The 72089-nt window shown below is 45.0% G+C and overlaps 2 protein-coding genes and 2 pseudogenes across 3 annotated transcripts; 3 read left to right on the top strand and 1 right to left on the bottom strand.

Annotated features, from left to right (window-relative positions):
- Window positions 1–27889: 27889 nt before the first annotated feature.
- LOC100191245 (uncharacterized) lies at window positions 27890–33762 on the top strand. Its single transcript, NM_001136679.1, is given in 7 exon segments — window positions 27890–28265; window positions 28381–28491; window positions 31513–31581; window positions 31729–31860; window positions 32931–33008; window positions 33093–33218; window positions 33294–33762. Coding segments are annotated over 7 exon segments (912 nt in total). The 5' UTR covers window positions 27890–28052; the 3' UTR covers window positions 33477–33762.
- Window positions 33763–33906: 144 nt separating this feature from the next.
- LOC103638076 (uncharacterized) lies at window positions 33907–35132 on the top strand (annotated as a pseudogene).
- An 872-nt stretch (window positions 35133–36004) lies between these two features.
- LOC103638075 (putative disease resistance protein RGA3) lies at window positions 36005–41986 on the top strand. 2 transcript variants are annotated; one of them, XR_002265148.3, is made up of 3 exons: window positions 36005–36245; window positions 37215–41577; window positions 41698–41986. XR_002265148.3 is itself a non-coding variant. In XM_020544327.3 (2 exons), the coding sequence occupies exon 2, from the start codon at window positions 37231–37233 to the stop codon at window positions 39118–39120; it is 1890 nt and encodes a 629-aa protein (XP_020399916.1). In that variant the 5' UTR covers window positions 36005–36245; window positions 37215–37230; the 3' UTR covers window positions 39121–41947. The 2 variants fall into 2 exon arrangements, 1 of the variants encoding a protein (XP_020399916.1); XM_020544327.3 differs by having other exon boundaries at window positions 37215–41947.
- Window positions 41215–49234, bottom strand: LOC103638074 (uncharacterized; annotated as a pseudogene).
- Between the last annotated feature and the right edge of the window lie 22855 nt (window positions 49235–72089).

The raw sequence follows: 72089 nt of genomic DNA, 5'->3' as shown, positions 1-72089 counted from the left end.
GTGCCTTCGGTTCCCACTTTGCTCTTTTGTTGAATCCAAAACTTGGTCTTTTTATTGGCTGAGTGTGAACCTTTTACACCTGTATAATCTATACACTTGGGCAAACTAGTTAGTCCAATTATTTGTGTTGGGCAATTCAACCACCAAAATTATATAGGAACTAGGTGTAAGCCTAATTCCCTTTCAGGTGCCCTCTTGGAGTTGCTTCACTTGAAATCCTAGAAAATACTTCAACTCCCCCATCATAGACATCTCGAATTTTTGTGTCATGATCCTACTAAATTCCTCACATGTAGATTCGTTAGTAGACCAAAATCAACATAAATTTGGCATACAAACAAATCATTTGCAAGAGTTTTAGTAAATAAAGTAGGATCGGCCTTTCTAACTTTGAAGCCATTAGCAATAAGGAAATCTCTTAGGCATTCATACCATGCTCTTGGGTCTTGCTTGAGCCCATAAAGCGCCTTAGAGAGCCTATAGACATGGTTAGGATACTCACTGTCTTCAAAGCCGAGAGGCTGCTCAACATAGACCTCTTCCTTGATAGGTCCGTTGAGGAAGGCACTCTTCATGTCCATTTGATAAAGCTTGAAGCCATGATAAGTAGCATAGGCAAGTAAAATGCGAATTGACTCAAGCCTAGCTACGGGGGCATATGTTTCACCAAAATCCAAACCTTCAACTTGTGAATATCCCTTGGCCACAAGTCGGGCTTTGTTCCTAGTCACCACACCATGCTCGTCTTGTTTGTTGCGGAAGACCCACTTGGTTCCTACAACATTTTGGTTAGGACGTGGAACTAAATGACATACCTCATTCCTCGTGAAGTTGTTGAGCTCCTCTTGCATCGCCATCACCCAATCCGAATCTTGAAGTGCTTCCTCTACCCTGTGTGGCTCAATAGAGGAAACAAAAGAGTAATGCTCACAAAAATGTGCAACACGAGATCTAGTGGTTACCCCCTTGTGAATGTCGCCGGGGATGGTGTTCACGGGGTGATCTCGTTGGATTGCTTGGTGGACTCTTGGGTGTGGCGGCCTTGGAACTTGCTCATCCTCCTTGTCTTGATCCTTTGCATCTCCCCCTTGATCATTGCCGTCGTCTTGAGGTGGCTCATCTTCTTGATCTTTTTCTTCATCATCTTGAGCCTCATCCTCATCTTGAGTTGGTGGAGATGCTTGCATGGAGGAGGATGGTTGATCTTGTGCTTGAATGGGCTCTTCGGATTCCTTAGGACACACATCCCCAATGGACATGTTCCTTAGCGCGACGCACGGAACCTCTTCATCATTTAATTCATCAAGATCAACTTGCTCTACTTGAGAGCCGTTAGTTTCATCAAACACAATGTCACAAGAAACTTCAACTAGTCCAGTGGACTTGTTAAAGACTCTATATGCCCTTGTGTTTGAATCATATCCGAGTAAAAAGCCTTCTACAGCCTTGGGAGCAAATTTGGACTTTCTACCTCTTTTAACAAGTATAAAACATTTGCTACCAAAGACTCTAAAATATGAAACATTGGACTTTTTACCGGTGAGGAGTTCGTAAGATGTCTTCTTGAGGATTCGGTGTAGATACAACCAGTTGATGGCGTAGCAAGCGGTGTTGACCGCCTCGGCCCAAAACCGATCCGAAGTCTTGTACTCATCAAGCATGGTTCTTGCCATGTCCAATAGAGTTCTATTCTTCCTCTCCACTACACCATTTTGTTGTGGCGTGTAGGGAGAAGAGAACTCATGCTTGATGCCCTCCTCCTCAAGGAAGCCTTCGATTTGCGAATTCTTGAACTCCATCCCATTATCGCTTCTAATTTTCTTGATCCTTAAGCCGAACTCATTTTGAGCCCGTCTCAAGAATCCCTTTGAAGTCTCTTGGGTTTGTGATTTTTCCTGCAAAAAGAACACCCAAGTGAAGCGAGAATAGTCATCCACAATAACAAGACAATACTTACTCCCGTCGATGCTTATGTAAGCGATCGGGCCGAATAGATCCATATGGAGGAGCTCGAGTGGCCTGTCAGTCGTCAAGATGTTCTTATGTGGATGATGAATACCAACTTGCTTTCCGGCTTGGCATGCGCTACAAATCCTGTCTTTCTCAAAATGAACATTGGTTAGTCCTAAAATGTGTTCTCCCTTTAGAAGCTTGTGAAGATTCTTCATCCCAACATGTGCTAGTTGACGATGCCAGAGCCAGCCCATGTTAGTCTTAACAATTAAGCAAGTGTCGAGTTCAGCTCTATTGAAATCAACTAAGTATAGCTGACCCTCTAACACTCCCTTAAATGCTACTGAATCATCACTTCTTCTAAAGACAGTGACACCCACATCAGTAAATAGACAGTTGTAGCCCATTTTGCATAATTGAGAAACGGAAAGCAAATTGTAATCTAAAGAGTCTACAAGAAAAACATTGGAAATAGAATGGTCAGGAGATATAGCTATTTTACCCAAACCTTTGACCAAACCTTGATTTCCATCCCCGAATGTGATAGCTCGTTGGGGATCTTGGTTTTTCTCGTAGGAGGAGAACATCTTTTTCTCCCCTGTCATGTGGTTTGTGCACCCGCTATCGATGATCCAACTTGAGCCCCCGGATGCATAAACCTACAAAACAAATTTAGTTCTTGATTTTAGGTACCCAAACAGTTTTGGGTCCTTTGACATTAGATACAAGAACTTTGGGTACCCAAACACAAGTCTTGGAACTCTTGTGTTTGCCCCCAACATACTTGGCAACTACTTTGTCGGATTTGTTAGTCAAAACATAGGATGCATCAAAAGTTTTAAATGAAATGCTAGGTTCATTTGATGCACTAGAAGTTTTCTTTCTAGGCAATTTAGCACGAGTTGATTGCCTAAAGCTAGATGTCTCACCCTTATACATAAAAGCATGATTAGGACAAGAGTGAGACTTCCTAGAATGAATTCTCCTAATCTTATGCTCGGGATAACCGGCAGGGTACAAAATGTAACCCTCGTTATCCTGAGGTATGGGAGCCTTGCCCTTAACAAAGTTGGATAATTTTTTAGGAGGGACATTAAGTTTGACATTGTCTCCCTTTTGGAAGCCAATGCCATCCTTGATGCCAGGGCGTCTCCCACTATAAAGCATACTACGAGCAAATTTAAAATTTTCATTTTCAAGTTCATGCTCGACAATTTTAGCATCTAATTTTGTTATATGATCGTTTTGTTGTTTAATTAAAGTCATATGATCATGGATAGCATTAATGTCAACATCTCTACATCTAGTGTAAATAGAAACATGCTCAATGGTAGATGTAGAGGGTTTGCAAGTTTTTAGTTCAACAATCTTAGCATGTAAAATATCATTTTCACTTCTAAGATCGGAAATGGAAGCATTGCAAACATCTAACTCTTTAGCCTTAGCAATCAATTTTTCGTTTTCAAATCTAAGGCTAGCAAGAGAGGCATTTAATTTCTCAATCTTAGCAATAGAAATAGCATGATCATTTCTAAGATTGGCATATGAATCATCACAAACATTTGAATCAACCTTAGCAATTAATCTAGCATTTTCATTTCTAAGGTTGGCAATTAAATCATGACAAGTGCTTAGCTCACTAGTTAATTTTTCACATTTTTCCATTTCTAGAGCATAAGCATTCTTAACCTTAACATGTTTCTTATTTTCCTTAATTAGGAAGTCCTCTTGGCTATCCAAGAGTTCATCCTTATCATGAATAGCGCTAATTAATTGTAGCATCCCAAAAATCCAAATCTTGAAATTTTCTCAAACTCACTCTAAATTCAAAATGAATTTCAAATTTCATTTCAAAATGTTTGTTTGCGAGTTGATATCAACAAATAAAATTATAGTGGTCTATATTCTCTCTAAAATCTCCTCAAAATATCCTACAAATATTTCCCCAGTGATCACCCTCAAACTCTTTCAGAAATACTGCCCAAATATTCCACCGATATATGTCCAAGTATTTCCTTCCTGAGAAATACTTTCTGAATCATTTTTCAAGTCCCTACAAATATTTTCTCCATAACTTCCCTCATGCTCATACGTATACGTATACCTCCGGTGTCATACAGTGAGCTCTACAAGCTAATTACACTCATATAAGACAAATCCACGCTAATCTCCCACTAATCCTCTCATCCTCCCACTAATCCCCTCATCCCTCCCCCTAATCCCCCCACCATGGCTATAAATAGAGAGGCAAGGGCCTCCTCTCATCCCACCCCAAGCCATTTCATGGCAACTCCCTCCCCCCCCACACGCCCACTCCCACTCCACTTCCCACACAAGCACACACTAGCACAAGGATCGTTCGGTCGTTCTTCGATCGTTCGTCCACCTGTTCTTAGTTTGTTCGTCCGTTCGTTCGTCCGATCATTCGATCGTTCGTCCGATCGTTCATGGTTCGTTCGTTCGTTCGTCCAATCGTTCGATCGTTCGTCCGTTCGTTCGTCCAAATAATCTTTTTTCTGCCATTATGCTGCCGAAATTCCGATCGTTCGTTCGTTCGATCATTCGATCGTTCATAGTTCCTATTCATCGTTCATCGTTCGTTCATTGTCACTATTCATCGTTCATCGTTCGTTCATACGAACTGTTCACCATCACTATTCATCGTCACTATTCATCGATCATCTGATTACCCCAAATTTCAACTACTCCTCCGTCATGTTGTCCAGTCCACCTAAGACCAGCCAGACCCATATTCTAGTCATACGAACTCCGGTGAGTGTGATTTTCCTTCCAGTAGGGAACTTCCCATCTGGTCACCCATCTCAGATTTCTCTAAGTTGAGCACGCTTAACTTTGGGATTCTTTCAAGCCAGACTTCCAAAAAGAAAGGCGAACCATGTTTGTATGGATACGTCTTCAATACTATAAAACCTGGCCGAAGATACCAGTATACCACAGCCCACTCGGACCAGAATACCACAGCATTCCAGCTATTTGGGTCCCGCCTTACTGTTGTCTAATGAGACACAGTAGATAGGAATAGTTTCCACCAACATAAACCTCTGCCCAAGAAAAGACCAAAAATAATTCCTCGCACCCCGCTCAAAAATACATTTGTATTTTTGATTTTCCAAATATCTCTAAATATTCAAATTCTAGAATATTCCTTTCCTTTTCTTTTTCTCCCTATGATTATAAAATCCAAAAGTCCTCCATCCAAACTCAGATTTCAGTCATTCTTGTTTCGAAAATTCTTGTCAAACTATTCCCTATCCAACCATGTCATCCCTTAAGCATGGTTCATATTCCAGAAAACTCCCAAAATACTTTTGTCCCATATTCTGCCTATAACTCTCTTGTCCATACTAAGTCAGACGATTCTTTCGTCACTATTCTCACCAATAGTGAACTTCACTGAGCTACACCACATACACCCAGCTATAAATACACCCAGCTACCCTCTCCCACTCCACACACTCAACACCCTCAGCCAAGGCAAACACACCACCCACTCAGTTACTCCGCTCTACCGGCTACACGCACAGTGTCGCTTCACCTCCAGTCCACCCTCCTGGTAAGCACCTCCGCTCCACCACTAGTAGTACCTCAACACTACATGACACAGATTCTACTCAAGACTCTACCCATCCATATATCGCTATTCTGACCACTATACTAAATATTTGTTGGTATACTTGTTGGTTTGTATATTTGCTTGTTCATGTTGCATAGTTATTGGAGCGTTCGTGCCGTCTCGTGGAGGCCAGATCTGCAAGTCTACGCCAGGCAGTGGAGTTAGAAGCCAGTTTCGCGAGCTCTCCTTCCCCCTTCGCCGGATAAGCACGACAAGCTCACTGGATCCCTTTGATGCATAAATTACCTATGATTTTTCAACCACAACCCTCAGCCAATTATTTTATGCATGATATGATTTTGAGACAAGTTATTATGGCCACCCAGTCGCTTGCCGCAATCAATTCTTGATATATTTGTTATAAATGATTTGAGGAAAGGTGTGAGTTTTCAAAAGAAAATGCTTTTCAAAATGTGTTTGATGAAGGGTTTTCACCCTTATCACCTTTGAGTAGGGATGATCAGGGACTCCCTGGTTTAGGGGAGGGCCTAAGGTGATGGCTCAACTGGTTTAGGTGTGAGCAGAAGGATTGTCCCCTCATATAAGGACCGGTTTGTCATCCTTCACTACCTGTACTCATGATAAGTACAACCACTCGAGACTGTGTGGGCAGTCACTCAATCTGAACTCGTACGGTCCAACCCTAGGGTTATGAAGGCTGGGGAGCACCGGGAGGATAAGGAGGGGGAATGTTTTGTCTGGTTTGGGCATGGAGGTGGCCTGACTCCTTCCGGTATAACCGTTAAGGTTAGGACGTGCGAGGAAAGAAAGAGATTCGGCATTCGGGTCTCACGACGGTGAGTCGCAGAAACCAGACTAGTGGGTAAAGTGTACCCCTCTGCGCATAGTTCAAACCTATTCGAATAGTTCGTGTCCACTGGTATAGACGAGCCTGGTGTGGTATGGCAATTTGTGTTTTGTTTTCAAAAAAAAGGGGTGCGTTTGAGAAAAGTGGTTTTTAAAAGGTTCAGCAGTTGAGCCGTGAGCTATGGTGGACAGGAAGTCCAGTAGCTGTTTTTGAAAATGAAAACTAGTGGGAAACTGCTAAGATACCTGGATGGTTTAGTCCAGGGGATTTCGTTCTATACTGAAAAACTTCCTGCTCCTTTTGGAGAGGATGCGCCTTGCAAAATAGAAAATGTTTTTCAAAATAACCCTGCATAAAATATTGTTGTTTCTGCAAATATCCTGAGCTCCACATATTCCATGCATTATATCTGATTTCCCCATTCCGTGGGTGAAGGTGGGCTGCTGAGTACATTTGTACTCACCCTTGCTTATTTGTTGTTTTTCAGAAAAAGGAGATCGGGTAAGAGTTACGACTGTTCCCAACCTTGCCTGTGGCTGTTGGACCGCTGATTTGCTTCGCTGCGTATATCAGGCTGCTTCAGCCCCACTCTTATGATATGTCCCGAGTTGTGGATCAACTCTTAAAGTTGTTCGCCACCTTTATAGGTTTGTCTCGTGTAGGCAGATCTAGAATCATCTGTTGTATAAATGTGTTTACTAGCCTCCTGGGACTAGTAATTGTATCACATTTGAGTCCCAGAGGATTGGGGCACTTCAGGTGGTATCAGAGCTGTTAGGTTGGCTGCAGGACGTAACCCTTAGCCTGATCAAAAGTTTTTGAGTCAAAACTATTTTCTTAAAAAAATTTCTTGCTCTCATCCCTTCATTTCAAAAATGCTTTCCCCCTTTCCTTCTCTCAGAAGTCAGATGGAGGTCCGTTGCCAAATCAGTTTTTGCCAGAATGAAGATGGTTTCCCCAAGTTGCTGAGAGCATGCACGGTCCGCCTCGGAATCAGGAGCCAGCCAGAGTATGATGGTCGTGAATTCATCGAGCATGGCACGGAGAAGTGTGTCGTGCCTGTATACATTGGATCCAGTCCGCACCATGTGGAATGGAGTGTCACTGCTGCTGGGCATAGATTCAAAGACACCTGCCAAGTCGTCGCTCGCAAGGCATTGAGGGCCCTGTGTCAGATCTATGAAGAAGAAGTGGCCGACACCCCGCTCAGATTCTTTTCGCCCTTTCAGAGAGATCGTCCAGTCTGGATGGCCAGGATGCGTGCATTGGAAGGGCAGTAGCTGCTTGAGGACGACCCCTCAGTCGTGTACCTCACTGCCTACCTGCTCACCCTGGATGCACGGTATGATTTTTTGGCTCGGCACCACCGTCATATGATTGCCCGAGCAGAAGATGCAAAGAAGCTCAACCGTAAGCTCCATGTGGATCTCACCTCAGCTCAAGTCCGTGTAATTGCCTTGGAAAGTCATGAAGTCATTGTTGTTGAAGCCCTGAAGCAAGCCAAGGATGAGCACGTCCAGAAGTTGACGGAGGCCTACTTGGTAACCCATAACCAACGTAGAGCCCTGCGGATCCAAGAGCCCGCTTCATCCAACCCTGTTCAACCCATCAGAGCTGAAGACACACAAATTCTTGAAGGTCACCCGGTCTCTATTAGAGGAGGGAAGAAGGCTTGGGAACTCCCGGAAGGAGCCATAGTCTTGGAAGGAATTCTAGTCTTTCCTCAGGCTATAGATAAGCAAGAGCACCCCGAGTCCTCCCAAGATCCCCCGCCAGAGTTGTTTGAGCCCCTCACCATGAAGAAGATTCCAGCACCGTCCCTTGAGGTCAAGGAAGAAGCTGCAAGCACCCCGCCAGCACCGCCGCCCTCTGAGGAACTACAAGAGCCAGTCCAGCTTGAAGAAGAGTTCGACCCCATGCTGCCATCTCAGTCCCCGCCAGAAGAAGTCATCAACATCAGCTCCCTCTTAACCCATCCAGGAGATGTCTCAAATTGAAGTGCGCTAGCCTTGCCAGAAGAGAAGCTGCCTAGTCTGAGTTAGTTATGCCTAGTCCTCTGCATGCATTGGGTAGTGAAGTTTTTCTTCACTTTGGCTAGAGCCCTTCATGTATGAGAGGTAATCGTGTAGACTCGTGTTTTGCAAAACTCTAATTGTGTGGCCCCCTAGGGCATTTCAAAATGAATTTCGCTTGATGTTTTCTCCCCTTTTGAGTGCATATGTGATGTTTTAACGTTAGTGCTCATAAGTTGCATTTAGCATAGTTCTCAATTCAGGAGCCAAGCAATAGTAGTTATGCTTAGCCCCCGAATCTGAGTAGTCCGTGCTTTGGAAAAACTCTATTCTTCCCTTATTCAAAACATTTGATTTGTTTGTGCTTATCATTGCTGAGCTTGTGTGTTTTCTTCCTTTCTAAGAAAGGTTTTCTCTAAAAACATAGATCACAAATTAGAGCTAATCCTCACCTTATGCTTCAATTCTCATCTTAACCCTTCTCAAGAGAAAAGCACCTTGCCCAAGAAGATACCGGGAAGCTTACCCTTGAAGCCTGGAATAAGTTACAGAAGGAACCTGTCCAGCCACTCAGTCAAAAGGACCGATCGTGAGAATCAAAGCACCGCCCCTGAGTCAAAGTAAACAGAAAAGAGGACAAAAGGAGTTATTACCATACAGAGAGGCAAAGATTCTTGGAACCAGAGACCACAAACATCAGGGTCATTGACCCCACCACTCACCCGTGCCCCCCGCACGCGTGCCCGCCTCCATGCGCACCACCACCGCCTCACTTCCCCTTTGCAGCACACCCACCGCTGCCATCGCCGCCAGCAACACCGCCCCCCCTCCCATTGTCATGTTTGCTGCCGCGTGTCACCTACTCCGTCACCACCACTCCACACCCGAGCACCCCCACTCGCCCATAAACTCCCTCACGAGCTCCCTCAACTCCCATATCGCTCAAAGCAAAGCACACTCCAGATAAATCCCCTCTGCCAAATCGCAAGCAACTCCATTTTCCACTCCCTCGCCCCTGAGATCACAATGCTTGGTGATTCTTGGATTGAAGACTATTGTACATGGTTCATAGTCTTCGGTTTCCTCCTCTGTATGATGGTAATACTCTTTGATAGAATCCTCCAGTGGGAAGAGCAAAGAGAAAGAAAGGGTCAGTGAAAAGAAGAAAGTGAAGAGGAGATAAGAAGAAGGTTCTCCCAGAATCAACCCTGTGTCAGTCATTTCTCCGCAGCCTGCTCAAGCAGTAGCAACAGAAGAAGGCCCCGTAACACTCTTGTTATGTGGTACTTCAAGGAGTTCAAATCCCCAAGATTCAAGAGTTCTACCTCATTCTTTTTAAGTGGGGTAGTGTTCCAGTAAAGTTCCTGCTATGGAGAAAAAGAAGAAGGCCTGTAGCAAGCATGTGGAGGACCAGATCATCAAAGCGTATAAGTTTCTGGATGAGAAGTAGTCACCCAAGTTCCGTTGATAAAGCACCAGAAGACTAATCAAGGAAGGAATCCATGTGGGAGTTTGCAAGTGGAAGGTTTGTGTGTTGGCATCAATGCTTCCTCAATAAGCTAGCTGCCAAGCGAAAGCTGAAGCCTAAAGATGATCTTTGAGTAGCCAGAATCAGCGTTGCAATCGGCAACCAGATGCTCCTCTAAGGCCAGATTGTGTTGAAGTTCCATCTCCTCGAAGAGTCTGCAAAGTGAAGATATGTAGCTGAAGTAAAGCTATACCCATAACCCTTCTAAGCCGAATCTCGAGGACGAGATTCCTTTTAAGTGGGGTAGATTTGTAGCATCCCAAAAATTCAAATCTTGAAATTTTCTCAAACTCGCTCTAAATTCAAAATGAATTTCAAATTTCATTTCAAAATGTTTGTTTGCGAGTTGATATCAACAAATAAAATTATAGTGGTCTATATTCTCTCTAAAATCTCCTCAAAATATCCTACAAACATTTCCCCAGTGACCACCCTCAAACTCTTTCAGAAATACTGCCCAAATATTCCACCGATATATGTCCAAGTATTTTCTTCCTCATAAATACCTTCAGAATCATTTTTCAAGTCCCTACAAATATTTTCTCCATAACTTTCCTCACGCTCATACGTATACGTATGCCTCCGGTGTCATACAGTGAGCTCTACAAGCTAATTACACTCATGTAAGACAAATCCATGCTAATCTCCCACTAATCCTCTCATCCTCCCACTAATCCCCTCATTCCTCCCCCTAATCCCCCCACCATGGCTATAAATAGAGAGGCAAGGGCCTCCTCTCATCCCACCCCAAGCCATTTCATGGCAACTCCCTCCCCCCCACACGCCCACTCCCACTCCACTTCCCACACAAGCACACACTAGCACAAGGATCGTTCGGTCGTTCTTCGATCGTTCGTCCACCTGTTCTTAGTTTGTTCGTTCGTTCGTTCGATCGTTCGTCCGATCGTTCATGGTTCGTTCGTCCGTTCGTTCGTCCAAATAATCTTTTTCCTGCCGTTATGCTGCCGAAATTCTGATCGTTCGTTCGTTCGATCATTCGATCGTTCGTTCATAGTTCCTATTCATCGTTCATCGTTCGTTCATCGTCACTATTCATCGTTCATCGTTCGTTCATACGAACTGTTCACCATAACTATTCATCGTTACTATTCATCGATCATCTGATTACCCCAAATTTCAACTACTCATCTGTCATGCTGTCCAGTCCACCTAAGACCAGCCAGACCCATATTCCAGTCATACGAACTCCGGTGACTGTGATTTTCCTTCCAGTAGGGAACTTCCCATCTGGTCACCCATCTCAGATTTCTCCAAGTTGAGCACGCTTAACTTTGGGATTCTTTCAAGCCAGACTTCCAAAAAGAAAGGTGAATCATGTTTGTATGGATACGTCTTCAATCCTATAAAAACTGACCCAAGATACCACAGCCCACTCGGACCAGAATACCACAGCATTCCAGCTATTTGGGTCCCGCCTTACTGTTGTCTGATGAGACACAGTAGATAGGAACAGTTTCCACCAACATAAACCTCTGCCCAAGAAAAGCCCAAAAATAATTCCTCGCACCCCGCTCAAAAATACATTTGTATTTTTGATTTTCCAAATATCTCTAAATTTTCAAATTCTAGAATATTCCTTTCCTTTTCTTTTTCTCCCCATGATTATAAAATCCAAAACTCCTCCATCCAAACTCAGATTTCAGTCATTCTTGTCTCTAAAATTCTTGTCAAACTATTCCCTATCCAACCATGTCATCCCTTAAGCATGGTTCATATTCCAGAAAACTCCCAAAATACTTTTGTCCCATATTCTGCCTATAACTCTCCTGTCCATACTAAGTCAGACGATTCTTTCGTCACTATTCTCACCAATAGTGAACTTCACTGAGCTACACCACATACACCCAGCTATAAATACACCCAGCTACCCTCTCCCACTCCACACACTCAACACCCTCAGCTAAGGCAAACACCCCACCCACTCAGTTACTCCGCTCTACCGGCTACACGCACAGTGTCGCTTTGCCTCCAGTCCACCCTCCTGGTAAGCACCTCCGCTCCACCACTAGTAGTACCTCAACACCACATGACACAAATTCTACTCAAGACTCTGCCCATCCATATATCGCTAGTCTGACCACTATACTAAATATTTGTTGGTATACTTGTTGGTTTGTATGTTTGCTTGTTCATGTTGCATAGTTATCGGAGCATTCGTGCCGTCTCGTGGAGGCCAGATCTGCAAGTCTACGCCAGGCAGTGGAGTTAGAAGCCAATTCCGCGAGCTCTCCTTCCCCCTTCGCCGGATAAGCACGACAAGCTCACTGGATCCCTTTGATGCATAAATTACCTATGATTTTTCAACCACAACCCTCAGCCAGTTATTTTATGCATGATATGATTTTGAGATAAGTTATTATGGCCACCCAGTCGCTTGCCGCAATCAATTCTTGATATATTTGTTACAAATGATTTGAGAAAAGGTGTGAGTTTTCAAAAGAAAATGCTTTTCAAAATGTGTTTGATGAAGGGTTTTCACCCTTATCACCTTTGAGTAGGGATGATCAGGGACTCCCTAGTTTAGGGGAGGGCCTAAGGTGATGGCTCAGCTGGTTTAGGTGTGAGCAGAAGGATTGTCCCCTCATATAAGGACCGGTTTGTCATCCTTCACTACCTGTACTCATGATAAGTACAACCACTCGAGACTATGTGGGCAGTCACTCAATCTGAACTCGTACGGTCCAACCCCAGGGTTATGAAGGCTGGGGAGCACCGGGAGGATAAGGAGGGGGAATGTTTTGTCCGGTTTGGGTATGGCGGTGGCCTGACTCCTTCCGGTATAACCGTTAAGGTTAGGACGTGCGAGGAAAGAAAGAGATTCGGCATTCGGGTCTCACGACGGTGAGATCGTAGAAACCGGACTAGTGGGTAAAGTGTACCCCTCTGCGCAGAGTTCAAACCTATTCGACTAGTCCGTGTCCACTAGTATGGACGAGTCTAGTGTGGTATGGCAATTAGTGTTTTGTTTTAAAAAAAGGGGTGCGTTTGAGAAAAGTGGTTTTTAAAAGGTTCGGCGGTTGAGCCGTGAGCTATGGTGGACGGGAAGTCCAGTAGCTGTTTTTGAAAATGAAAACTAGTGGGAAACTGCTAAGATACCTGGATGGTTTAGTCCAGGGGATTTCGTTCTATACTGAAAAACTTCCTGCTCCTTTTGGAGAAGATGCGCCTTACAAAATAGAAAATGTTTTTCAAAACAACCCTGCATAAAATATTGTTGTTTCTGCAAATATCTTGAGCTCCACATATTCCATGCATTATATCTGATTTCCCCATTCCGTGGGTGAAGGTGGGCTGCTGAGTACGTTTGTACTCACCCTTGCTTATTTGTTGTTTTTCAGAAAAAAGGAGATCGGGTAAGAGTTACGACTGTTCCCAACCTTGCCTGTGGCTGTTGGACTGCTGATTTGTTTCGCTGCGTATATCGGGCTGCTTCAGCCCCACTCTGATGATATGTCCCGAGTTGTGGACCAACTCTTAAAGTTGTTCGCCACCTTTATAGGTTTGTCTCGTGTAGGCAGATCTGGAATCATCTGTTGTATAAATGTGTTTACTAGCCTCCTGGGACTAGTAATTGTATCACATTTGAGTCCCAGAGGATTGGGGCGCTTCATTAATTCATTTAACTTCTCCTTTTGTTCCATGTTAAGGTTGGCAAAGAGAGTAAATAAATTATCCTCCTCATTACTAGAATTGTCTTCATCACTAGAGGATGCATATTTAGTGGAGGATTTAGATTTAACCTTCTTCCTTTTGTCGTCCTTTGCCATGAGGCACTTGTGGCCGACGTTGGGGAAGAGAAGTCCCTTGTTGACGGCGATGTTGGTGGCGTCCTCGTCGGAGGAGGAGTCGGTAGAGCTCTCGTCGGAGTCCCACTCGCGGCACACATGGGCATCGCCGCCCTTCTTGTGGTACCTCTTCTTTTCCTTTCTTCTCCCCTTCTTGTTGTCGCCCCTGTCACTGTCACTAGAAATAGGACATTTTTCAATAAAGTGACCGGGCTTACCACACTTGTAGCAAACCTTCTTGGAGCGGGGCTTGTAGTCCTTCCCCCTCCTTTGCTTAAGGATTTGTCGAAAGCTTTTGATGATTAAAGCCATCTCCTCATTGTCGAGCTTTGAGGCGTCGATGGGGAGCCTACTTGGTGTAGACTCTTCCTTCTTCTCCTCCGTTGCCTTGAATGCAACGGGTTGTGCCTCGGGCGTGGAGGAGGTGCCTTGCTTGATGATTTTCTTTGAGCCTTTAATCATTAGCTCAAAGCTCACAAATTTTCCTATAACCTCCTCGGGAGACATTAGCTTGTATCTAGGATCACCTCGAATTAATTGAACTTGCGTAGGGTTAAGAAAAACGAGGGATCTAAGAATAACCTTGACCATCTCATGGTCATCCCATTTTGTGCTCTCGAGGTTGCGCACTTGGTTCACCAAGGTCTTCAAGCAGTTGTACATAGATTGCGGATCCTTCCCTTGGTGAAGCATGAAGCGACCGAGCTCCCCCTCGATCATCTCCCGCTTGGTGATTTTGGTCACCTCGTCTCCTTCGTGCGCGGTCTTGAGCACGTCCCAAATTTCCTTTGCGCTCTTCAACCCTTGCACCTTATTATACTCCTCTCAACTTAGTCGAGGAGTATAGTAGTGGCTTGGAGTTGAAGTGGTGGATTTGGGCCACTTCATCCAAATCATAGTCTTCATCCCCTACGGATGGTACATGTACACCAAACTCAACAACATTCCAAATGCTTGTGTGGAGTGAGATTAGATGATGCCTCATTTTGTCACTCCACATATTATAATCTTCACCGTCAAGGACCGGTGGTTTGCCTAATGGAACGGAGAGTAAAGGAGTATGCTTTGAAATACAAGGGTAGCGTAGGGGAATCTTACTATACTTCTTGCGCTCATGGCGCTTAGAAGTTATGGACGGCGCATCGGAGCCGGAGGTGGATGGCGATGAAGAATCGGTCTCGTAGTAGACCACCTTCCTCATCTTCTTTTTCTTGTCGCCACTCCGATGCGATTTGTGGGAAGAGGATTCCTTCTCCTTCCCTTTGTTGTGGGACTCTCCCGATGGAGCCTTCCTGAGGCTTGTAGCGGGCTTGTCGCCGGTCACCATCTCCTTCTTGGTGTGATCTCCCGACATCACTTCGAGCGGTTAGGCTCTAATGAAGCACCGGGCTTTGATACCAATTGAAAGTCGCCTAGAGGGGGGGGTGAATAGGGCGAAACTGAAATTTACAAAGTTAATCACAACTACAAGCCGGGTTAGCGTTAGAAATATAAGCGAGTCCGAGAGAGAGGGTGAAAAACAAATCGCAAGCAAATAAAGAGTGAGACACAAGGATTTGTTTTACCGAGGTTCGGTTCTTGCAAACCTACTCCCCGTTGAGGTGGTCACAAAGACCGGGTCTCTTTCAACCCTTTCCCTCTATCAAACGGTCACTTAGACCGAGTGAGCTTCTCTTCTCAATCACACGGGACACTAAGTCCCCGCAAGGATCACCACACAATTGGTGTCTCTTGCCTCGGTTACAATTGAGATTGTCACAAGAGAGAATGAGAAAGAAAAGAAGCAATCCAAGCGCAAGAGCTCAAATGAACACAAGTCACCCTCTCACTAGTCACTATTGATTGGAATTGAACTAGAGACTTGGAAGAGGATTTGATCTCTTTGGTTGTGTCTAGAATTGAATGTGAAAGGGAATTAGGCTTACACCTAGTTCCTATATATTTTTGGTGGTTGAATTGCCCAACACAAATCTTTGGACTAACTTGTTTGCCCAAGTGTATAGATAATACAGGTGTAAAAGGTTCACACTCAGCCAATAAAAAGACCAAGTTTTGGATTCAACAAAAGAGCAAAGGGGCAACCGAAGGCACCCCTGGTCTGGCGCACCGGACTGTCCGGTGTGCCACCGGACATGTCCGGTGCACCAGGGGGACTTAGACTCGAACTCGCCACCTTCGGGAATTTCCGGAGGCGACTCGGCTATAATTCACCGGACTGTCCGATGTACACCGGACAGTGTCCGGTGCGCCAAGGGAGGTCGGCCCCAGGAACTCGCCAGCTTCGGGAAAAGCCAACGGCTCGTCCACTATAATTCACCGGACTGTCCGGTGTGCACCGGACTGTCCGGTGCGGCTCCGGAGCAACGGTCTTCTCCGCGCCAACGGATACCTGCTGCGCAATAAATGCGCGCGCAGCGCGCGCAGCTGTCAGGCACGCCCATGCTGGCACACCGGACAGCAAACAGTACCTGTCCGGTGTGCACCGGACACCCAGGCGGGCCCACAAGTCAGAAGCTTCAACGGTCGAATCCAACGGCAGTGATGACGTGGCAGGGGGCACCGGACTGTCCGGTGTGCACCGGACTGTCCGGTGCGCCATCGAACAGACAGAACTCCCAACGGCCACATTTGGTGGTTGAGGCTATAAATACCCCAACCACCCCACCATTCATTGCATCCAAGTTTTCCACTTCCCAACTACTACAAGAGCTCTAGCATTCAATTCTAGACACACCAAAGAGATCAAATCCTCTCCAAATTCCACACAACGCCATAGTGACTAGAGAGAGTGATTTGCTTGTGTTCTTTCGAGCTCTTGCGCTTGGATTTCTTCTTTTCTTTCTCGCTTGTTCTTGAGATCATAACTCCATTGTAATCAAGGCAAGAGGCACCAATTGTGTGGTGGCCCTTGCGGGGAAGTTTTATTCCCGGCTTTGATTTGAGAAGAGAAGCTCACTCGATCCGAGGGATCGTTTGAGAGAGGGAAGGGTTGAAAGAGACCCGGCCTTTGTGGCCTCCTCAACGGGGAGTAGGTTTGCAAGAACCGAACCTCGGTAAAACAAATCTCCGTGTCTCACTTGCGTATTCGTTTGGGATTTGTTTTTGCGCCCTCTCTCGTGGACTCGTTTCTTTATTACTAACGTTAACCCCGGCTTGTAGTTGTGTTTATATTTGTAAATTTCAGTTTCGCCCTATTCACCCCCCCTCTAGGCGACTTTCAATTGGTATCAGAGCCCGGTGCTTCATTAGAGCCTAACCGCTCGAAGTGATGTCGGGAGATCATGCCAAGAAGGAGATGGAGACCGGCGAAAAGCCCACTACAAGCCAAGGGAGCACTTCATCGGAAGAGTCCCGCACCAAGAGGAAGGAGAAGAAGAAGATCTCCTCCAACAAAGGGAAGGAGAAGAAATCTTCTTCTCACCACAAAGAGAAGAAGGAAAAATCTTCTTCCCACAAGCCGCATCGGAGTAAGGACAAGCAAAAGAGGATGAGGAAAGTGGTCTACTACGAGACCGACACTTCATCAACATCAACCTCCGGCTCCGATGCGCCCTCCGTAACTTCTAAACGCCAAGAGCGTAAGAAGTTTAGTAAGATTCCCCTACACTACCCTCGCATTTCTAAACATGCACCTTTACTTTCCGTCCCATTAGGCAAACCACCAACTTTTGATGGTGAAGATTATGCTAGGTGGAGTGGTTTAATGCGATTTCATCTGACCTCACTCCACAAAAGTATATGGGATGTTGTTGAGTTTGGTGCACAGGTACCATCCGTAGGGGATAAGGATTATGATGAGGATGAGGTAGCCCAAATCGAGCACTTCAACTCTCAAGCGACAACAATACTCCTCGCCTCTTTAAATAGAGAGGAGTATAACAAAGTTCAAGGGTTGAAGAGCGCCAAAGAAGTTTGGGATGTGCTCAAAACCGCGCACGAGGGAGACGAGCTCACAAAGATCACCAAGCGGGAAACGATCGAGGGGGAGCTCGGTCGGTTCCGGCTTCGCAAAGGGGAGGAGCCACAACACATGTACAACCGGCTCAAAACCTTGGTGAACCAAGTGCGCAACCTCGGGAGCATAAAATGGGACGACCATGAAATGGTTAAGGTTATTCTAAGATCTCTTATTTTCCTTAACCCTACTCAAGTTCAATTAATTCGTGGTAATCCTAGATATACTAAAATGACCCCCGAGGAAGTAATCGGGCATTTTGTAAGTTTTGAGTGCATGATCGAAGGCTCGAGGAAGATCAACGAGCTTGATGATCCATCTACATCCGAGGCTCAACCCGTCGCATTCAAAGCGACGGAGGATAAGAAGGAGGAGGCTACACCAAGTCGACAACCAATAGATGCCTCCAAGCTCGACAATGAGGAAATGGCGCTCGTCATCAAGAGCTTCCGCCAAATCCTCAAGCAAAGGAGAGGGAAAGACTACAAGTCCCGCTCCAAGAAGGTTTGCTACAAATGTGGTAAGCCCGGTCATTTCATTGCTAAATGTCCTATTTCAAGTGACAGTGACCGAGGCGACGACAAGAAGGGGAGAAGAAAGGAGAAGAAAAGGTACTACAAGAAGAAGGGCGGCGATGCCCATGTTTGTCGGGAGTGGGATTCCGACGAAAGCTCAAGCAACTCTTCCGACGACGAGGACGCCGCCAACATCGCCGTCACCAAGGGACTTCTCTTCCCCAACGTCGGCCACAAGTGCCTCATGGCAAAGGATGGCAAACGGAAGAAGGTTAAATCTAACTCCTCCACTAAATATGAGTCTTCTAGTGATGATAATGCTAGTGATGAGGAAGATAATTTGCGTTCCCTTTTTGCCAACCTTAACATAGCTCAAAAGGAAAAATTAAATGAATTGGTTAGTGCTATTCATGAAAAGGATGACCTTTTGGATTCCCAAGAGGACCTTCTTATTAAGGAAAATAAGAAGCATGTTAAGGTTAAAAAGGCTTATGCTCTTGAAATTGAAAAATGTGAAAAATTATCTAGTGAGCTAAGCACTTGCAGTGAGATGATTGACAACCTTAGGAATGAAAATGCTAGTTTAAATGCTAAGGTTGATTCACATGTATGTAATGTTTCAATTCCTAATCCTAGAGATAATAATGATGATTTGCTTGCTAGGATTGAAGAATTAAACATTTCTCTTACTAGCCTTAGAGTAGAAAATGAAAATTTAATTGCTAAGGCTAAAGAACTAAATGTTTGCAATGCTACCATTTCCAGTCTTAGAGATAAAAATGATATTCTTCATGCTAAGATTGTTGAACTTAATTCTTGCAAACCCTCTACATCTATTGTTGAGCATGTATCTATTTGTACTAGATGTAGAGATGTTGATATTAATGCTATTCATGATCACATGGCTTTAATTAAACAACAAAATGATCATATAGCAATATTAGATGCTAAAATTGCCGAGCATAACTTAGAAAATGAAAAATTTAAATTTGCTAGAAGTATGCTCTATAATGGGAGACGCCCTGGCATCAAGGATGGCATTGGCTTCCAAAGGGGAGACAATGTCAAACTTAGTGCCCCTCCTAAAAGATTGTCTAACTTTGTTAAGGGCAAGGCTCCCATGCCTCAGGATAACGAGGGTTACATTTTGTACCCTGTCGGTTATCCCGAAAACAAGATTAGGAGAATTCATTCTAGGAAGTCTCACTCTGGCCATAATCATGCTTTTATGTATAAGGGTGAGACATCTAGTTCTAGGCAACCAACCCGTGCCAAGTTGCCTAAGAAAACTCCTAATGCATCAAATGAACATAGTCTTTCATTTAAAACTTTTGATGCATCTTATGTTTTGACTAACAAATCCGGCAAAGTAGTTGCCAAATATGTTGGGGGCAAGCACAAGGGCTCCAAGACTTGTGTTTGGGTACCCAAAGTTCTTGTGTCTAATGCCAAAAGACCCAAAACCATTTGGGTACCTAAAATCAAGAACTAAACTTGTTTTGTAGGTTTATGCATCCGGGGGCTCAAGCTGGATACTCGACAGCGGGTGCACAAACCACATGACAGGGGAGAAAAGGATGTTCTCCTCATATGAGAAAAACCAAGATCCCCAAAGAGCGATCACATTCGGGGATGGAAATCAAGGGTTGGTCAAAGGTTTGGGTAAAATTGCTATATCTCCTGACCATTCCATTTCCAATGTTTTTCTTGTTGATTCTTTAGATTACAACTTGCTTTCTATATCTCAATTATGCAAAATGGGCTACAACTGTCTATTCACTGATGTAGGTGTCACTGTCTTTAGAAGAAGTGATGATTCAATAGCATTTAAGGGAGTGTTAGAGGGTCAGCTATACTTGGTAGATTTTGATAGAGCTGAACTCGACACTTGCTTAATTGCTAAGACTAACATGGGTTGGCTCTGGCACCGCCGACTAGCTCATGTTGGGATGAAGAATCTTCATAAGCTTCTAAAGGGAGAACACATTTTAGGACTAACAAATGTTCATTTTGAGAAAGACAGGATTTGTAGCGCATGCCAAGCAGGAAAGCAAGTTGGCTCCCATCATCCGCATAAGAACATAATGACGACCGACAGGCCACTGGAGCTCCTACACATGGATCTATTCGGCCCGATCGCTTACATAAGCATCGGCGGGAGTAAGTACTGTCTAGTTATTGTGGATGATTATTCTCGCTTCACTTGGGTATTCTTTTTGCAGGAAAAATCTCAAACCCAAGAGATCTTAAAGGGATTCTTGAGACGGGCTCAAAATGAGTTCGGCTTAAGAATCAAGAAAATTAGAAGCGATAACGGGACGGAGTTTAAGAATTCTAAAATTGAAGGCTTCCTTGAGGAGGAGGGCATCAAGCATGAGTTCTCTTCTCCCTACACGCCACAACAAAATGGTGTAGTGGAGAGGAAGAATAGAACTCTATTGGACATGGCAAGGACCATGCTTGATGAGTACAAGACTTCGGATCGGTTTTGGGCCGAGGCGGTCAACACCGCTTGCTACGCCATCAACCGGTTATATCTTCACCGAATCCTCAAGAAGACATCGTATGAACTCCTAACCGGTAAAAAGCCCAACATTTCATATTTTAGAGTCTTTGGTAGCAAATGCTTTATTCTTGTTAAAAGAGGTAGAAAATCTAAATTTGCTCCTAAGACTCTAGAAGGCTTTTTACTAGGATATGATTCAAACACAAGGGCATATAGAGTCTTTAACAAGTCCTCGGGACTAGTTGAAGTTTCTTGTGACGTTGTGTTTGATGAGACTAACGGCTCTCAAGTAGAGCAAGTTGATCTTGATGAGATAGGTGATGAAGAGGCTCCATGCATCGCATTAAGGAACATGTCCATTGGGGATGTGTGTCCTAAGGAATCCGAAGAGTCTCCAAATGCACAAGATCAACCATCCTCCTCCATGCAAGCATCTCCACCAACTCAAAATGAGGATGAGGCTCAAGTTGATGAAGTAGAAGATCAAGCAAATGAGCCACCTCAAGATGATGGCATTGATCAAGGGGGAGATGCAAATGAGGAAGACAAGGAGGATGAAAAACAAAGGCCGCCACACCCAAGAGTACACCAAGCAATCCAACGAGATCACCCCGTTGACACCATCCTCGGCGACATTCATAAGGGGGTAACTACTAGATCTCGGGTTGCTCATTTTTGTGAACATTACTCTTTTGTTTCCTCCATTGAGCCACACAGGGTAGAGGAAGCACTTCAAGATTCGGATTGGGTGGTGGCGATGCAAGAGGAGCTCAACAACTTCACTAGAAATGAGGTATGGCATTTAGTTCCACGTCCTAACCAAAATGTTGTAGGAACCAAATGGGTCTTCCGCAACAAGCAAGACGAGCATGGTGTGGTGACAAGGAACAAAGCTCGACTTGTGGCCAAAGGATATTCGCAAGTCGAAGGTTTGGATTTCGGTGAAACCTATGCACCCGTAGCTAGGCTTGAGTCAATTCGCATATTATTAGCCTATGCTACTTACCATGGCTTTAAGCTTTATCAAATGGACGTGAAAAGTGCCTTCCTCAATGGACCAATCAAGGAAGAGGTCTATGTTGAGCAACCTCCCGACTTTGAAGACAGTGAGTATCCTAACCATGTCTATAAGCTCTCTAAGGCGCTTTATGGGCTCAAGCAAGCCCCAAGAGCATGGTATGAATGCCTTAGAGATTTCCTTATTGCTAATGGCTTCAAAGTCGGTAAGGCCGATCCCACACTCTTTACTAAAACACTTGAGAACGACTTGTTTGTATGCCAAATTTATGTTGATGATATTATATTTGGGTCTACTAACGAGTCTACATGTGAAGAGTTTAGTAGGATCATGACACAGAAATTCGAGATGTCTATGATGGGGGAGTTGAAGTATTTTCTAGGATTCCAAGTCAAACAACTCCAAGAGGGCACCTTCATCAGCCAAACGAAGTACACTCAAGACATTCTAACCAAGTTTGGGATGAAGGATGCCAAGCCCATCAAGACACCCATGGGAACTAATGGGCATCTCGACCTCGACACGGGAGGTAAGTCCGTGGATCAAAAGGTATACCGGTCGATGATAGGTTCTCTACTCTATTTATGTGCATCTCGACCGGATATTATGCTTTCCGTATGCATGTGTGCAAGATTCCAAGCCGACCCTAAGGAAGCTCACCTTACGGCCGTAAAACGAATCTTGAGATATTTGGCTTACACTCCTAAGTTTGGGCTTTGGTATCCTAGGGGATCTACATTTGATTTAATTGGTTATTCCGATGCCGATTGGGCGGGGTGCAAAATCAATAGGAAGAGCACATCGGGGACTTGCCAGTTCTTGGGAAGATCTTTGGTGTCTTGGGCTTCAAAGAAGCAAAATTCGGTCGCTCTTTCCACCGCCGAAGCCGAGTATATTGCCGCAGGCCATTGTTGCGCGCAATTGCTTTGGATGAGGCAAACCCTGCGGGACTACGGTTACAAATTAACCAAAGTTCCCTTACTATGTGATAATGAGAGTGCAATCAAAATGGCCGACAATCCCGTCGAGCATAGCCGCACTAAACACATAGCCATTCGGTATCATTTTCTTAGGGATCACCAACAAAAGGGAGATATCGAGATTTCATATATTAACACTAAAGATCAATTAGCCGATATCTTTACCAAGCCTCTTGATGAACAATCTTTTAACAAACTTAGGCATGAGCTAAATATTCTTGATTCTAGGAATTTCTTTTGTTAACTTGCACTCATAGCTCATTTGTATACCTTTGATCATATCTCTTTCATATGCTATGACTAATGTGCTTTCAAGTCTATTTCAAACCAAGTCATAGGTATATTGAAAGGGAATTGGAGTCTTCGGCGAAGACAAAGGCTTCCACTACGTAACTCATACTTCGCCATCACTCCAAGCAACTCTCTATTCTTTGGGGAGAAATGAGCATCAAAGAAAAGGACCGGACTTCGCCTTTGGTATAATCTCAACTCATTTATTTATGACCAAAGGGGAAGATAGCACAAAAAGGGCTCTAATGATTCCGTTTTTGGCGATTCATGCCAAAAAGGGGGAGAAATGAGCCCAAAGCAAAAGGACCGCACCACCACCAATTTCAAAAACTTAAGTGTTAAATATTTTCAATTGGTAGCCTATTGTGTTCAAAAGGGGGAGAAAGTAGTATTTCAAAATGATATATCAAAACCCTCTTGAACACTAAGAGGAGAGTCTCATTTAGGGGGAGTTTTGTTTAGTCAAAGGAAAAGCATTTGAAACAGGGGGAGAAAATTTCAAATCTTGAAAATGCTTTACAAAATCTTATTCATTTACCTTTGACTATTTGCAAAAGAACTTTGAAAAGGATTTACAAAATAGTTTGCAAAAACAAAACTCGTGGTGCAAACGTGGTCCAAAATGTTATATAAGAAAGAAACATTCCATGCATATCTTGTAAGTAGTTATATTGGCTCAATTCCAAGCAACCTTTACACTTACATTATGCAAACTAGTTCAATTATGCACTTCTATATTTGCTTTGGTTTGTGTTGGCATCAATCACCAAAAAGGGGGAGATTGAAAGGGAATTAGGCTTACACCTAGTTCCTATATATTTTTGGTGGTTGAATTGCCCAACACAAATCTTTGGACTAACTTGTTTGCCCAAGTGTATAGATAATACAGGTGTAAAAGGTTCACACTCAGCCAATAAAAAGACCAAGTTTTGGATTCAACAAAAGAGCAAAGGGGCAACCGAAGGCACCCCTGGTCTGGCGCACCGGACTGTCCGGTGTGCCACCGGACATGTCCGGTGCACCAGGGGGACTCAGACTCGAACTCGCCACCTTCGGGAATTTCCGGAGGCGACTCGGCTATAATTCACCGGACTGTCCGGTGTACACCGGACAGTGTCCGGTGCGCCAAGGGAGGTCGGCCCCAGGAACTCGCCAGCTTCGGGAAAAGCCAACGGCTCGTCCACTATAATTCACCGGACTGTCCGGTGTGCACCGGACTGTCCGGTGCGGCTCCGGAGCAACGGTCTTCTCCGCGCCAACGGATACCTGCTGCGCAATAAATGCGCGCGCAGCGCGCGCAGCTGTCAGGCACGCCCATGCTGGCACACCGGACAGCAAACAGTACCTGTCCGGTGTGCACCGGACACCCAGGCGGGCCCACAAGTCAGAAGCTTCAACGGTCGAATCCAACGGCAGTGATGACGTGGCAGGGGGCACCGGACTGTCCGGTGTGCACCGGACTGTCCGGTGCGCCATCGAACAGACAGAACTCCCAACGGCCACATTTGGTGGTTGAGGCTATAAATACCCCAACCACCCCACCATTCATTGCATCCAAGTTTTCCACTTCCCAACTACTACAAGAGCTCTAGCATTCAATTCTAGACACACCAAAGAGATCAAATCCTCTCCAAATTCCACACAACGCCATAGTGACTAGAGAGAGTGATTTGCTTGTGTTCTTTCGAGCTCTTGCGCTTGGATTGCTTCTTTTCTTTCTCGCTTGTTCTTGAGATCATAACTCCATTGTAATCAAGGCAAGAGGCACCAATTGTGTGGTGGCCCTTGCGGGGAAGTTTTATTCCCGGCTTTGATTTGAGAAGAGAAGCTCACTCGATCCGAGGGATCGTTTGAGAGAGGGAAGGGTTGAAAGAGACCCGGCCTTTGTGGCCTCCTCAACGGGGAGTAGGTTTGCAAGAACCGAACCTCGGTAAAACAAATCTCCGTGTCTCACTTGCGTATTCGTTTGGGATTTGTTTTTGCGCCCTCTCTCGTGGACTCGTTTCTTTATTACTAACGTTAACCCCGACTTGTAGTTGTGTTTATATTTGTAAATTTCAGTTTCGCCCTATTCACCCCCCCTCTAGGCGACTTTCAGAATGCTATAGCTCTTGTAAGGTGTAGAAGTCTGAAAACTTGGATGCCATTGAATGTGGGGTGGTTGGGGTATTTATAGCCCCAACCACCAAAATGTGGTCGTTGGAAGTCTACTGTCGCATGGCGCACCGGACAGTGTCCGGTGGCGCACCGGACACTGTCCGGTGCGCCAGCCATGTCAGCCAGCCGTTGGGGTTCGACCGTTGGAGCTCTGACTTGTGGGGCCTCTGGGCTGTCTGGTGGTGCACCAGACAAATCCTGTAGACTGTCCGGTGCGCCTGCTGCGCGTGCTCTGACCTCTGCGCGCGCAGGCGCGCATTAAATGCATTGTAGTCGACCGTTGCGCGCGAAGTAGCTGTTGCTCCGCTGGCACACCGGACAGTCCGGTGCGCCACCGGACACTGTCCGGTGCATACACCGGACGGTCTGGTGAATTATAGCGGAGCGGCCTCCATTTTCCCGAAGGTGGCGAGTTCAGCGTCGAGTTCCCTGGTGTACCGGACATTGTCCGGTGGCACACCAGACACTGTCCGGCGCGCCAGACCAGGGTGCCTTTGGGATTTCTTTAGCTCTCTTTGTTTGAACTCATCTTTGGTCTTTTTATTGGTTTGTTGTGAACCTTTAGCACCTGTAGAACTTATAGACTAGAGCAAACTAGTTAGTCCAATTATTTGTGTTGGGCAATTCAACCACCAAAATTAATTAGAAAAAGGTGTAAGCCTATTTCCCTTTCAAGAACTCATTACCACATCTATCCATACCTCATAAATATTTAAAGATGCTAAAATAACATATTATCTTTATGTCAGCATAGCAAATTCATTAAACCCAACTTAATTTTATCACAAGGCCAACACCATTCATCAATAAATGGCAACACCATATACGCCCATGCATACGAGAGAACAAGCTCCTTAATGTGAACCCGTATGTCATTTGTTAGTGGGTTTCCTATCGAATAGTGGGTATAGGACAAGAGAGAACATATCTATGCCCACCAAACCTAATGGGTATAACAAATGACCCAATAAAATATTCATGGTTATCAAAATTCGCCATACCCATACCCTAATAGGGTTTTTACACATCGGGTTTTGGGTACTTATTGCCATCCCTACTTTGAACACCTCAAGTGCCTCTATATTAACACCATTGTACATGCCCAAAGGAGAGATAAGTAATAGATTTTTGTATCGTCGAAGTTGTTATCGTAATATGCAAAACCGGTTCCGCAAACCGTTGGATGAGATACAGTGCCTATCAAGTGCGCAAAATGCGGATGCGGTCTCGTTTGCGATACCTTCTAGGGTCAGTCCGTGAGTTGGATTATCTTAAGGATCACAATGGGTAAAGTACCTAATAGACACACAAAGTCATGCACATACCCATTAGACAGTCTCTGGCGGGTAGTGTAAAATAAGGGACATGAAACTATAGGTGACATTGTTTGACACTGTTTGTTGAATGAAGTTTGAAATAGGGGATGGATAGGAGATGAGATAGGGGATCTGCTTCCTATGAGTATAATTTTGATATCTTAAATTGGTGGCATGAGCATAAACTAATCTATCCAATTCTTTTAATTATGGCTAGAGACATTATGTATGTTCCTGCCTTAACTACTTTGATGTCTACTTTCAATTTGTCTGGCAGGATTCTTGAGGATCGGCGACGACGCTTGAACGCAGAGAAAGTGGAGATGTTGGTATGCATCAAACTTTGAGAGTTATGCCAACAACGGGCACAACATGCTGTGGTGGACAATGAGTTAGAAGAGTCCTTCAAGGAGCTCTTGATGGATGAAGAAGGATTAGAAGGTGCTGCTGCTGCTGCCTGAGTTTGTATTGATCCTGCGAGGCTATGACTGTGAAGTGTAAAGTGTTTATGAATTCTAATATGATCTAACACTTTGACTTGTAGCAACTTTGAATATTTGAATTATAAACTGTGCCGGCCATACTCGTTTTTCCTTTCTAGGTTTTCCCACGAGGTGTAAGTTTTATCTAGAAAGGTTTGTAATGAGACGACACTGCACTAACAGTTCAAAATTTCTATATATTTTGTTCAAACTGTGTCGAATATTGAAACTGTGCATGTGAATTTGAGTTTGATCTTTGTTTTCTAGGTAAACTATGTTGTAATGCAAAAATATGATAGGTTTTTTCTGTTACCTGGTTTTAGACTGGCCCGACACTCTTTTAGGTTAGAGCTTTTTGGTCTAACTCAGCCCAAAAAACGGTCCGAAGGGCCATGGCTTGGCCCCGGCACGCAGCAGGCCCGCCCTGGTTGTGTCGTTCCCTACGACTATGTTCGTTTGATCCCAAAATCATAGGGATTGAGGGAGATTAATCCCCTACAAGTCAAAATCATTCCCAATCCCTTTCAATCTCCCTCAATCTCTATGGGTTGGCACAAAACGAACATGGCCTAATGGTGCCCGGTGCTCTTCTATACCGGGAAGTACATGAAAAATGAGATGGCCTACATTGCACACTTGAGGAAATGAGGATCGTATTGAAGAGAGGAAGCGTGGTTCCTCCTTACCCCCAATACCTTGCATGTTCATACAAATTTGCTGAAAACTGTGCTATATCTGTACGTCGAACATCAATTTCACTCGCGAAACGGCTATTCTGGACGCTGGGTGCAAATCCAAGAGCTGGAGTTGTTGAGCAAACTGGCCAAGTCACGCAGAAGTAACGCAGGACGCTCACGAACCAAACCACGTCACGCGTCCCACCTGGCCTCCTCCCATTGGCCCCTGCGTCCCAAACGCGCCCTCCACCCTCCGATCACGTGGCGTGGACAAACGGACGGCGCAGAACTTCCCCGCCACATAGGCACGCGCGCCAGCCCGAACCGAACCAAACCAGCCCTGACCATTTCAGTTCGGCTGCTGCAAGAACCGAACAGAGCAGCTGCGACGAGCCCAACCAGTGAGGGGGAGAGATGGCCCGTCGCGCCGTCGCCTTGCTCGTCGCCGTCGCGCTCGCGACCGTGCTCCTGCATACGGCGGAGGTTGCGGCGGGGCAGAAGAAGCCGGCGACGGCCGCGAGGCGGGAGGACATCCCCTACATCCGGTGCCAGGTGTGCGAGCGGATCGCGCGCGAGATCTCCGCGCAGGTCGCCAAGAAGCACCAGGCTCTCCCGCCCTCCAAGAAGGTAACTCTGCTCTCTGCTCAGGGTGCGTGCTGATGAAATTGGGGACTCGGGGTGCGAGGCGGTGTGGTGTGGTGGGCTGATGATCTGGGGTCTCGGGGTGCCTCCGTGCCTGTAGGTACCGGAGATCGAGATCATCGAGGTCGCGGAGAATGTCTGCAACCTAAAGAAGCAGGAGGCGGATTGGATGCTTCGGATCGATATCGTCGAGAAAGGCGACAAGCTCGAGGTAAATCGGCACTCTCTGTTGTTAATTGAAGTTGGTGCGGCGTGGCGGGATTCCATACCTGTTGGTGCTCGACGCTTTTCTAAATCTTCAAAATTCGGGTTATTCTCAAATGCAAACCGCTCGTATTAAATACTGCAAATAGCTCGTGTTACATATCGACTTGGGAGTGATCAAACATGTATCGTGTATGAAATCCCAGTCCGAATGGATTATGCCTATGTTTTTTGGTGTTTCGCTGAAGTTTCTCGGTGTGGCTGAAATTCTTAAACTCAGCAGTTTGATATATGTGAACTTGTTATGTGAAAGGTGTCATTTATTCCATGTTTCCATAATGTTTGCAGAGTGCTGTAAGTATAACTAGTAACTGATGTGTGCCTCGCGCGCAGAAAACATTTGTAGTATGAGGGGCAACAACATTATATATTTTTAAGATAACATGTTCATGTATATTGTAGTTTGTATATGTACGTACAAAAGATATAACAATTGGATAGATCCATTAGTTGGTTCCGAAACAAACAAACTGATCTAAAATTAAACTTTGGCGTGGAGGGAAAGGAAGCAAACTTAAGATATTCATGCCCGAATCCAGCCCGCGTGGGCATTGCAGCTGCGTTTGATGGGTGAGGCGAGAGAGGGAAGCGGCTTCGAGCGGTGGTTCGTGTACGTACATGACATCGTTTGGGAGGTGTTTGAGGCTCTAGAGTCGATCCGTACAGGCACCGCAGCGGCGTTTAAGGGGAGAGGGGGAAAGGGCTACCGGCCATGTGAGGCCGATATCTAACTGTCTCAATGTTCAGTTAACTATCTAGGCATCTCGTAAACAGTGTAATTATATGTGCTCAGTGAACTCTATGTTTAGTGACCTTAGTACCTCAATGTTCAGTTTATCTATTTTTTTTACCGAAAGCTTAAGGATGGCTCGATTGCTTTCATATTTGATTTCAGCTTCCATCTTGAGTATTTAATATATCTGACTTTGTGAATTCTGAGTAACCAAAAAATTAGTAAATTATTTATTCTATAATGCGTGAGGTAAAGAGGGAGACATTGCTGGGGAGCGTAACACTCCGTTTTTGAGTTGTGGAGCTTGTCATGAATAACTATGAGGTTCTGGGTTTTTTCCTCACACACTGGAGAGGCATTATTGTACCCAGTTAGCCCGCAGATGCATAAGAAGTCTGCTTCTAGTATGCTAATTTATGAATTTATGATGAGCAAATGGAATTTGTGGTGAGGGAATGGATGATGAACCCAAATTATTGCACTAAATCTTCTAATTGCAAAATTGAAAAAGTGATAGACACCAAAACGTTTACATCTCCAAAGAAAAGCAAGTTGCAAACCTGAATAGGTATTCATCTTCACAAAAAAAAATCATCAATGCAGATACTGAAACACCAATCTGACACTAGAAAAAAAATTAAATATAAATTACTGTTTAGGTGAGCAACAGAAAGAAAACTGTCGCTCAGCGCTAGACTACCTGGAGCAGTGGAGCTGCAACTGGATTTGTCAGCACTGGTGCGTGAAGCACATACCTTCCGCTGCCCGAACCTAGGGCTCACCAGCTGGGTGGGCCTTCCTATCCATGATGCCAACTTCTGATGGGGCTGATCTGTGTTCGTGGGGCCAGGTGGCATTGCATATGATGGTCCGGTGTTTGTCCCATCAGAACCAAGTGTGAATAGAGACGAGAGCCTGTCAATTGCTATCTCGTCGCAGGCGCTGAGCACATGGAGAAGTTCAGGAAGCTAATCCACGATGCTTTAATCGGTGCCAACTATTGAAGGAGGATGTTATAGGGCGAGAGGCTCTATGCCCTGCCCAAATTCTCAGATAAAATACTAAAGTTTCAAGTGAACCCAGTGGCTGCACTTCACTTTTGAAGACTTGCAGAGTAAATTCATGGTCATCTCATTTTGTGAGATCAAATATAAAGAAAGGGTATAAATTATATGAAGAGAAATAGTAAAAATCATTGTTAGGAACAAACTCCAATAGCAGTATCTACTTGTACTCGCAGACATAGCTCAGTTTGAGCTGCGATTGCAACAGATTATACTCTATCAGGTTGACTGAGGTCTTCTTAGTGGCGAATCTTGGATCTTCTGCACATGTTGGTCACAACAGGTGCAGCAACCAAAAGAAAAGTCAAGGTTAAACACAGCAAGCTGCTGCTTGTTTGGTTTCTTATGTAGAATGCATGAGGACTTCTGCATATTTTGTAATTATAAAAAAAATAGAATAAAAGTTCCTGCAAAATTATACGGATATGTGACACCGGAATTCCAATAGAAAAAGATGGAGAAAATTGAAGGAAGCAATAATCAGAGCGTACATCAGGAGCCGAGTTGCGAAGGGAGAGAGAGAGAGAGAGAGAGAGAGAGAGAGAGAGAGAGAGAGAGAGAGAGAGAGAGAGGTCCCAGGTGATGGAGCATTCTTGATTGATGCCCTTCTCGCCGCTTCACAAGGAGACGGCGACGAGCGTCTCCAAAGCCGTCGCTCCACAGGGTGCTCGACGTCCCGGCTCGAGTGAAGGTACGCTCAATCCAAGACCGAGAGGTTGAAACCCTAGCTAAGAGTATGTGTTAACGACGGGAAACTGGGGTGGAGGTATTCGTACGCTATACGCCTTATTGGAACTTTCCAGGCGTATGTAGGCATGGGTAGGCTGAGAAGCAGACTCGGTTGTAGATGAAATATCGTGCAGACCCTATTTTTTTCGTCGACGTGGACGGACGTGGGCGCACGTTTGCGTCCCGCTTTGTATAGTAGTAATTGTAGTGGCCTTGTTTTCCCCCTTGTGACACTGTCGAGACCCATTCTTCACTGTGTTTGCCTTGGTGTGAAGTTATACCTGACAGGAATTATACGTTCGACTAGTAGTTTCTTTGCTCTAGGCAGCGAGATAAAAAACTGCCCTACATGTTTCTGACTGGTGTAGCTTCGTGTTTAACTGTGAGGTCTACGCAGATGTATAATGTAAGTCTGGTACTGATATATATGTTTGTTTTGCAGCTTGTTGAGCAAGATGAGGAAGGGCATTGCAATGCAGAATGCAAGACCATTGAGCGTGCATGTCAGGAGGTGGTTTCATCTATATATTTTGAACTCTATTGATTTTTTTTATGAAGCTTGTTAATGTTCGCCTTCTGCTTTTTCGTTAATCACTGACCGACACTATCTTTATTAAGCATTGTCATATTGGATTTTGCTGAATTGAGTTCATTGCAGGTGATAGGATATGCTGATACCGATGTTGCTGAGTTTGTATACAAAAATAACCCCTCGGTCGATCAGCTTATGAAATTTCTCTGCAAAGATCTTTCGAAAGCATGTGCCAAGGACCCACCGCCAGTTCCAAAAGTGAGTTGTTGGAGCCTTCCTTGTCTGAAATTGAGCTTTAGCTGCTATTAAATTTTCTAAAGTGATAATTAGGATACTTTGCTGTCAAGCCTTATTTTAGTTTGACAATACCCTGTTAAGTTAAAATATACAATACTTCGTTGCTGTTCTTAATGAAACTGAATCACATTCTATTAAGTATTCTGTAGTGAATCCAGTTGTTTCCTGACTTGTACATGTTGCAGTTCTTTGGTGAAAATGTTGCAATATGTTCAAGACCCCTCCCCTCCCTAAAGCCTTGTTTAGTTGCATAGGGATTGGAGGGGATCAAAGGGGATTAAATCCCGTCCTATTCAATTTTGACTAGCAAGGGATTTAATCCCCTCCAATCCTTTTCGATCCATTCCTGACCGAACAATCCTTAAGGCAATGTTCGGTTACTAGTGGTTTGAGGGGGATTGAAAGGGATTAAATCCCATCCTAATCAAAATTGAATAGGAGGGGATTTAATCCTCTTTAATCCCCTCCAACCCCCTAGCAACCGAACAAGCTCTAAAGCCTTGTTCGGTTTGACAGGGACCGAAGGAGATTGAGGGGCTTGTTCGGTTAGTGATGGATTGAGGGGGATTAAATCCCCTCCAATCCCCTCAATCCATTTCAAACCGAACAAGCCATCAGGGGATTAAATCCTCTTCTATTCAATTTTGACTAGGAGGGGATTTAATCTCCTCCAATCCTCTCAAGCCACCCCTAACCGAACAAGCGGCTTTGTTTGGGTACTCTAATATTGACCTCGATCCACATGGGGTGTAAATTAGTTTAAGTTACACCCCAATCCACCTCAATACATGTTGATTGGGGTCAATACTAGAGTACCCAAATTAGGCCTAACCGGGAACGAGCCTTAGCAAAGGAATTGCATGTTATCTTTTGAAGGATGTGATTGCATGATTTTAGCTACGCCTGTTACATGCCCTCTTTAGACGTTTCACTTGTAAAAAAATAGCTACAACTAGCCCGTGAGGTTTTGGGACATGAGTGTCAAGATAAGTACCACATCTCATTCGGAGATATCATTATGAGTTTTACAGGATCGTGTCCCTGGGGAACCATTTGCAAGGAAGCCATCAAAGGATGCTGAGATGGAAAAGATATTGAGATCAATGGAGGTAGATACTTTACCTTTAGCCAGTTTTTTACTTTATCCAAGTGGATTTAAAATGTTGCAAAATACTTATTGTGGGTGATGGCAGGGTATGCCGGGAGCCCCAAGCATGAAAATGTACTCCAGGGACGATCTGATGAAAAATAACTTTGGTACTGAAGACGACGACGAGGAGGATGATGAAGATGAGGATGACAACTTCCCAAAGAACTTGGTAATGATGATTCAGATGATCTGAGTGAACATTTCCACTTCCAAGTTAGACATCTAATCGCACCTACTCGTGCAGGGGAAAGCTCTGAAAAACAAGGGCTCTCAAAAGAAAGATTTGAAACAGCAAGTCGTGCAGCAGTTCAAGGATACCAGCAAGAAGTTGAAAGGGCATGTAAACAAGGTGTCCGGTATGGTAAAGAAATGGTGGAAAGGGGCAAAGAAGCCTGCCAAATCCAGCAAAAGCAAAACTGAGCTCTGAAGCATTGTTGAATCACGTCAGTAAATCTCATCCGTCTTCCACTTCTCCTGGAGCAAAGTTTTAGATGGTTATCGGAAGATAAAAGTTACAGCAACGCAACCAGGGCTTTTGTTAGAGAGTTTAGCTACATAAAACGTGTACAATTGTTTGTTTTTAACTTCTGTTATTTGCAGTGTACACTAGTAAAAGAACTGAACTCCGATGATAGTTTTTTTCCAGATTAGTCGTGTCCCAATTGGTCGTTATAGTGTTTGATACTCTATAAAACTAAACAGCTGGTGACGCCAGGGAATTAGTTTATTGGCTATGCATAATCGAACTTTTCACTAATTAATGACTTGCTGTCAAGTTTATCTGTGCTGCTGGAGGTTCACACAGGTAGACATTGCCCAAATTTGTGTTTGTTCCCTAAAATTATCTTGTCCCCGTTGAGAAGAGAAGTATTATTCTAGAGTCACACAAGCTGAAACTGAATCGGCCCCAATTTGGAAACGGGAGGTCGCCTCCGCATCGCGGGAATAGAAGCGTCTCTCCGACGAGCAGCTGCTATCCTCATTCCTTCCGGGGAGAGGAGTAACTCTCTCTCCCGTCGCCGGGATCCCGCCGGTGACAATGGTGAGGTGCCTGCCGCCGCCCGCGGACGACGAGATACCCTTTGGACACGACGTCGTTGCCTTGTCCTTCTTCGTGGCGTGTGTGGCCGCCACCGTCGCGCTCGCGTCGTCCATGTGCTCGGCATGTGGCCGCAAGCCGAAGGCAGCCATCCATGCAGACTCAGCCGCTTCGGACCAGCCGGGACGGGCTCCGTCTCCGACGGCGGCGGAAGCCAGGAGGCTAGCGCCGAGGAGGCGGAGGAGGAGGTGGTGAGACTGTCACCGGAGCTGGCGACGCACGACGCCATCGACCCGGTGACGCTGCCGTCGTCGACGTCGAAGCGGCGTCTGTCCATCAGCGTGAGCAAGAAGCTGAGCATGAACATCCCGGACAAGCTGCGGCTGAGCCGGCGGAAGCACAAGGACCACCACCACAAGGTGGAGTCGGAGGACACGCTGTGGAAGAAGGGCATCATCCCTGGGGAGAAGTGCAGGATCCCGGGCGAGAGGGAGGCGGAGCCCGTCGACCCCGCCACGAGATCGCCGCCGGCAGCTTCCGCCGGTCCAGCTACTCCCAGCCCGTGTCGTGGTCGAGCTCGTTCGTCGTGTACCACCACCAACAGCAGCAGCACGACGCCCCGGCCGCCTTGCACACCTCGGATTCTTGACAGACCCCCAGAGACCCGAGTATAATAATACTGTTACGTACGTGTGTAGGCGTCGAAGGGGAGAAGGATGCTACTATGCCTGCGGGGTGTAACGTGCATTCAAATTCAGATGTAATTGCTCTATAATTTTATTGTGTCATGTCCTCGTGTTTTAGTGTCTCATGTCCTCAATTATCTTTTATGGAATTGTGTGGTCTGGATGCATGGAAAATTCACGGAGGGGATGCACAACAAATCCAAAATCCCCAAGCAGCAGAAGCTGGCCTCCATTGCTTCTGGCTTCTGCGCACGAGAAAGAACTGAAGGGGGGAGGGCATGTAATCCCCAGTGCAGCGCTTCGGTTTGTTCAGGTGACGATTTTTTTTTCCTGTGTGGATGATGTGTAAGGATCAATGATCACCGAGACTGAATCAATGAAACAGTGTGCTCCCTTGAGTACTAAGACTGAATCAATGATCAGTTGTGGCTGTGTAAGGATAATGTCGCTTATTCGGTAAATGTGATCACGCTATCTGTTTATGCACAGAACATTTGCTACTTGAATTGTTTGCTTGTGTTCACCTTTGAACTTTGGATAGTTACACAATCAATGGCTGGAGTCTGGAGATGAGGTGATCTTATAGCAACGGTTAGATTGTTTGAAGGTTAGTACAGTATTCCGAACACTGTTATTGGGGTAGTGGGAGGTGTGAACAGGAGAAAGTGGTTGGCTTTACTTGTAAAGGTGACGCACTGAATAATTGTTTTTTTCCACCTTATTGTTATAATTACCACCGTAACTATGAATCGTGGACCCATCCAAGTCTATAAAAAATGAACCTAACGCTAATTTTATAAACCCCTTTCATTGTAAGGGCAAGTGCAACTTGAATCTCTTGCATGGTATTTCAAGTTTATGAGGTGCAAAGACTCAATCAATTCTGTGTCTACGTAGATTTTATACGGTTTTAATTAAAATGTTTATAATAGAAACGAGCTAAAAGGCTAGATGTTTGATAGTCTGCAGTAGTTTCTATTGGTCAGAAGCTAAAAAAAAGCTAAAACAAACATGGCCTTAACCACCTGAGCTAACGTTTATATGTATCTACATGATGCACAATAACTACAGTAATGTATGGATAATTAACTAGTATAAATAGATGATAAACTAGTATAAATAGATGCAAATAGAGGGGTTGGAGCTTCAGATTAAAGCTGACTATTTAGACTGCTACAACTGTGTTCTATATAAAAAAAAGTTGTACTTGCAAGCTAGAGACTATTCACTTATAGCAGCCGGCTGTAGCTGAATTAGCCACAGCCACAGGGAGCTCTGCAGCACAGGCAGCCGAACACCGGCAAGTCAACTCTTCTGCGCGTCCCATTCACGACTTGCTGATATCTTTTTGCTTTGCCTGCATCCGGATCTCCTTCTCCAACTGGTCTCTCATTCAGCCCAGCTTCGCCTTTGACCCGAGGAACAAGACAGATCCTCAGGAGAAGATCGCAGTTCTCACAATTCTAATCAGGCAAGTGTTGTACTTGTTAGTTACCATACACGTTTATGTTTCGTCCTGCGACCTAGCTTGAAGTCAATTTTCATTGGATCCGTGATCTCGTTTCCAAAAAAAAGTTTGAAACTGGATCTGAGTTGAAGATCTTGGTCCGTAGTTACCCCAGTACCCCACCTTTACTTAGATCTGAGCATGTAAGGTACTCTTTTTGTTTCCTTCTGCAATTTTATGCTATGTCATTTAGTTGTTTTTAGTTTGATTGAGAAGCACGTGAAGAGTAATTTCGGTAAATAGAGAGGATCGGTGCTTCAAAATGGAGTATGAGTTTATTATGACCTTTTGAGATTCCAAATACTGTCGACTTTATGATAAAATACTTGAAAGTTGAAACTGTCCTTTCTGGTAAGTCCGTAACTCTTTCGAAGTTCTGAAGTTGCATTTGCACAGGAGCAACCAAACATCAAGTTAAGAGATCAGGGATATTGATCCTTGAAGTAGTTATTGAAATCGGATACTAGCGTGATGTGGTAAAGACTAAAGAAGCATTGTTGTATTGCATTCATCCCAAGTATGTAGTGTTAAAGTCTCAGGCACTTGTTTTTTGTTGCCGAAGTAGCAATTTGGTGTAGTTCAGTTTTGTAAAACAAGGGAACACAACCACCTAATATGAAACACATGAAACAAATGTCATTTCTTACATAACATCAAAAAAAAATTGTTTCAGAAGAGTTAAAATTTTGGTTTGCTCTCTCTCTCTCTCTCTCTCCCGACAGGACCTTGTTCTGTATATCTGCAAGGAAACTGTATTTTCTGTTTATGTTACATTGTACATGTCCTGCTTTGGCTCGTCCTTTGCAAACAAATCTCTTATGTGTTGTCATATGCACATTTTTCTTTATTAACAATGGCACACATTTTTAACTCTGCAAGACTGCAACTTATTGGCTCTTGCACTATTCAAACAATTAACTATGTGTTGTACAGGAATATTCTTGATTCCATGGCTGGCACAACAACTGTTGTAGGATGGGTTGTTTCACCTATTCTTAGGAAAATGCTTTCTCTGGTGCAGTCCTATGTATCAAGTCAGTACAACTGGAAGTCTAATATGGTGTCCGACCTCAAGAATTTGGAGGCTACATTAATGGAGGTACTCCTGGTAGTTGATGAAGCTGAAAGGCGACATTTAAAGGACAGGAATCAGGTAGCATTGTTGTGCCAAATGAGAGAAGCAGTTTGTGACACAGAAGATGTGTTAGATAAGTTTGACTATAAACTTATAAGAGAAAAAGTTGAGCACCAAAGCATGGCTAGGAGCATAGTTGCCTCTTCGCTTTCTCTTGGTAAGCGTTTAGTTGGCCTTGACAAGTTGAGATCAGAACTACATATGGTTATCAAAAGCATGGCCAGAGTTAAATCTTGTGCAGAGATGTTTGCAAGTGTTATGGCAGTTGAGAGCACTAACTCCATTAAGCCTTCTGATTGTGTTGGAACTAGAGTCACTGGGTCTTTTCCACGTGAAGGAACCATTTTTGGACGAAAGGAGGAGGTTGATGAACTAGTCAGTTGGTTGCTGCACAGAAGGAATATAAATCCATCAAATGATGAAGGATCATTCACTATACAACTGCATTCTATACATTCAAAAAAAAATATAGAGTTGCATTCTATTGTTGGTATTGGAGGCATCGGCAAGACTACAGTAGCTCAAAGCATCTATAACGATCAGAGAATAGTAAACGCTTTTGATAAGAGGATGTGGGTTTCTGTTTCACATAACTTTGACAAGATTAATCTAATTAAGGAGATAATTGCGCATGCATCTGATGATAAGAACATCAAATTGATACATTTCAATTTCAATATGCTCCAAGAAGAACTTCAAAGAATAATTTCTAACAAGAAATTTCTATTAGTGTTGGATGATGTGTGGTATGACGAGAGTTATGGGGAACACATTAACAGAGAGAAGTGGTGGGAACTGATAGCTCCCATGGAAAATGCAGTGGCAGGAAGCAAGATACTAGTAACAACAAGGATGGAATTAGTAGCAAAAGTGCTGGACAGCAGCAGATCATTCTTACATGGCCTTGGACAGGATGATAGCTGGGCACTCTTCAGACATTGCCACAATTCTATTTTAAGTTCTTCAACACTAGAGAGCATTGGAATGCAAATTGTTCGGAAACTTAATGGTTCACCTCTAGCTCTGAATGTCATAGGAAGGCATTTATACGGCAGACACAAAGTGGCAGAGTGGAATGAAGTTCTTCATAGCAATATCCTCAATTCAGACGACATGTTAACGATATTGCGGCCAAGCTATGAAGGTTTACCAGTACATCTCCAGCGCTGCTTTTCTTATTGCAGTTTATTCCCAAAAGGTTATCACATTGATCCGGAAAAGCTGATATATATGTGGATAGCTCAGGATTTTATTGACACTAAAGGAAGCACAAACAAGTCTTTGAAAGATTCTGGAAGAAGCTACTTCGATGAATTGCTGTCTAGATCATTTTTTCAAATGCTTAAACCTGGCAGCGAAACATTTTACGTTATGCATGATATAATGAGTGACCTGGCACTTCATGTTTCTCAGGGTGAATGCCTTAGGGTTGAGTGTGAGTCTATGGAGCCAATGCCTCTTTATACTCAACATTTGTCCATTTATAGTGAAAACCTGGAAAATCTTGTGAATTGTGATCTGCCAAAATTGCGTTCATTGATAGTTTTGAACAAATCCTGGTTTTGCTCCAAAATCTGTCTGAATCATGCTATACTTGGCAAGCTTAAGAGTGTCCGGGTGTTGGATATAACCGGTTGTTGTTTAGAACAATTACCCGATGCTGTCAATCGGTTGATTCACCTTCGTTACCTAGGTATACGCTGAACTTTGCACCCGTTACCAAGAAAGATGTTAATGTATCATTTACAGGCATTGTTTGTGCAGTATCACTCATGTTATTCCCAAAGGGGATATAACAGTTCTTCAATGCAAATTGCAAAGACTTTTAGAGGCCATTTCCATCTTCCAGAAAGCATCAATAAACTTGTCAATCTGGTCCATGTTGACGTAGAGAAGGCATATGTTCTTATGTTATCCAGCACTCTCAAGCTTCCATTTGTTGAGTGTGCTGGAGAATTCCATGTCAATGATGAGGGAAGTCTACTAGGTCTGAAGGACCTTAACATGATCCGAGGACATCTCACACTTCTGTCCCTAGATAAGGTGCAAAACAAAGAGGAAGCTTCTAAGGCTCATCTACACCATAAGGAGCACATAATGAAGTTGGAGCTACAATGGGGATCGCTTAATTTTGCTAGTTCTACCAAACAGGGTGTTGAGGTGCTCGATGTCCTGAAACCACACTCTGATCTTGAGGAGCTAACTATAAGTGGATATCCTGGTGCTAGGTCTCCTTCTTGGCTGGAGTCTGGTTGGCTGAGCAGACTACAATTTATTTGCCTACGTGATTGCAACAGATGGGAGGTACTTCCACCTTTAGGGGATCTGCCATTACTGAAAACTGTCGAAATACGGCGAATGCAAGGGCTTAGAACACTTGGTCAGAAATTCTTTGGCCGTGCTGGATTTCCATCTTTGGAGAGATTGCTACTAGAGCGGTTACCAGAATTGGAATGGTGTTGTGTCGATAACGACCAAGTGTTTCAGAATCTAAGACATCTATCAGTTGCTGGATGTCCGAAGTTAAGAGAATATCCTACATATCCTTGGACACTTGAACATATAGCTATTCTGGACGAGGAACGAATTCAAGTTAAGACTTTTATTCCTAGTGCTAGAGTATCAAGAACTTTTTGTATCTTGGTATCAAGCTTCTTCCATGTCTTACGTGCACATCACCTAGAATTTGTCGAAGATATGGAGATCTATGTTAACCATGTGGTATGCATGTCCAGAGAAGTGCTAGAAAATCTGAAATCTCTCCAGAATTTGAAAATATATGGCATACATAGGGCCAACACTTGCTCTGTGATTGCAAAATTGTGGGATGAGAATGGGTCAGCTGTGTTTCCTTCATCACTTAGGAGCCTTCAGTTAGTGCAGTGCTACCTGAAACCATCCTATTTCTCCAAGCAGTTGAATAACCTCTCATCACTTGAGACTTTGCGCCTAATAAATTGTGACACCATTGAGATGCCCTGTCCACCAGTAAACATGTGGCACTTGAGGATACTAAAACAGTTGGTCCTTTATAAATGTGATTGGATCACCTTTTTGGAGGGGTCAGAAGCATTGGTTTCCCTGGAAGAAATGGCCATAAGTGACTGTTATGACTTGAAATATGTACCAGATTTAAACAATATGCCATCTCTTGAGAAATTGCATTTGAGACGTTGCCCTCAAGTTATGCGTTTGTCCAGTGCTGATTACCAGACAAGATTGAAGGAACTGGTCATAGAATCTTGTGATGCACTATCATCACTTAGAGAGTTGCAAGGCCTTGTCTCCCTTACTAAGCTTATCGTTGCAAACTGCTCTAAGTTGGAATTGCTGCCTGGTATGGATTCCTTCTGTGCACTTGGGATTCTGATTATTGAGGATTGCCGTCTTCTGAGGTCACTACCAGAGAGAGGTCTTCCTGTATCGCTTAGAACTTTTGTATTGGATGGATGCCATCAAGCATTAGACGAGCAATTTCAGAAGGGGGAAGGTCCAGACTGGAACAAGGTTGCTGCACTTCCAGGATGCATGCGCTATGAACATATGGCAGATGTCGAAGATGAGTCTGTCTGGCATTCATTCTATAACCTTTATTACTTCTAGTATAGCAGCTCTCAGCTGTGCTTATTTTCAATTGTTGTGGCATACCTATACGTCAAGTTTTTTTCAAACACTGGACTGAATTAGATGTAAATTACTTCTTTTCTGTACCTTGTATTTGTATATTGAGGCAAATTCCAGTTTAGAAACTAACCAAGATTTTTCTGTAAATTCAGAAACTTTTCAAGCATTTCTGAAGTTTTGAAATATAGAGACATCTCATGAATTTCCAAACAAAACATAAAGTTGGCATAGCAAGTGTAAAACCACAAACTCTGACACACCAACATAGTTCATTTTATTTATGCGGTATATTCTAGAAGATTTGGAGTTGGTTTGTTGTTTTCTAAAAAATAATCTACATACCTCTGAATTCTTTAAAATTTTGCAAATAAGTGAACTTTTCTTGAATGAATGAATATTCCTCTCACACCTACCAATTATATGTGCCCTCATTTTCTGCCCCCTCTACCATTTTGTTAGGGCTAGTTTGGGAGCCATAAAACCGGATGTGATTGGAGGGGCTAAAATCGCCTTCTGAAAACTAGCCCTTAGTGATCAGTAAACTTCCCCTTCTCTTTTTCTTTGGATTTCACATTCCAGAATTTCGTCTGAGTAGTAAACCATAATATTTACATAGTTGTTTTTCTTATTTATTTACCTTCACTTGTGGCTTACTAGATTACAATTTGGAGTTGGAGATATTTGGTGACACCTACCTCGCTGAAGATATTCATGCTCCTCAATATTTAAGTTTAATCTGAGTAAGGCAAGAAAATTTGTGATCATGTTGAGGCCACAAAGATACATTGACTGTGTTATTTGGTTCCCCCTATTACACAAGCTATTCTTGATTAAACAAGCAGTTGAAATGTTTGATGTTCAGTTGTTTCCCATCCATCAAGTGTTTTGAAACTCTCTTGTTGTTGAATGCCTACTCCACTTCGGTTTGGACAAGCCATTTTGCTGATTACAGTACTGTTAGTTGCCTTGTTTACCTTGAACATGCCTAGCAACACTTAAGGGGTGTTTAGTTTTAGAGACTAATTTTTAGTCCCTTTATTTTATTCTATTTTAATACATAGATTATCAAATACAGAAATGATAATAGAGTTTTATTTCCGTATTTGGCAATTTATGAACTAAAATAGAATAAAATTGGGGACTAAAAATTAGCCCCTATAATCTAAACACCTCCTTAGTTGTATATTTTTATATCTTGAAAACGCTTTCGTGAAATAACTGACTCTGAAATCGAGAAATTTAGATTTATGCCATTATAAAAACTAGGTTTTGCTCGTCCCTAAGATTTTTCTAGCTGTTTACATTCAGATTCAGGTCATGTTGCCAAAGTACCCCTGTCATCCTTGGCCTTTGGTTATGTACATGAAAGGATCATTATTATAACTCTACTCTCAGAACCTTTGCTGCCCCAACGCCATTTTTTTGTACCAGGAAGAGGAAACCCTTCGCCCTTACACTTGCACCCTGCATTTCTTCGCACTCTACAACACTCCATTTTTACATAACGCCCGAGCTAGTGGTGATTTACAGAGATACCATGCTGGCCACTGCATGTTGCTCGCTTATCAGCATTCAGCAGCAGGGGAAGCTTGAGAACAAGCCGCCCTTTCGTCCTGCTCCCGGAACCGGAGTCGCCTCCGGGTTGCTGCTCGTCTGCGGCTGCGCCTCTGCCGTCTGCCCTCGCTTCAGCTTCTGCCGGTGTTGGCACGGCCTTGTTGGCCGCCTCCGCCGATGCCGCTGCTGGCTCCGGCTGGAGGTCCTGCTGAGACGGCTCCTTGGAGTAGTTCATCTTGTCCTCTACCAAGCTGCGCCGCATTAAAGTCGGTCGAGAAGATTCAGCTTTTAAACAACAAGAACGTATCGTATGGAACGAGATGGTGGCGGCGGCGGTACGCAGCGCGTAGTACTTTGGGAAGGCGAAGGAGTAGCTTCCCACTTTCCCTTCATGGCGCCCTCGTGGAGCTCCGGGATGCTCTCGAAGGGCGGCGAGATGACAGGGGCGTCCTTGGCCTTTGCGTCGGCGTCGGTGTTGGCGCCGGCTGCCAGAATGGCTGCACCGACGGCGATCGGCGACTGCCGGCGAACTCGCTCTCTCTTTCTCTCCTCAGGTACGCGAATACTGAAAAAGCAGAAAGCGCTGGAGACAGAGAACTCTGGAAACAGAGAGCTATTTTGTGCCGTGCAAAAGTCACAGCTTTTCTGGCTTTCTTCCTTCTCTTTATTGACTGGTGCTTACACGATCTCACGATCCGATTTCCCCGCCACGCCGTGCACGCTGCGACGCGCCCGCCTAAAGCGCAGGGCCGTTTTCCATCCGGTCATGGCGGAGGACCTAGTCACCACCTTGTGAACGCAGCACAAGTCATGGCGCATGCACCGTTTGTTTACATAATGCAGCAGCTACCTAATAATAGAAGTAAACATGTTCATGCAACTAATACGCACGGGATTAAGTTCAACATTTCACTCCCTAATCCCGCTGCACCTCGACAACTCCTAGTTGCTGACGAAGCTCCAGAAATCTAACACGCCCAAGCGCCTTTGTTAGAATGTCCGCAAGCTGGTCCCTGGTACTCACATGATCAATATCCACTTCACCCTTGTCAACACAATCTCTGATGAAATGGAACCTTGTGTCTATATGCTTGCTTCTGTCATGGTGAACTGGATTCTTGCTCAGAGCTATGGCTGATTTGTTGTCCACTAGAAGTTTGACTGTCGGAGCCTGGATGTTCAATAGTTCTCCCAGAAGCCGGCTAAGCCAGATGCCTTGACATGCTGCATTCGCACTTGCAATATATTCAGCCTCACATGATGATAGGGCCACCACCCGTTGTTTCTGTGATGCCCATGTCACTAAGCTTGATCCCAACAGAAACACACACCCACTGGTGCTCTTCCTGTCGTCAACATCGCCGGCCAGATCACTGTCACTGTAACCTACAAGTTCAGTTGAGCCCTGTCTCTTGTACACACACCCAAACTGTATGGTGCCTGCAAGATATCTCAATATTTGTTTGACAGCAGCCCAATGACTTGCTCTAGGCTCTTCCATATACCTGCTAACAATGCCCACTGCATATGCTATATCTGGCCTTGTATTAACCAAATACCGAAGGCTTCCAATGATACTCCTATACTTGGTTTTGTCAACAGCAGGTGTCTTGTCATTCTTGCTCAACTTCAGTCTATTCTCCATGGGCACAGCACAAGGATTACACCCCTTCATGCCGGCTTGTTCCAGAATTTTCAGAGTGTACGAGCTCTGACACAGCTTTGTCATTCCTGCCTGCTGATTAACTTGTACCCCCAAGTAATAACTGAGTAATCCCAAGTCACTCATACTGAACTTCCCTTTCATCTCCTGCTTGAACAGTTCTATGCTTGCTTTGTTTGAGCCTGTTATTATAAGATCATCAACATAAACACCTACTAGCAGAAAACCATCTCTATCTGACCTCCTGTAAACTGCATGCTCTAGTGGATTTCTCACAAAACCAAGCTTCATCAGTTCACTGTCAAGTTTTGCATTCCATGCCCTTGGGGCCTGACGCAAACCATAAAGAGCCTTTTTCAGTTTTAGCACTTTGTCAACTCCACTTTTGACAACAAATCCTGGAGGTTGTTGAACATACACCTCCTCCCTCAACTCACCATTCAAGAAAGCTGACTTGACATCCATGTGGTGCACTTGCCAACCCTTCTGAGCAGCCAGAGCAATCAACAATCTCACTGTCTCAATTCTTGCAACCGGTGCAAAAACCTCATCAACATCCACCCCCTCACGCTGAGCATATCCCTTCGCTACCAACCGAGCTTTGTGCTTAACCACATTGCCCTCTGGATCCTTTTTCACTTTGAATACCCATTTCAGGCCAATAGCTCGATGGCCAGCAGGTAGTGAAGACAGCTGCCAGGTTTTATTTTCTTCTATTGACTGCATCTCGGCCTCCATGGCTTTTCTCCAACATTGCTCATTCAGAGCAGTCTCAATGCTTCTGGGTTCTTCTGCTGCAAGGTAGCACACCCCACTGTACTCAAAATCAGTAATCTCATCAGTTGTGTCATTGATATTTGCCAATGTTCTGAATCTTTGTGGCACTCCTTTTGAGTTGACAGATTCTCCAGTGAGTGGAGTTGCAAATTCAATTCCTTGCACAGCTGGACTCCCAAGCGGCGTTGCATGGTTTGATGCTCCATCTGAGCCAGCGTCAATAGCCCAATCATCTTGGAGAGGCGATTGTTGATCTGGGGTTGCAGGATCGGCTAGCTGTGCTGCTGCATTTTCTGAATTTTCTGGAGTTGCAGGCTCGGCTGGTACTGTTCCTCTTCCAGCAACCGAGTAAAACTCAATATCAAACACTGGTGTTGCAGATCCTGCTCGAGTTTCTTGTTTCCAGTCCCAAGCTTTACTCTCTTGAAAAATCACATCACGCGATATGTGAAGTTTCTTGGCCACAGGATCATAAACTCGGTACCCCTTTGTGCCTGCCTCATACCCAATAAACACCATTGGTGTTGATCTGTCTGACAGCTTCGAAACACCAGGGCCTATTTTCTTGACATGAGCTACACACCCAAATGTACGTAGATGATGTACTTTGGGTTTTCTGTTATGCCATGCTTCATAAGGTGTCCTCCCTTGTAGACTTTTCGTTGGAGCTCGATTCAGCAGATACACAGCAGTTGTGACTGCTTTGCCCCAAAACTCCCCTGGAACATTCTTGCTTTTCAGTAAACACCTCGCCATTTCCACCACAGTGCGGTTTCTTCTCTCGACAACGCCGTTCTGCTGTGGCGTATATGGCGTGGTAGTGAAGTGCTTAATGCCATGCTCATCACAGTACTCCTTGAAGTCAATACAATTAAACTCACCACCTCTGTCACTGCGAAATGCCCTCAGTCTGCCACCTGACTCAGTTTCAGCTAGCGCCTTCACCTTCTTGAAACAACTGAAAGCTTCATCTTTTGTTGCCAGAAGTTGTATCCACATATATCTACTATGATCATCCACTATAAGCATGAAATAACTCTTACCTCCTGGTGTCTTGGGCCTAATCTGTCCACAGAGATCTGTGTGAAACAGGTCCAAATTCTTGTCTGCTCTGTAATTTGCCACCTGAGGAAACGGCTGTCGTTGTTGCTTGCCAAGAACACATCCATCACAAAACTCTTCCACTCTATCAATCAATGGCATGCCTTCTACCATTTTCTTGACACTAAGATCTCTGAGGGCCCGGAAATTAAGATGGCCATATCTCCCATGCCACATCCAAGCCACATCATCAACCTTAGCTACTAGACAGACAGGTGCTGCAAGACTAGTTTTTAGCAAATATAGTCTGTTCTTGACTCGAGGTGCTTTGGCCAGCAGTGAGCGCTCGACATCAAACACATTGCAAAAACCATCTTCGATCACAACTTTGCATCCACCCTCCTCTAGTTGACCTAAACTAATGATGTTACTCTTTAATTTAGGTATGAAATAAACTTCTGTGAGTACCTTGTGCCCCTTCTGTTTGGCTTGAAGCATTACAGAGCCAATGCCTTCGATCTGGACGAGTGATCCGTCGCCGAACCTCACCGTGCCGCCCACTGATCTGTCCAGCGACACCAGCGCCTCTCGACGTCCCGTCATGTGATTACTGGCGCCCGTGTCAAGGACCCAGACATCATGATCTTCATCATGTTCACTGGGATCAACCTTCATCTCATTGAGATGCATAACATGTCGTGTCATGCACCCCTCGGACGAGTCGACGTCGTGCTGATGGACACGCACGGCGTTCACCGTTGCCAGGAGCAGTGCGGCATCGGTATCGGCCTGCGCATGATGGGCTTCCTCCTTGTGTTCCTTCTTAGATGGACGCTTGCAGTCAACCTTCCAATGGCCGTATATGCCACAATTCCTGCATCGTCCCTTCCACCGTGGAGTGCCTTCAGACGTGAAACGTGGAGTGTACTCCTTCTTCTCGCCACGATCACCACGTCCGCCGCCGCCTCCAAAATCACCACGTCCGCCGCCGCCTCCAAACTTCGACTTCCCAGGCTTTTTCTCACCTCCGGTTGACGACGAGGATTCCGGCAGGAGGCGATGACGATTCCTCGCTGCCCAATCCTCCTGCGTCAACAAGAGTTTACCAGTCTTGTCTGTGACAGCCTCGATGCCCAGGCGATCCTCGGCCAGCTTCAGTCTCCCGACGAGATCCTCAACCGTCAGCTCCTTCAGATCGAGCATTGTCTCGATCGAGATCGCGATCTGTGTGTAGCGCTTCGGCAACACACGCAGCATCTTCTTGACTACACGGATTTCATCTAGGTTCTCACCAGATGTACGCAGATCTGCCGCTAGCGCGTTGATACGCATTGCGAAATCATCCATGTTGGAACCGGACCGCTGACACACGGCGTGTCCGTCGGGGCCGTCCGCACACACGGCGCGCCCACCCAGGCTGTCGGGCCGCGACACACGCGCTCGCACGTATAGCAGCGGGCTTTAGGTCTCTTGGGCCAACACTCCCCCAAAAAGCTAGCCTATCAGGGGGTTGCACCCTCAACCATATAAACCATGCTATCACACCCTCACCACACAATGTGGGACTATTCCCAACAATCTCCCCCTCACACATTGTGAGCCAAGATTTGTCTGAGAATGCACTGGGCCAACCTGGCTCTGATACCAATTGTTGGAACCGGACCGCCGACACACGGCGTGTCCGTCGGGGCCGCCCGCACACACGGCGCGCCCACCGACCGCTGACACACGGCGTGTCCGTCGGGGCCGTCCGCACACACGGCGCGCCCACCCAGGCTGTCGGGCCGCGACACACGCGCTCGCACGTATAGCAGCGGGCTTTAGGTCTCTTGGGCCAACACTCCCCCAAAAAGCTAGCCTATCAGGGGGTTGCACCCTCAACCATATAAACCATGCTATCACACCCTCACCACACAATGTGGGACTATTCCCAACAATCCACCGCCTCGCTTTCCTTAAACTCGATATTCTCGAATTCACGGAGCAGGCGCTGAGCATTGGCTTCCTTCACGCGTTCAGCACCAACGCGCATGCTCTTCACCGCCGTCCACGCATCCTTGACGGTATTCTTCGCGCCCAGCATCTGCCACATTTCCGGGGGCACAGACCGGAGCAGGGCGCTCATGGCCTGCCGGTCTTGCCACCGCTTCACTCCTTCGCCACCGGGCTCGATCGTCTCCCAGATCTCTAGAGCCTCGAAGTTGCATTGCATGAGCATCGCCCACTCCGTGTAATTGGAGCGAGTTAGCATCGGCCACATGAGAGAACCCTCCCGTACGCGATGCCCTGAACTGCTCGGCTGTTCGGCGTCACCTGCCATCTTCTTCGTCTCCAGTGACCAACGCGGTGGAGGCGCTTCTTTCTTGGTGGCTTTGATACCAGATATTGGCGCCGGCTGCCGGAATGGCTGCACCGACGGCGATCGGCGACTGCCGGCGAACTCGCTCTCTCTTTCTCTGCTCAGGTACGCGAATACTGAAAAAGCAGAAAGCGCTGGAGACAGAGAACTCTGGAAACAGAGAGCTATTTTGTGCCGTGCAAAAGTCACAACTTTTCTGGCTTTCTTCCTTCTCTTTATTGACTGGTGCTTACACGATCTCACGATCCGCTTTCCCCGCCACGCCGTGCACGCTGCGACGCGCCCGCCTAAAGCGCAGGGCCGTTTTCCATCCGGTCATGGCGGAGGACCTAGTCACCACCTTGTGAACACAGCACAAGTCATGGCGCATGCACCGTTTGTTTACATCATGCAGCAGCTACCTAATAATAGAAGTAAACATGTTCATGCAACTAATACGCACGGGATTAAGTTCAACAGTCGGCCCCGCTGCTGCTGTTACTGCGTGGCGGCGTGCCGCTGTCCATGACCTCCGGGTGCGCCAGGAAGAAGCCGGTGAAGTCGCCTGACGGTGCGACCTGGAGGCCGAACATCGACTCCGTGGACATCATGCTCCAGTCCTTGTTGGACTCGGACACGTCCCGCTCGAACACCGCCGCCGGGATCCGGCCGGGGTCGCCCGCCTCCTCCTCCTCGGCGCCGCCGCTGCTGCCCAAGCCCCACGACGAGAGCCGCTCCGTGGGCTGCGTCGGCGGCGGCGTGGCCGGCGCCTTGCTGCCGGGTAGCTCGGCGCAGGCGCTGTCCTGCAAGGGCGACGCCATGCGCGCGCACGGCGCGCCTGTCACCGACCTGGACGCGGCCGGCGCGGCGCCACCGTCTAATCCTCGGTTGGTGCCTTGGTGGAGTGGAGCGGAGGCATGCATGCATGGGAGATGGGGGCGGGACGGCCAAACGGGAAAAAAAATTCTGTACATACCGAATATAAACATGATCTTTTACGACCTCTCACATCCACCCCACAAAGACAGATCAAAATTTTACAAAATAACTCTTTAGTAATTTGTTTTTCTTATATTTATATGGAACAGCAGCTGGTGTACAGGAGAGGCTGTAAAAAAAATTCTTTACCTCCGGTATATAAAGAATTTTTTTCGGCCGAACGGGTACACTCGCTATTTTTGGCCCATCAGCGCATCAATGATTAAGATCAAATTTTCACCAAATCTCTACTAATCCTTAAGACGGTAGTGTAGACCAGGCACAACCATGCCCCCGCCTGTATCCCAACCGTCCAATTGTGTCCATCACGACCGTCCGATCCCGCTACCGCAGCTGCAGCCGCCCCCGCTTCCATCCCGACATGCGCGCAGCCGCCCCCAACCCCGCCCCCGCGCAGCCGCCCCTGCCTCCTTCCCCACGTTGCGCACCGCGCAGCCACCCCCCCTTCCATCCCGACATGCGCGCAGCCGCCCCCGACCCCGCCCCCGCGCAGCGCGCAGCTGCCCCTGCCTCCTTCCCCGCACCGCGTAGCCGCCCCCGCCCCCGCCTTCTTCCCCGCGAAGCGCGCAGCCGCCAACGCCCCCGCGCAACGCAGACGCTCGCGCAGCCGCCCCCGCGCAGCCGCCATGCGCGCAGCCGCCTCCATCCTAACAACCATGCGAGATCCTCGCAGCCGCATGCGCATGTCTAGCGCCGGATCTGTCGCATGTAAACAACCATGCCCGCAGCCGCCTCCACCGGATCCGCGACTGCCGTACAACATATCTGCGCGCGCATGTTTAGCCCCCTCTAAATACAGGCCCAGCTACCTGCCCCATCCCATTCACCACCTGCGACTCATCTTCTCCCCTACGAGTCTACCTACACATGATTGTGAGCATTTAGGAGAATCTGAGGAAGGAGGCGAGGAAGGAGGAGGAACAATCCCCGCCAAGGAGAACCTGCCCAAGAAAACCTATTCATTTTAGGTGTGTACTGATGCTACTTGCCCTCAACCATTCTGATTCATGTTGTCCTCTGTTTGATTAGAGTAAACCAATTTGAGAAATAGCACACTTACTGTCGGCGATTAAAGAAAAAGGGATTTAATCCATGTGCAACTAAGCAAGCCCTAATTGGGCTGAGATCTGAGTCTGAATACATAGTTTATGATATATATCCGTATTCTGAAATTTAGATATATTGATATCCATTTAAATATTAATCGATACAACAACTTGATAATATTCGTATCCACTCTTAATTGGAAGACAAAATATTAAAATAAATATGGAATCCGTACCTGAACCCCTACTCTAATAAGCTGCACTTGTAATACATATAATGATTGTTAGCATAAAAACTGTTTGTCATTTTTTGAGAGAGTTGGACGACGGCTTTGATTTGTCTGGGCCAGATCGCTCTGAGAAGTTCTGTACTATGCAACTTGCCAAGCATTACCCGCTTTTCTTATTGAGAGGATGTAAAATTGTATTTCATACCTCTTCTCATCAGTCAAGTTTTTTATCTGAATTAGTATTGCACGATGATGCTAGATTTCAACTTTATTGTGTTGTTAGTAAGTTTTTAACTATCATTCAGTGTTGTACCTGCTGCTGAATAATGACATTTACTTTTAGGACCAATTTTTTGGTGCTCATGTATTTCGTGTGGACCAATTCACCATAGAGTAGTACTGCTCATAAGGTGAGCAACCAATAGTTTGAATTCACTAAGTTGCTTCAATTCATAGTTTGTTTTGTCCTTTCAGCATCTTTTGTTTGAACAATATTTACTTCAATGTGTAAGCTGTAATACTTTGCATCTCTACAAGATTCCATGGCTGTAGTGTTTACCCAATTCTGCATGTAGTGGTGGATGCCTAGGAAATTTCAGCCGCTGTAACTTGAATACATAATAATTACAAGATCATTCCAGTGTGTACACTCATCTAGATCCACTCACACTAGAAAGCAATTCTCTACTAATCCTTAAGACGGTACTGTAGACCAGGCACAACCATGCCCCCACCTGTATCCCAACCGTCCAATTACGTCCACCAAATCACCACCGTCCAATTCCATCCCCGCGCAGACGCGCAGCGCGCAGCCGAACCCGCCCACGCGCAGCCGACCCGCAGCGCGCAGCCGCTCCCGCGCAGCGCGCATCCGACCCCGCCCCCGCCCACGCGCAGCGCGCAGCCGACCCCGCGCAGCAGCCCCCGCAGCCGACCCGCCCCCGCGCAGCGCGTAGCCGAGCCCGCGCAGCACCGCAGCCGACCCGCCCCCGCGCAGCGCGCAGCCGAGCCTGCATCGCGCAGCCGCCCCCGCCCCCGCCGATTCCCCCGCACTGCGCGACTCATCCGATATCCGCGCATTCCCATGGCGCCCCGAATCCTCATCTTCAAGCCGCGAACAAACAAATCCCGCTCCGACCGCGATCCCCACGCCGTTCTCCCCGTCAACTACCACCTCCTTAACTCTCACGCCATGGATTGCAGCGATATACCCGCCCTCTGTGCCGTCAAAGAGCTCATCTCCATCACATCCCGACGTCGTCCCCATTCGTCTCGCCCCGCCCCGCAACCAAAATCCTCGTGCGATCGTGAGCCCCTTGCAGCGGCGCGGAAGATCGTGAGCCACCAGCCGACGGGATATCGGTCGCGAGCTCCGCGTAGCAGAAGCAGTGCCGATTTGCTGCCGTGGAAGCCCAACGACCTCGCCATCGCTGCCAGGTATTCCCATTGTAATATCAATTTGCTGGTATATGCATCCACCTTAATTTTATTAACACCTGTGCGATCGTGAGCCCCTTGCAGCTGCGCGGAAGATCTTGTTCAATCATCGCCGCCAGGTCCCCATACTAGCAGCGGCGCGGAAGATCGTGAGCCACCAGTCGACGGGATATCGGTCGCGAGCTCCGCGTAGCAGAAGCAGTGCCGATTTGCAGCCGTGGAAGCCCAACGACCTCGCCATCGCTGCCAGGTATTCCCATTGTAATATCAATTCTGGTATATGCATCACATTAATTTTATTATCACCACCAGTTACAGCATGACATCTTTGCCAATTATTTTGCTTTATTTGATCACATGCTTTTGGATGTCCAAATCCAAACAGCTCATATTCATGTACATCCAAAGCAGGCAGGGTTAATTTGGAGCCCTGACTACCAACCTTTAACAGCATAGGTGTGCAGAAGGGATTGTATTATAGTTAGTGAGTTAGCATAGGTGCCAAGATGTACGAAGAATGTAAGCATCTATAGTTGACTAAAAATAAGTTAGAGAAAACCTAACCTAAGCTTTCAAGGTGATAAATTAGGCATGAAGAGTAAGTCATGTCAAATAGTCAGTATCCATACTTCTTATTGAAATGTTGATGTCCACCCATTCATGTTAGTAGTTGCTCCATTTGAATATAATCCTCCCGTTGTTAGTGGACTACCATGTTCAAGGCCACTTTGATTTAAAATGGATGTGTTCTCCAACAGTGTGGAAACACGTAAAATTTTATGTGTGCAGTGATTAATATGGTTTATGATAGTAATTCTGTTTTTTTCTTTTCAATGTTTAATACTGAAAATTACTTCACAAGCAGCTTACACATTTGCAAGTAACAACAGCTAACTCATTCTACACTTATGGATTCAGTCCGTCCACTGCTTTTCAGTCTATTCATAGTCGACAGTAGCAGCTAACAATGTCCACAGTTGTGCTGCCATTTCGATTCAGTGTCAGCCATCAATTTTGTTTTTATTAAAAGTACACCTACTATATGCAGGAGTGATATATCTCAGATATAGTATCCGTATAACCTGTACAGTTTACCAAAGAATCATGTATGTGGTATAATTTACTCTGCTAATTGTTCAGTTTTAGTCCAGTTATACGACCATGAGGTCATCATTTTGGTCTAACAATGTGCTTCTTCATTGATCTATATATGTGTTCATAAGCTTTACACTTTCTATTGATCATTCCTATCAAATCCCAGTCACTTAGTTGTGTAAAGCAAATGCAGTTTTTTTGTTAGGAGTACGGAATTGCTACATGTTTGATATTTTTTCCTATCAGTTTCTCAACTACTTGATAATTGATCGTGTTATCACTTTGATCATTGTGGGGTTTTTCCAATCTCTACTAATGATACAATGAAGAACCATACAAACATTTAATTTAGCCACCAAAAAAGTTGTTTCCTTCTTAGTGCATCTCTAGCCATGATGTTCTTGCCCACAGCAAACCAGGAATCTCCACAAGTCTACAACAATGACTCAGGTTCATCAGACATTCAGTTCATTATATAATATCTCTAAGCCTAATATAAGTAACCCAAACAAACTGTGATGACCTACTAAAATTCCTGAAGGTAATATATTTGAGTAGGAATTCATCTTATTGCATTTTGAATTGCTATTAAGATTGCTTGAGCCGCTGAACCATACATGGGTTTGGGTTAAGTTTTTTTTAGATAATGGAACAAGGTTCGAGCTGGGTTTGGGTTATGTATTACCATAACTAAAATCAGTTTAATAAAGGCCTACACTAGAGTATAGAGGGTGGGTACCATATGATTTACACAACCTCTTCTTGTGGCCAATTCAAACTTATATTTATATAACTGCACCTAGCATCCAATATATAGGTCTCAGTTCCCATCTCAGTCTCCTAGACATGGGCGCAATAAGAAATTCCTTTAGCACCCCCATGGATAATAGTACGGCCGTAGTAGTGTGCTTTTGTTCCAAGTGAGAATGTGAAGAAAATTGATGCTAACTGCAGTTGCATGAGGATAAAATCACTCAGAGCTGCACAAAAACTCTTTTCCAAACCTAGCTCCATCACCATAGGCAATCCTGTAAGCAGTCCCAGCTGGAGAAGAGACCATATGATTATGCTGACAATAGTGTTAATGATCTTTTGTATATGATAATCATTTGTATGCAAATATTGTGGGCCTGCAACAGATCTTGTGATAATGTAATTAAATGGCACACAAAGCTTACTGCTCAATGGGATTGATGGGGCAGGTATTTTATTTTTAGAATAATGAAAGTTCTGACCACATTGCACGTTTTGTCCTCTTTTTGTAGGTAGGAACAATTTGACAACGACACATCATTATCTGGATATTGTGTTCTTGCTGAAAGATCATGTTCAACATTCAGACTGTCTTCGATATACTTGCAACCCTTAACAGGTTTGATTTGCTTTCTTCATGCCTGGCCTTCACTGAAATCACATAAACTTTTTGACTTAACTCCATTTTTACTTTTTATGCTTTAGGGTCCTTATTTTTGAATCTACTAAAGTTTAGTGGTCCTCTTTCTATAATAACTTTTGGTCTTCCCATCAGTCAGATATATGATGTAATTGTAATTAAAATATGACATAGGTTAATTAATTTTTGTGTATTTGGGGTATAAATTTTATAAGCATGATTCCTGTATATAGATGTTGATGCTAAACTTGAGATACATGAAAGTGGGATTTAGGGTCCTCTCTTTTTGAATCTACTGAAGTTTAGATGTCCTCTTTATATAATAACTTTTGGTTTTCCCATCGGTGAGTTTAGTAAGATATGGTAAAATTTGTAATTAAAATATGACATGAGTTAATTCCATTGTGTGTATTGGGGGTATTTTTTGGGGTATAAAATTCTATATGCATGCTTCCTGTATATATAGGTTGATGCTAAACTTGAGATAACATGATAGTGGGAAGGCTTAGCTGGTAGTATACTTTGAGTACGGTGCGCTTGCATCCGTTCCCAACTCTCTTTCTCACTTGCTTCTCTTTCTGCTTCTTTAGCGGGTCTAACATTAAACACAAAGATAAAGACAAAGACCCTTTATTGCTCAGCAAATTTATCGTGCATTGGTGTTTAATAAACAAATATAATCAATGTACTAAACCTTGTTCTGCTTGCCCCCTCTACTCAATTATAAAAAATAAAATTTAAACATTGTTAAAGGATACAAATTTTCGATGGATCCCGTCGTATTGAATCGTGAAAGAGCTGCAGCGGACCGCCCAAAAAGGATGCCTATGTAAGTTATATTAAATGGTTACACACGATTTGTCTATCAAACTTATGACCCTATATTTAATCGAATGGTTAATATAGCTTCAGGTTGTTCGATGACTATCGTGATGAAGATTTTTATGGGCTACCGCGGAAGTACAATATTGTCGCTCGGGTAGAAGTTAAATTTCCTATTGAACCACGTTATCGAGACAGCCAACATTTCATTTTGTCTGACATCAACGTAAGACAGCATTTTCATAATTTCCTTTTCATAAATTATATATGACCTTAATACCATTGCCTCTTTAACTATTAAAATAATATTAGGGATCCAAGATCGAGGCCATGACAAGTTCATATGAGACGGTCAAACACTTCGATAGTTTGATCAACGAAAAACATGTTTACAAGATGCACAATGTAGAGTTCAGCATTAATTTAGGTGATTGTTTTCGACATATAAGTGGTCCTATGGAATTGTATCTCACCAGACAAACTGTTGTGGAGCCGTACACTGTTCCATTTCAAATGCCGCCATTCCCAAAACATATATTCTTGAACCTTGCTGCTATTGCCGAACTGCCAAACCGGACATTAGTTGGTAAGAATGTATATCAATCTCCTACTATTTCTAACACCTTCGCAGAAATCAGTATTAATCCATTTTTCACAATTTTGTAGACATTATGGCTATTGTAGTCCACTTAGATAAAGTTCAACACACAATGTGGGGTAATGTCAGGAAGATTGTTGTCATGGATGCTAGGTGGTCTTTACACACTATTAAAGTTTGGGGTGACTTACTAAACAAAAATGCACTCTGCTGGGCGTTGGCTAATGAGAATTATGGCATAATAATTGGGACTATGTTTCGGCGATTTAGAAGGCAAGGTACAATATTTACCTACGTCTTTTCATGCCCATATGTCATTAGTAATTTTCGTTTAATGATTGGTAATGATAACTTTAATGTTCTACGCTAGAGTACCTCGAGTCATCTGATTATACAGCAATACACTTCAATCCGTACCATCACAGCACCCATCATTTTGAACGTAAGTATTTGAAAAAAACTCTTAAAATAAAATTTATGTTCACATTATAACTTATGAAGTAAATGTCATATACATGTAATCAAAATGTGGCATTCATTGCAGCTATTCGGAAAGCTTTGATGGAGCGGGGTCACGATCGTCAATTTGCTATTACATTCCTTGAAGAAAAGAGGTGTAGCTAGAGTGCAATTGTAAAGTGCCTTGAGTCTTCGGAACATACAACAATACACTTCCCCATCAAGTTTAGATCTTTTACCAAATCTGTATTCTATGATACAATAATTGTCATGGTGTTATAATATGACATCAAACTTACATATGTCAAGAGTTGTCAATCCTGTGTGTTCTCCATTTATGCTGTGTTGCCAGGGGAGTTAACAATAGTATAAAACAGAGATCTGGAACGACAAACTTCATTATGATATGTAAAATTCGTGTGCCATATTTTCAATGTAACACTAATATTTTAATGACGCTATTATACGTAATACTTACTATAATAAAATGCACCGAGGATCGAGGGATCAGCCTGATAGGCAGTCAAGGAGGAGGCGGTAAGTAAGAATGCTGGGAGCAAGCCTGAGGGTTGGGAACAATAATCCAGCCGCACCAGGCATTTAGTTATTATAAGTGGTTCAGTTGTCCTTGTTAATTATGACCCCATATATTATGCTGGTTAATAATGCCAAATTTATTCTCCCTTGATGGCCAATATGGTTAACTCATGTTTAATCTATATATTTGTTGGCCCTCTTGCATTGTTGTTTATATGCTCATATTTCCATGGCACTGTTTTGGTTATGGATCAGATGGGACATAACGCTGGTCACAAACCATTCACAGACATCTCAAACACCATCATTCGAGGTAAAATTTCAATTAGCACGTGTCAATTGATGATTGAATCGTAGTAAGTAGGGGAACATTAATAAGCAAACTTACATTATAGGTGATCAAAATGAATCAAACTCGCTTGGACCAATGGTCGATGCTAAGGAACGTAAGAGGAAGAGGGATAAGGAAAGATATGATGCGATGTCTGTTGAACAAAAGAATGAGAAAAATAAGAACCGTCGAGAAGCACGTCAGCGAAATAAAGCACTATCGATAAAGCCCAATTCATCCAGAGGTGATGAAAAGTTAAATTCCTAATTGTTATACCTACATGCCCCTGAATTACAAAGTTGACATGTTGAGAGCACCTAGAGGGGGGGGTGAATAGGTGATCCTGTAAAACTTAAACTTATAGCCACAAAACTTGTTAAGTGTTAGCACAATTATTGCCAAGTGGCTAGAGAGGAGCCAGAACACAATAACCACAAGAATTCAAGCACAGAGATGACACGGTGGTTATCCCGTGGTTCGGCCAAGTACAAAACTTGCCTACTCCACGTTGTGGCGTCCCAACGGACGAGAGTTGCACTCAACTCCTCTCAAGTGATCCAATGATCAACTTGAATACCACGGTGTTCTTCTTTCCTTTGATCTTTTCCCGTTTGCGAGGAATCTCCACAACTTGGAGTCTCTCGCCCTTACAATTGAGTTTCACAAAGAAGCACGGAGTAAGGGAGGGAAGCAACACACACAAAACCACAGCAAAATGCGCACACACACGGCCAAGAATCGAGCTCAAAAGACTATCTCGAAGTTCTCACTAGAACAGAGCTCGAATCACTTAGAATGACAAACAAATGCGCAAAGACTGAGTGTGGATGATCAAGATTGCTCTAAGGTTGCTTGGTGTTCTCCTCCATGCGCCAAGGGGTCCCTTTTATAGCCCCAAGGCAGCTAGGAGCCGTTGGGAACAAATCTGGAAGGCCATCTTTGCCTTCTGTCTCGTGGCGCACCGGACAGTCCGGTGCACACCGGACACTGTCCGGTGCCCGATTTGTTTCCATAAAAAGCTCATCCGACCGTTGCTTTCTGATGCAGATCTGTGCACAGTTGGCGCACCGGACATGTCCGGTGCACACCGGACAGTCCGGTGTATCTTTCCGACCGTTGGCTCGGCCACGTGTCGCGCGCCGATCGCGCGGCCGACCGTTGGCCCGGCCGACCGTTGGCTCACCGGACAGTCCGGTGCACACCGGACAGTCCGGTGAATTTTAGCCGAAGTCGCCGGAGAAAAACCCGAGAGCGGCTGGTTTGCTCCGCGCTGGTCTGGCGCACCGGACACTGTCCGGTGCACACCGGACAGTCCGGTGCCCCAGCCCGAAGCAGCCTTTGGCTGTACACAGCCACTCTCCACTTCTTTTCTTTTCTTCTTCTTCCTGTTTCTAACACTTAGACAAGATATTAGTACACAAAACCAATGTACTAAGGCTTAGAAACATACCTTTACTTGTGATTTGCACTTTGTTCAACCATGGGCACATTTTCACATTTAAGCACTTGTGTTTGCACTCAATCACCAAAATACTTAGAAATGGCCCAAAGGCACATTTCCCTTTCAATCTCCTCCTTTTTGGTGATTTATGCCAACACAACATAAAGCAACTAGAACAAGTGCAAAATCACTTCAAATAAAAACTAACTTTGAGTTTTATCCAATTTTGGCATATATGGATCATCTTTTGCCACCACTTGGTTTGTTTTTGCAAATCAAACTCAAATCTCTATCTCTAAGTCAAACACACATGTTGAAGCATAAAGAGAGTCATTTCAAAAGAGATTGATCAAAGATTTCAAAAACTCCCCCTAAATCCCATAATCAATACTTCTCCCCACAAGAAGCCAACATTTGATAAGAAGTGCAATAAAAAAGTTTTGACAAACCAAAAACTCTTACAATTTTCGAAATTTCTCAAGTGGTAGCTGATCCATTTATTACTTAGCTGATCCATTTATTACTTTGGCCTTTATTTTCTCCCCCTTTGGCATCAAGCACCAAAACGGAATCAATCTTGGCCCCTTTAACCCCATTGCCTCACCAAAATCTTCAATTAAGATCAAATGGCAATAAGAGTACGTGAGATGAACTTGGAATAAGTTACCCTCTCATCGGAGTGCAGTGGAAGTCTGTCATGGTCCAAGTCCACCTTTTCCCTTTCAATTCTCCTTCGAGACTAAATCAAGCAAACTCAAGCATATGGTTAGTCTCAAAGGGTCAAGTTGTAACACATCTCCCCCTAAACATGTGCATCACTTTGCAACGGACTTGTGAGGTCCAGAGAGTGTTTGTACAACTTGAGCACCACTATAAGCAACAAAATGCAGAATGAATATGATCAAAGGCATAAACACATGTATGCTACAATTCAATCCAAGTTCCGCGAATCTAAGACATTTAGCTCACTACGCAGCCTGCAAAAGGTCTTCTCATCTAGAGGCTTGGTGAAGATATCGGCTAGCTGGTTCTCGGTGCTAACATGAAACACTTCGATATCCCCCTTTTGCTGGTGGTCTCTCAAAAAGTGATGCCGGATGTCTATGTGCTTTGTGCGGCTGTGCTCAACAGGATTTTCCGCCATGCGGATAGCACTCTCATTATCACATAGGAGTGGGACTTTGCTCAGATTGTAGCCAAAGTCCCTGAGGGTTTGCCTCATCCAAAGTAGTTGCGCGCAACACTGTCCTGCGGCAACGTACTCGGCCTCAGCGGTGGATAGGGCAACGGAGGTTTGTTTCTTGGATTTCCATGACACCAAGGACCTTCCTAAAAATTGGCACGTCCCCGATGTACTCTTCCTATCGACCTTACATCCAGCATAATCGGAGTCTGAATATCCAATCAAGTCAAAGGTAGACCCCTTTGGATACCAGAGCCCGAGGCAAGGCGTAGCAACTAAATATCTAAGGATTCGCTTCACCGCCACTAAGTGACACTCCTTAGGATCGGATTGAAATCTAGCACACATGCATACGCTAAGCATAATATCCGGTCTACTAGCACATAAGTAAAGTAATGACCCTATCATTGACCGGTATGCTTTTTGATCAACGGACTTACCTCCTTTGTTGAGGTCGGTGTGTCCGTCGGTTCCCATCGGCGTCTTTGCGGGCTTGGCGTCCTTCATCCCAAACCGCTTAAGCAGGTCTTGCGTGTACTTCGTTTGGGAGATGAAGGTGTCGTCCTTGAGTTGCTTCACTTGGAACCCAAGGAAGTAGTTCAACTCGCCCATCATCGACATCTCGAATTTCTACGTCATCACCCTGCTAAACTCTTCACAAGACTTTTTATTAGTAGAACCAAATATTATGTCATCGACATAAATTTGGCATACAAATAAATCACCATCGCATGTCTTTGTAAAGAGAGTTGGATCGGCTTTCCCGACCTTGAAAGCATTAGCAATTAAGAAATCTCTAAGGCATTCATACCATGCTCTTGGGGCTTGCTTAAGTCCATAGAGCGCCTTAGAGAGCTTACACACGTGGTCGGGGTACCGTTCATCCTCGAAGCCAGGGGGTTGCTCCACGTACACCTCCTCCTTTATAGGCCCGTTGAGGAAAGCGCTCTTCACATCCATTTGGTACAACCTGAAAGAATGGTGAGCGGCATATGCTAGCAAGATACGAATTGATTCTAGCCTAGCCACAGGAGCAAAAGTCTCCTCGAAATCCAAACCTGCGACTTGGGCATAACCTTTTGCCACAAGTCGAGCCTTGTTTCTCGTCACCACCCCGTGCTCGTCTTGTTTGTTGCGGAACACCCACTTGGTTCCCACAACATTTTGCTTCGGACGAGGCACCAGTGTCCAAACTTCATTCCTCTTGAAGTTGTTGAGCTCCTCCTGCATGGCCAACACCCAGTCCGGATCTAGCAAGGCCTCCTCTACCCTGAAAGGCTCAATAGAAGAGACAAAGGAGTAATGCTCACAAAAATTAACTAATCGGGATCGAGTAGTTACTCCCTTGCTAATGTCACCCAGAATTTGGTCGACGGGATGATCCCTTTGAATCATCGCTCGAACTTGGGTTGGAGGTGCCGGTTGCGCTTCTTCCTCCATCACATGATCATCTTGTGCTCCCCCTTGATCACACGCCTCCTGTTGATGAACCTGTTCATCGTCTTGTGTTGGGGGATGCACCTTAGTTGAGGAAGAAGGTTGATCTTGCTCATCTTGTTCCTGTGGTCGCACATCACCAATCGCCATGGTTCGAATTGCGGCCGTCGGAACATCTTCTTCATCTACATCATCAAGATCAACAACTTGCTCTCTTGGAGAGCCATTAGTCTCATCAAATACAACGTCTCTAGAGACTTCAACCAAACCCGATGATTTGTTGAAGACTCTATACGCCTTTGTATTTGAGTCATAACCTAACAAAAACCCTTCTACAGCTTTGGGGGCAAACTTAGAATTTCTACCCTTCTTCACTAGAATGTAGCACTTGCTCCCAAATACACGAAAGTAAGATACATTGGGTTTGTTACCGGTTAGAAGTTCATACGACGTCTTCTTGAGGAGTCGGTGAAGGTAGACCCTGTTGATGGCGTGGCAAGCCGTGTTCACGGCTTCCGACCAAAACCGCTCGGGGGTCTTGAATTCTCCAAGCATCGTCCTCGCCATGTCGATTAGCGTCCTGTTCTTCCTTTCTACCACACCATTTTGCTGTGGTGTGTAGGGAGCGGAGAACTCGTGCTTGATCCCTTCCTCCTCAAGAAACTCCTCCACTTGAAGGTTCTTGAACTCGGACCCGTTGTCGCTCCTTATCTTCTTTACTTTGAGCTCAAACTCATTTTGAGCTCTCCTGAGGAAGCGCTTGAGGGTCCCTTGGGTTTCAGACTTATCCTGCAAAAAGAACACCCAAGTGAAGCGGGAAAAGTCATCAACAATAACTAGACCATACTTACTCCCTCCTATGCTCAGATAGGCGACCGGTCCGAAGAGGTCCATATGCAGCAGCTCCAGGGGTCTTGAAGTGGTCATCACATTCTTGCTGTGATGCGCTCCTCCCACTTGTTTACCTGCTTGACAAGCTGCACAAGGTCTATCTTTTTCGAATTTAACGTTAGTCAAACCTATCACGTGTTCTCCCTTTAGAAGCTTGTGAAGGTTCTTCATCCCCACATGTGCTAAGCGGCGATGCCACAGCCAGCCCATGCTAGTCTTAGCTATTAAGCATGCATCTAGACCGGCCTCTTCTTTTGCAAAATCAACTAAATAGAGTTTGCCGTCTAATACACCCTTAAAAGCTAGTGAACCATCACTTCTTCTAAAGACAGACACATCTACATTTGTAAATAGACAGTTATACCCCATATTGCATAATTGACTAACAGATAGCAAATTATAACCAAGAGACTCTACTAAAAACACATTAGATATAGAGTGCTCATTAGAAATTGCAATTTTACCTAACCCTTTTACCTTGCCTTGATTCCCATCACCGAATACAATTGAATCCTAGGAATCCTTATTCTTGACATAGGAGGTGAACATCTTCTTCTCCCCCGTCATATGGTTTGTGCATCCGCTGTCGATAATCCAGCTTGAACCCCCGGATGCATAAACCTGCAAGGCAAATTTAGGCTTGGGACTTAGGTACCCAACTCATGTTGGGTCCTACAAGGTTAGTGCAAATATCCTTAGGGACCCAAATGCAAGTTTTGTCTCCCTTGCATTTTGCCCCTAACTTCCTAGCAACAATTTTCTTATCCTTTCTACAAATAGCAAAGGAAGCATTTAACGCGCAATAAATTGTAGAAGGTTCATTCACTACTTTCCTAGGAGCATTATGAACTATATTTCTCCTAGGCATTTGGTGAACAACATTTCTTCTAAACACATTTCTACCATGCATAACATGAGAACTAGAAGCAGTCATAGCATAAGAGTCATAAGCATGTGAATCAAAAACATCATTACCTCTAAAAGCATTTCTAGAGTATCTCCTATCATAGTACATGAAAGCATGATTCTTCTTAACACTATTAGCCATAGGAGCCTTCCCTTTCTCCTTGGTGGAGATAGGAGTCTTATGGCTTGTTAAGTTCTTGGCTTCCCTCTTGAAGCCAAGCCCATCCTTAATTGAGGGGTGTCTACCAATAGTGTAGGCATCCCTAGCAAATTTTAGTTTTTCAAATTCACTCTTGCTAGTCTTAAGTTGGGCATTAAGACTAGCTAATTCATCATTCAATTTTGAAATGGAAACTAAGTGTTCACTACAAGCATTAATATCAACATCCTTACACCTAGTGCAAATTTCAACATGTTCAACGCAAGAGTTGGATTTATGTGCTTCTACTAGTTTAGCATTTAAGTCATCATTAATGCTCTTTAATTTAGAAATTGAATCATGGCATGTAGACAACTCACAAGCAAGCATTTCATTCCTCTTAATTTCTAATGCAAGGGATTTTTGAGCCTCTACAAACTTATCATGTTCTTCATATAAAAGGTCTTCCTGTTTCTCTAAGATTCTATCCTTTTCATTTAAGGCATCAATCAACTCATTAATCTTAGCTATCTTAGTTCTATCCAATCCCTTGAATAAACTAGAGTAATCAATTTCATCCTCACTAGATTCATCATCACTAGAAGAATCATAAGTATTAGCATTACGAGTGATTACCTTCTTTTCCCTTGCCATGAGGCAAGTGTGATGCTCGTTGGGGAAGAGGGCCGATTTGTTGAAGGCAGTGGCGGCGAGTCCCTCATTGTCGGAGTCGGAGGAGGAGCAATCCGAATCCCACTCCTTGCCTAGATGCGCCTCGCCCTTGGCCTTCTTGTAATTCTTCTTCTTTTCCCTCTTGTTTCCCTGTTCCTGGTCACTATCGTTATCGGGGCAGTTAGCGATAAAATGACCAATCTTACCGCACTTGAAGCATGAGCGTTTCCCTTTTGTCTTGTTCTTGCTTGGCTGCCCCTTATGACCCTTCAGCACCGTCTTGAATCTCTTGATGATGAGAGCCATCTCTTCATCATTGAGCCCGGCCGCCTCAACTTGCGCCACCTTGCTAGGTAGCGACTCCTTGTTCCTTGTTGCCTTTAGAGCAATGGGTTGAGGCTCGTGGAGTGGACCGTTCAACGCGTCGTCGACGTATCTTGCCTCCTTGATCATCATCCGCCCGCTCACGAATTTTCCAAGTACTTCCTCGGGCGTCATCATCGTGTACCTGGGATTCTCACGAATATTGTTCACGAGATGAGGATCAAGAACGGTAAAGGACCTGAGCATTAGGCGGACGACGTCGTGATCCGTCCAACGCGTGCTTCCGTAGCTCCTTATTTTGTTGATAAGGGTCTTGAGCCGGTTGTAAGTTTGAGTAGGCTCTTCTCCCCTTATCATGGCGAATCGTCCAAGCTCGCCCTCCACCAACTCCATCTTGGTGAGCATGGTGATGTCGTTCCCCTCGTGTGAAATCTTGAGGGTGTCCCATATCTGCTTGGCATTGTCCAAGCCGCTCACCTTATTGTACTCGTCCCTGCACAAGGAAGCTAGCAACACAGTAGTAGCTTGTGCATTTTTATGAATCTGTTCATTAATAAACATAGGGCTATCCGTACTATCAAAGTGCATTTCACTCTCTACAATCTCCCATATGCTAGGATGGAGAGAGAACAAGTGAGTACGCATTTTGTGGCTCCAAAATCCGTAGTCCTCTCCATCAAAGTGAGGAGGCTTGCCAAGTGGAATGGGGAGCAAATGTGAATTTGAACTTTGCGGAATACGAGAATAGTCAAAAGAAAAGTTCGAATTAACCGGTTTTCTTTTCTCGTAGTCGTTGTGGTCGTCGTCCTTTTGGGAGGAGGAAGACTCGTCGCTGTCGTAGTAGACGATCTCCTTGATGCGCCTTGTCTTCTTCTTCTTCCCATCTTTTCGTCTATGGCCCGAGCCAGAGTCGTTGGACTTGTCATCCTTTGGCTCGTTGACGAAAGACTCCTTCTCCTTATCGTTGATCACGATTCCCTTCCCCTTAGGATCCATCTCTTCGGGCGGTTAGTCCCTTTCTTGAAGAGAACTGCTCCGATACCAATTGAGAGCACCTAGAGGGGGGGGTGAATAGGTGATCCTGTAAAACTTAAACTTATAGCCACAAAACTTGTTAAGTGTTAGCACAATTATTGCCAAGTGGCTAGAGAGGAGCCAGAACACAATAACCACAAGAATTCAAGCACAGAGATGACACGGTGGTTATCCCGTGGTTCGGCCAAGTACAAAACTTGCCTACTCCACGTTGTGGCGTCCCAACGGACGAGAGTTGCACTCAACTCCTCTCAAGTGATCCAATGATCAACTTGAATACCACGGTGTTCTTCTTTCCTTTGATCTTTTCCCGTTTGCGAGGAATCTCCACAACTTGGAGTCTCTCGCCCTTACAATTGAGTTTCACAAAGAAGCACGGAGTAAGGGAGGGAAGCAACACACACAAAACCACAGCAAAATGCGCACACACACGGCCAAGAATCGAGCTCAAAAGACTATCTCGAAGTTCTCACTAGAACAGAGCTCGAATCACTTAGAATGACAAACAAATGCGCAAAGACTGAGTGTGGATGATCAAGATTGCTCTAAGGTTGCTTGGTGTTCTCCTCCATGCGCCAAGGGGTCCCTTTTATAGCCCCAAGGCAGCTAGGAGCCGTTGGGAACAAATCTGGAAGGCCATCTTTGCCTTCTGTCTCGTGGCGCACCGGACAGTCCGGTGCACACCGGACACTGTCCGGTGCCCGATTTGTTTCCATAAAAAGCTCATCCGACCGTTGCTTTCTGATGCAGATCTGTGCACAGTTGGCGCACCGGACATGTCCGGTGCACACCGGACAGTCCGGTGTATCTTTCCGACCGTTGGCTCGGCCACGTGTCGCGCGCCGATCGCGCGGCCGACCGTTGGCCCGGCCGACCGTTGGCTCACCGGACAGTCCGGTGCACACCGGACAGTCCGGTGAATTTTAGCCGAAGTCGCCGGAGAAAAACCCGAGAGCGGCTGGTTTGCTCCGCGCTGGTCTGGCGCACCGGACACTGTCCGGTGCACACCGGACAGTCCGGTGCCCCAGCCCGAAGCAGCCTTTGGCTGTACACAGCCACTCTCCACTTCTTTTCTTTTCTTCTTCTTCCTGTTTCTAACACTTAGACAAGATATTAGTACACAAAACCAATGTACTAAGGCTTAGAAACATACCTTTACTTGTGATTTGCACTTTGTTCAACCATGGGCACATTTTCACATTTAAGCACTTGTGTTTGCACTCAATCACCAAAATACTTAGAAATGGCCCAAAGGCACATTTCCCTTTCACATGTACCCTTTATATATATATAGATATATATGAAGAAGACATTAATACAAATCAGACACGTGAGGCGGTTAACGTTGAAATATTTGCAGATGTGCATCTTGGTTCACGTACATGACAATTTTACCAGTAATTTTAATATATATATCATGAAGTTGATTAATGAGTATGTATTAACCCCGTTTTTGGCTTTCACCGTAATTCACAGTTAGCTTTCCAGATAACTGTAGCACCATTGATTTCACACATTCCGCAACAAACCCTACTAAAAACATTTCACTGGTTGGTAATTCTATCAAACAAAAAATTCAAAGGGCTAGAGAAAGGCGTGCAACATTGTCCGTTGAACAAAGGAACATGATCAATAAGAAGCGTCGGGAAGCGCGTCAACGAAAGAAGGGACAAAATGTCCAGGCAAATGACATTGTCCCAACGATAGACCTTCTGACACCAGGTACATGACTGTTCACTTGACTAAATAGGCAAAAAAACACCTTATTTCATGCGGTTGAACGTAGACATGCCTCATTCCAGGTAGTGTGCATGAAACTGTTAGTGGCAGTGGGGAAACACATCTAGGCGTGGTGGAGTCTATGCATGAACACCATAGGTTATGTAATCAAACACCAAGGCGAAAAGAGGGGAAGTTAGAGTACATAAGGAAACGTAGAGCACTACAAGCTGACACTTTGAATCCGGTGTCTCTCGCCATAGAGGACCCAACATATACCTCTGTGGTTGTACACCCAACAGCTTATGCAACAGAACATGATACTATCGGTGACGCTGGGGAAGGGGACGATTGGACACAACCCCATACAACTGCAGAGATCACCAACATTGGTAATTATAATTACTAATCATGCGGAGATGTATCTTGCACGACGTCAATAGTATGTAGCCCAATTAAACTTGTGTTTCCATCAGTACAATGTAGGAATCCATGCCAAGGTGGTACCGTGGCAACAAATGGGAATGCATGCATGTCCGAGCATGGAAGTGGGGTGGTGCATGGCCAGACGAAACCTAGGGTCATTTCCAATGGTAATTCCTAAAAATATTTATTTTAGATTACAAATTTTCCCCACCTTGAATGTCCTTGACATTTATGTGGCAAAACTTTTCACAATCCAGGTGATGATGATGATGAGGGTATCATATTCGAAGAGGATGATGATGAGAACGAGGGATACTTATTCACTGGCCAATGTAACTATGGTAATTTTTGTTGCGATACAAATGCTTATTTAAATACAAATGTCTTAGTCGTTGTTTTCCACTAAAATATCAGATGAGGGTACTGACGAGGACATCAATATCCATGGTACTCAAGATGAATCTACTGCCACTGATGTGCCTGATCCGTACGATAATGTGTACAATAACATCCCTGAAGAAACACATATGCTGAAGCCTGTTCCCGACTGTGGTTATTGCACTGCGAAGAAATTTGAGTATGAGCCACCTGGTTTTTGTTGTCGTGGTGGGAAGGTTGAGCTAGCACCACTGGAGACCCCTCCGCAGCTCAAAAGGTTATGGGATAGTACAGACTCTGATGCTAGGCACTTTCGTGATAACATTAGGTTTTTTAATGGCCATTTCTCTTTCACTTCCTTGTATTGTTGCCTCGATAGTATGACTACTAATGTGAGGGATTCTGGTATATACACGTTCCGGGCTCAAGGCATGATGTACCACAATATCAAGTCATTTGGTAGGGAAGGTGGGGCGGAGCATAAACACCTAGAGCTTTACTTTTACGATGATGATCCCAGTCTTGAGCATCGGTACCGTAAGTGTCGTGCAGATCAGCTTCAGAGAGACAAAGAGGTTATTAGACAGATAGTTGGCATACTTCGTGGAAACCCGTACTCCGAGCACCTAAGGAGCATGGGCCATGTTGAGAATCTTGACGACTATTATATTGCATTGAACCTTGACCAGACGTTGAACCAAAAGACGTATAATGCGCCTCTCACTTCAGAGGTGGCCGCTGTCTGGATCGAGGGGAGCGAACGACGAGGCCAGTTCAGTAAGAGTGTTATGTTACATGGGAAGGATAGGTCAAACCATGAGATCCGCTCATACCATGGATGCTATGATGCACTATCATATCCATTGTTCTTCCCTAAAGGTGAGCTTGGATGGCATGCAAATATTCCAAAGGTTGGTGTATCTATGGACGAAGTGGATGCATACCGTGCGATACATAGGGCAAGTAATGCAAATGATGAAGATGCAGGTTAGTTGTTTCTTTGTAATTTATGATTTTTGCACATTGTTATCTATGCTTTCGGCATCACTAAATATAATCAACACATGAATATGCAGAATCTCCTATCCATCTATGTGTGTCCGTACGTGACTACTACTGCTACAAATTCCAGATCCGTCCAGGTTTATTCAATCCAATACTTCATGGTAAGCGGCTGTTCCAGCAGTTCGCGGTCGACACGTACATTAAGATTGAGAGCTCCCATTTAGATTTCATACGTAACAACCAGGAACGGTTAAGGGCAGACCTATACCAAGGCTTAGTGTATAGCATGGTAGATGGAGATATTAGAGCAGAGAAGGTTGGGAAACGAACTGTGTTGTCTCCGTCGTTCATTAGTGGTCCTCGTGACATGAGACGTCGGTACATGGATGCTATGGCTTTGGTGCGAAAGTTTGGTAAACCAGACATCTTTCTTACCATGACATGTAACCCCAACTGGGATGAGATAAGGAGGGAGCTCCTCCCTGATCAGACACCACAGGATCGTCCAGATCTTGTAGTGCGTGTCTTTCATGCGAAACTACAGGAGTTAAAGCATAGGCTGACTAAACAGGATATTCTCGGTAAGGTTCGTGCCTACGTCTATGTCGTGGAGTTTCAGAAGCGAGGTTTGCCACATGCCCATTTTCTACTCATCATGCAGAGGAAGTACAAGCTAACGTGCCCTGAGCAGTACGACCTTTTGATCTCAGCTGAGATCCCATCCAACAAGTATCCTGAACTGCGAAAGATGGTTATCAAGCATATGATGCATGGTCCGTGCGGTTCGCTAAACCCTAACTGCCCATGCACTAAGGGTCGTGCATCATGCAAGAATCAATACCCCCGGCCTTACAGTGAAGCAACCTTGCAAGGGAAGGATTCATACCCTATTTATAGACGCCGTGACAATGGGCGTAAGGAAAAGGTTCGAGGGTGTGAATTGGACAATAGATGGGTTGTCCCTTACAACCCTTACCTCCTTCGCCTCTTCAACTGTCACATCAATGTTGAGGCGTGCGGGAGCATTAAAGCTGTTAAATACCTGTTCAAGTACATATACAAAGGCCATGATCGTGCGTCTGTTGTTATGAGAGATGCGAGCAAGGCAAAAGATGATGTAGATGAGATCAAACAGTATAGAGATGCAAGGTGGGTTACTCCTCCAGAAGCCTTATGGAGGATATACGGATTTGAGCTAAGTCAAATCTCTCCACCTGTGATGCAGCTGCAACTCCATCTTCCAAACATGCACATGGTGACATTTCACGAGCGACAAATGGTCGAGCGAGTCATCAACCGTAAAGGTGCTGATAGGTCAATGCTCATAGCATATTTTGAGGAGAATAGGATGCACAAGGAGGCTCGAAACATCCTGTATCGTGACTTCCCTGAGTGGTACACTTGGCAGCAGGGCAAGGTGTGGCAAAGGAGGAAACGAAATACGGGAGGAAAGGTTGGTAGAATAGTCTCTGCTCTACCAGCTGAGGGGGAGCGCTTCTATCTTCGGCTTCTCCTAAACCATGTGACTGGTGCTACCTCCTTTGCGGATCTAAGGACAGTAGATGGTGACATACTACCATCTTTTCGTGAGGCAGCACAAAGGAGGGGACTACTTGAAGCTGATGACACAATAGATGAATGTCTCAATGAAGCTGCTCTTTACCAAATGCCATCAGCGCTACGAAGGTTGTTTGCAACAATTCTGGTTTACTGCGAGCCGAACGATGTGGCAGAATTATGGCAGAGACACCTTGACGCAATGTCAGAGGACTATCACCGTAGTACTCAAAGCAAAACACATGTGCAGCAGATGGTCTTGATTGACATTAGAAATATATTGCAGTCAATGGGGAATGACATAAAGACATTCCCCCTCCCTGCTATCATCGATATATATGACAATTCACATGGTACTGATAGAGAGATTTACGAGGAGGAATGTATCGAGCCAACGACAGAAGACATTGCTTTGAAAGAAACCCTAAACGAGGAGCAGCGGTCTGCCTATGATAAGATTCTATCTGTCGTTGACACCAATAACGGTGGAGTTTTCTTTGTGGATGGGCCTGGTGGGGCTGGAAAGACCTATCTGTATAAGGCATTGCTTGCGGCACTGCGCAGTCAGGACAAGATTGCAGTTGCAACAGCTACATCTGGGGTTGCCGCATCCATAATGCCTGGGGGGAGGACCGCCCATTCGCGCTTCAAGATACCACTTACTATTGATGATGGTGCAGTGTGTAGCTTCACGAAACAAAGTGGGACAGCAAAGTTACTACAAAAAGCATCGCTCATTATCTGGGACGAGGCATCAATGGCTAAGAGACAAGCAATTGAGGCACTAGACAATAGCATGCGTGATATAACGGGACGGACTGGGGTGCCCTTTGGTGGGAAGACAATTGTCTTTGGCGGAGATTTCAGACAAGTGCTCCCTGTCGTACGCAAGGGGTCAAGGGCTCAAATAGTTGCTGCCTCACTACGAAGTTCTTATCTCTGGGAATCCATGTGCCACTTAAAGCTTGTTCGCAACATGAGGGCACAGAGCGACCCATGGTTTGCGGAATATTTGTTGCGCGTCGGTGGTGGCACTGAGGAAGAGAACAACGATGGGGATGTTCGCCTTCCAGATGAGGTATGTGTGCCATATACTGGTAATGACCACGACCTTGATAGATTGATAGATGACATTTACCCCAAACTAAATGAGAATATGTCTAACACAAGCTACATCACTTCAAGAGCAATATTGACTACTCGGAACGACTGGGTGGATATGATAAATATGAGGATGATCAACCGTTTCCAAGGGGAGCAGATGATGTACCATAGCTTTGACACCGCGATGGATGATCCCAATAACTATTACCCATCGGAATTTCTAAACACCCTCACTCCTAATGGACTACCCCCGCATGTTCTGAAGCTAAAAGTTGGATGCCCAATCATGTTGCTTAGGAATATAGACCCGGGTAACGGACTTTGCAACGGTACACGACTGGTGGTTCGTGGTTTCCAAAAAAACAGTATTGAGGCTGAAATTGTTTTTGGTCAGCACGCTGGAATGCGGATTTTCTTGCCTCGTATACCCCTGTGCCCCTCTGATGACGAGATGTTCCCTTTCCATTTTAAAAGGAAGCAGTTTCCGGTAAGACTAAGTTTTGCCATGACCG

The sequence above is a fragment of the Zea mays genome, chromosome 9, assembly GCF_902167145.1.
Source record: "Zea mays cultivar B73 chromosome 9, Zm-B73-REFERENCE-NAM-5.0, whole genome shotgun sequence".
NCBI lineage: Eukaryota > Viridiplantae > Streptophyta > Magnoliopsida > Poales > Poaceae > Zea > Zea mays.
This window is presented reverse-complemented; position numbering and strand designations above follow the sequence as displayed.

What these genes read in the sequence shown, in the direction of transcription:
- LOC103638075 (XM_020544327.3), top strand. Translation starts at nt 37,231, where the DNA reads ATGGCTGGCACAACAACTGTTGTAGGATGGGTTGTTTCACCTATTCTT.